Genomic DNA, 71,081 nt, shown 5'->3' with positions numbered 1-71,081 from the left:
AAGACACCTGGAATAAAGCTGAGAGCCCGATAGAAAGCCCCAAAGGAGAGGAGCAGGAAGAAATGGTGGAGAGGGCCAGAGTCTCACCCATAGACTGGGCAGCTATGGCAGGGAGATCCAGAACACCCAGAGCAGGGAACACCTGGCCTCTCCCTAAGCTGGGGATCTGGCAGTGGCCACAGACCAGATGACCTCCTGCCTCATCCAGACCCCAGCCACAAGCAAAAAAACTGGGGTGTGGAGTAGGCTGAACAAATACTAGCATAGATTTCTATTTCCACACACTCTTATCAGCCCCAGTGATTTGGTTCCTCAGACCTCTTCAGATTAAAACCAGTTAATCAGGAGGAAGTACACTGGAGGTGGGCACACCGATAGGCCTAAGAAATGTTAGATGACAACCAAGAAGGAGATGGCATAATCATGAACAACACCAGAAATCACCGCAGTTCTCAGTCTGGGACCATGCAGAGCAGGGCATTAGAATTATAACAGTGAGTGTGTTTAGTAATGATTCATAGTCACCAGGAATGGGTAACCACCCTTAGTGAATACCGCTTACAAAGGTGTGGACGCATAATCTACATTTTAGAAAAAGGCTCTCAAATCAGGAGCCCAGCAACATACTCTGAGCGTGCAAGATTTCGGTGTGGATTTTCATGTGTGTGTTTTCCTTATTTGACATTATTAAAAAAATTCTCTTCCCAGTTATGAAAGCAAATGGTTTCCTATTCTGTGACCCTTCAAAATGAAGAGTTTTTTGTAGAATAAGGCTTGAAGGTCAGGGTTACTCAAGAAAGACTGAGCATTGAGTGGGTCAGTTAATAAATGCTGACTTTTATTTACTTCCCCTTTGCCAGGCCCTGGATCCACAGAGGGGCTGGCCCAGCATGAGGTAGCAGAGCACAGAAAGATGAGGAGGGTTTCCCCATGAAGGAGGGGGCGATGGCTGTGATGGCAGATTGGTTAGATATGATCAAACAAGTAAATATATTAAAGATAATGGGAGCCAGTTTTCGCAGGATTACAGGAGGGAGTCACAAATATGGAAAAAGAGAAAAATAGATTCAGCCCTCTGTTGTTGGATTGAACAACAATCCATGGTGTGAACTCATGGTTTTCCAGATAGATAAGCTTTCCAGCTCTCTCCAATGAGAGGATCTGAGAGCAGCAACACCCCAATAGCAATGGACACCACTAACACTTAGATTTTGACTTCTAAAAGGAACCAGGGCTCCTTGTAGCAATGGCTTATTCCAGGCCTGGGACAGGGAAAGTACTCTGGAAAGTAAGGAAGTGCTCAAAGAATGATGGGGATGTATCAAAAAGACACAGAAGTCACTGGTCAAATCTGGAACACTTTGTGCATCTAAATAAACAATGATAGTAACAGATTATAACTCATTGAATAAAATAAGAAGCCATGAGTCCACACTGTCAGGGAGGGAGGGAAGGAAGAAGGAATGAGGGAGAATTTGATGAGGAATGGAATATCTATGTAGTTTTGAAAGACCGCTCCACAAAATGCTTATTCATTACAAATGGAAAAGGAACAATTTTCTGCAGTAATTTTCCTGTGGAGAAGCTTGGCAAACACTATCAAAATAATCAAAATGAACATCACCAGTTATGGGACAAATGGAAATGATGTGCCACCTGATAGGAGCAACGAGAAGAACACAGTGTCACTTATGTGACATCCTGCTAAAGATTCAAACCCTGAATCAAATCATGAGGAAATATCAGACAAAACTGAAGGGCGTTCTACCGAATAACAGGCCTGTAATCTTCAAAAATATCAGCATCATAAAAGTCAAGGAACGACTGAGGAACCATTTGAGTCTGAAGGACACTAAGAGACACGACGTAACACGAGATTTTGAACTGGGTCCTTCGTCTATAAAGGACTTTACTGAGACAATTGGAGAGACATGAATGAAGTCTAAGGAGTATAATAATGTAACATGATCACTTCCTGATTTTGATGCCCTTATTGTGGTTATGTACAAAAATGTCCCTGTTTGCAGAAAACAATAAAATATTTGTTCAGGAAAACATACATTATGTGTACTCTATTTGCAACTGTTCAGTAAACATGAAATTGCGAAAAGCAATTGTTCCAATCTTCCCACAATAACTCCCAAGACAAAATGTTTTTCATGTGAGCAATGCCAAACCTTCTGAGAAGGAATAGCCCCAAATTCATACAACTTTTCCATACAAAAATCAAAATTGGTGTGGTAGAGGAAAATGATAAGCTTATAGAACCTATGAACATATATGTCAAAATCCCAAATAAAATACAAGCAAAGTCTAGGACGCCAGACTCCAGGAGTCTTTCTTGACAGCCAGCTGGCGCGCCCTTGGCTCTACATCCACTCCCTGCATCAGGCAACTGTGCTGTGGAAGCGCCATCTTGGATCTTAAGGGCCAGCCCCCTTGAGAGGTGACAGAGTGCAAAATGGGAGAGCCTGGGGCATTGAGGACTTCCTGGAGCACAGTTGCCAAACTATCCCTGAATTGCCTACTCCAGACTAGTATGTGAGAAAATTTCTTGTGTTTAAGCCGCTATTATTTTGGAGTTTCCGTCATTCACAGCCAAATCTTATCCTAATATTCAACAATAGCAGATTAAAGGAGAAAAGCCATAGTTTCCACTCATAGAATGAAAAGAAAAGGATTTAATAAAATTCATGTTCATTCATGATTTAAAAAAAAAAGAAAATGATACATGAGAGCTGTATTGCATGTGAAAAAGTACTATGCCCTTCTAGGTCTGGGAAACATGCAATGTGATCTGTACCTTACACCACACACAAAAATCAATTCCACATGGATCAAGGACCTTAATGTGAGAACCACCATGTTTGCTAATTTTAGGAGAAAATATAGGAACATTCCTTTGTGAATTTAAGATAGAGAAGGACTTCGTAAAGAAGACATTGAAAAATGCAAATATAAAAGGAAAGAACAGTGCAATAAATTTGACTACTGTAGAGTATAGAACTTCTTTTCATCAAAAGATACCATAAAGAAAGTGAAAATACAAGCTGCAAAGTGATATGGCAAATCGTATTTTCCAAACTTGGCTACAACTGTATTTTCCATCCCACATGCTCTTTTAGAATCTAGCCACTGCCATCAAAAAGTAGAGTTTATGTCCTTTCCCCTTGGACCTGGCAGTTGCTGGCAACTGCCTTGACCAATAGGGTACAGCCAAAGTGATGCTATATGACTTCTGAGACTAGGTCATAAAAAAGCCATACAGATCAACCTTCCTTCCCTGCTTCTGCCCTTCCCCTCCCACCTCCCACCTGCGCTTTGCAGGTGACACAGAACTGCTTTCTCGCTCATACGCTGTCTTCACCACATGTGCTATGCTAGTGTCTGCTTGGGCTTGGCTTCTCCAGCCGTCTCAGCAAAACCCTCCCTCGGGACCACCTGGCCTAGAGGCCTGCCTTGGCTTTACCTGGGGATAGACACTTTCACAGTCTCCAACCTGAGAGGTGGAGAGAGGCACAGAAAATAGAAATCAAAAGCATGTCCTACATGCATTCATGCTGAGGAGTCAGGGAGAGATGGCCTGGAGCCAGCCTGCGTGGGTGCATTCAGAGCGGCAAGCCATGTCGCCACCAGCTACCTACTGCTGTCCTCCAGAGTCATGCCCAGGAAGGGTGGGGAAAGGTTGGGACTTGGAGAATTTGAGTCCTTGCTCTGCCCCTGATGTGCTGTGTGACTCTGAGCATGTCACTTTGCTCCCTGCGCCTCAGGTTCCACAGCAGCAGTGTTCTTGTGTTTCTCATTTCCATGTAGCTACTACTTCCAGGGGGCCTGCTATATGGAGCAGGTGATCCCTAACTGGAGCTGAATGGAGCCCAATTCCCCTACCCCTGCCCCTCACATTGTACTGACTTGTACTCACTCATCAAGATGCATTTCATATATCACCCCTGCAGGAAATCTCTCTTAATTCATCAAGCCACCCAGGGTCTCCATGCTTCTCTGCATCTGTCTCCTATCTCAGCCACCCCTGATGGTGAGCCTTCTGAGAGCAGAAATCATGTCTGAACCACCTCTGTGTCCCAGGACCCAGCCCAGGGGTCAGCACAAAGCAGGCACCAGAAAATAGCTGCTGAGCTCATTATTTAATTAGAACATAATGAAACTTGTTCCTTTAAGAGGACACAAAAGGATCTGCTCTGGCTGTAGTCCACATAGCATATCTCCAACAGAGTCCCCAGGCTTCTTTGAGATTCCCAAGAGAGAAGGCAGTCACGGGACTGTTGGGGAAATTCACCAGCTTCCAGGCAGCTGCCTTCTCAGCTGGTCTCATGATACGCATGAGTCTTTTATTTATTTTCCAATATTGGCAATATTCCAATAGTGGCATACTTTCTTTTTCCTGTAATATCTATAGACATATATGGGGATATTAATTCATCAATGCTGATTTAAATACGTCTTCATACCGTTCATATCTTAGTCAAAAGCCACAGGGTAAACTGAATTATCTGCATGTGGATTGTCCATGGCCAGTATGGACTCCCAGGGGGCTTCCCTGAGTTCAAGGGCAACCACAGGAAACAGTTCCCGTATGTGCTGACTGCTTCCCATCCCAAGTGCCTTTCTCTCTCTATTATCTGCCCCAGAAGAGAGGGCTTTCTGCAGGAACCTGCTTAGCCCCACAGATACCTCGGAGCCCCAAGGAGACTGAGCTTACTGGTTTTTCCTCCTCACTTTTCCCCCTATCTGATTTACTCCTAGGATCAACCCCTAAATAAATTATGTGGACCCAAGTCCTTGTCTCAGGGTCTACTTTTGGGGGAACCCAAACAAAGAAGCAAGGAGAAGGCTAGTGCCACAGTGCAGGGGAGAGGTGGTAAGGGCCTGACCCAGGAAATGGACTAGGAAGATGCAGAAAACTGGTTGGTCCTAGAGAAGTTTCAACGGCAGATTGAGTGGGACCTGGCAACTGATTAGATATGGGGGTGGGATGAGAAAAATGGAGGAGGCAAGGGTGACATCCAGGTTTCAAATTTGAACAGCACCTTTATAAGAAACTATGAAGTAAATTTGATAAAGTATGACCAGTTTGAATGGATTACAATTTCAAATTTTACATATATTATAGTTAATCCTCATACCAATCTTGTAAGCTATTCGTAAGTATATCAATTTCCCATCATGTCAAAACGAAAAAAGGAATTTAAAGTGGCTTACAAGATTTTGTAAAAATACAAGATGGTGTATATATGGGATTGTATATCAATCAATGGAATGTTAAAGGCAATTTTAAAAATGATGTAGAATAATATTTAATGACATGAAAAGATGTTTACAGGATTTTATTAAGTTAAAAAACATAGCCTGCAAATTAGTATTTAAAGATGAGTTATATTGTGGCAATATGCATGTCCATGGGTATATGTGATAGATTCTAATTGCTGACCACTCAGAAGTGCAGAACAAAGTGGTAACTTCATTTCTCTAATTGAATTTCTATTATGAACCCCATTCTGTGAGCTGGAAACTTAATCTCAGTCATTCCTGGGTCCCCCACCCAAACAACCCACCCCCAACTCCTTTTCCCTATTCCTACAGGTAGGTTCTCAAGCCCCATCTGTCCACAGATGCTAAGACCTCCCGTCAGCTTGTCTGAGCCCTGATTGTCCATCCTGAGTGGGTGCTGCCTGGTCAAGTCTTGTTCCTGACCACACGGCCCTTCAGTTCTAAGCAGCTTTCTTGGCTACTGCACGGCTCCCGTGGTAGGCAGAAAAAAACGTCCTCCTCTCCCAAGACATAACTCACTTCCTAATCCCCAGGACGTGTGAATATTACCTTATATGGCAAAAGATGAAATTGCCTGATGTGGCAAAATACATGATTGAGCTAAAGATCTTGAGAGAAGCTTATCCTGGGTTATCCAGATGCGTCTTCACTGCAATCCCATGTATCCTCATAAAACAGAGGGAGTGGGAGATTAGACAGACATGAAGATGGAATGAATAACGATGCCTCCATAAGCTAATGAATGCCAATGGCCACCAAAAACTGGAAGAGGCAAGGAGAAGATTTTTCCCAAAAGCCTCCAGAGGAAGCATGGCCCTGCCAGCACCTTGATTTCAATTCATTGAAACTAATTTCAGACTTCCGGCTTCTAGAACAGAGAGAGGATACGTTTCTGTTGTTTTAAGTCAGCACGCGTGTGGCAGTTTGTTACAGCAGCCACGGGAAACTGATACAGCTACTCATCAGGTGCATGATCTTTCTACTTGTGTGTAAGCCAAGGAGACCCAGGGGAGCTGTCCATCAAATCCCACAATTCCCTGGGGCCAGGACCTACCTACCCCTCCTACCCCCAAACCTCTCTTGGGCTGTGGGGCATTCTGCCAGCCTCCCTCAACCCATCTGCTTGGACTTCCGCATTCATCTCCGCTCTGCTCTCTAGAGCCTCAGCAGGTTGGAAGGAAGTCAAGTGTCCTGACTCCCTCCCGGCTCATGGAGTCACATAGCACCCCTTGGCCTCTCTAGGGCTCATGGACACCAGCTTCCTGGGACAAACCGAGGTGGGGTGGGGGTCTGGATGGATGATGCTGGGCCCCCTGTTTTAGCACCCACAGTTCCTCACCTTCCCTCCACCTCTTTCCCTCTTCTCTCCATTAGAACAGTCCTTGTCTGGTCTGGAATCTGGGTTGGTTGACTCTTCATCAGTTGTTCCAGATGTGTTGCTTACACTCAAACCTCAAAAGCCAACTGTTTGCTGCCTTTCTTATCTGTGTCCCACTGTGACACAACAGTGCAATTCCCTGGCACTGTGGGCAAGGACAGGGGCGTGGGACTAAAGGATTAAAAGTGGTTATCCTCGGGTCATGTGTATTTTCTTCATGGTGCTTTGCATGTCCATTCCCCAAAATATCTAATATTAACATGTGTTATTTTTGTAATTGAGGAAAAGCTATTATGTTAAAGAAATCATTTAAAGCGTGTAACATTAAAAATTTTTTAAAGTAGACATGGAAAGAACAAGTACAAGAATAAAGCTGCGGCTACCTACAGATAGATGCATTTGCTCTGGGTGGGGCACCCACTTTGCTTTCGGCTTCCCAACCACCAGTAAGCAGGAGAAACACCGCCACAGTGTTGGTGAGATTGACGTGGACCAACTGCTCAGAAGGACTGCTATTCTTAGGCCTCAGAGCAGACAGGACTTTCTGCCAAGGATCTGTTAGACACATATTCTTAATCTGCTTTTGCACAGGGAGGAAACCAAAGCTGAGTGGTAAAATGTCTTGCCCAGTGATGCAGCTACAAAGAGATGGAGCTGGATTTGAACCCATAGAATAGTCATGCAGAACAATCCTTTTAAAAGATATGTTATTAATAAAATCATGTCACGCCTCTGTGCAAAACTTCCAATGGCTCCTTAGTTCATTCATGGCTAAAATCAAAGTCCCGCGTGATGGCCTGTATAGCCCTGGTGAACTGACCCAGTAATGCCTGGCCTCAAGCCCCAATGTTCTTGTGTTTCCCTTCTCCACCGAAACAAGTCAGGTCGGATAGGCTTTGCCTTAGGGCCTTTGTCCTGGCTGTTCTCCTGGCCAGGAACCTGCCTCCCACTGATATATCTGGATGGTGTACTCCCTCACTCTTCAAGCCTTGGCTCAAAGGTCCTCTTCTATGGATCCCTACACCAACCTCCTTATTTAAAATTGTAACAACCCACTCCCTTCCCCCCTACGCTCCCCCCTTGCGCTGCTCGATTTTTATCCATAGCACTTGTCACCTTCTAACACTTACTGTTCGTTGTTTGTCACCTGCTTCCTCTGCCAGAAGTGATGTAGGATGTTTCCTTTGTGCCAGGATCGTGTCTGGTGAAACCGAAGAATGGAAGCATGGACCAAGGAGAGGTGAGGAGTTGTAAACAGGGATCGTTTATTAAAAGTAAAGAGTAAATGAGAGGGGGTCCCAAACTGGTTGCCCAGTGACTGAGGCAAAAGCTCTTACTTTTGTACCTTCCCTTGCCTGCTTGGGGAAGGGGGCTGGCGCCTTCTAATGGAATTCATCTATCAGGTTTGTCCTGTTTGCCCAGCCTGAAGGGATTAATGAACCCATCCCTATCTATCAGATCTGTTCCTTTGTCCAGCCAAAAGGGATTTATGAGATAATTTATTAACCTCAAAGTACATTCTTATATCTTTGTCCTGGAGTGAAGGAGACAGTCCAGAACCTGGAGTTTCAGGATAAGGCTGCCTTTTGTTTATTCCACTAGGGACCTCCCTGTCTACCCAATAACATGCTAACTAACCTGTCTCAGAAGGCAGGGTCCATGACTCTTGGTCACTGATGTTACCTAAGTTCTGTTGGCAGAACCTGGCACATAGTAGATGCTCACTAAGTGTTTGTTGAGTGGCTGAGTGGTGTTCAGAGAATGCTCCCTATGTAGCCTGGCATACAGGAAGCATTCAGAGAGTGTGGCTCTGTTTATGTGGTGATGGCCAAGACCAGGGCTACTTCCCTTTGGGCATGTGGTGTTGGGTCAGGTCCTGTGTTAGGCTGTGGGGATGGGAATAACTCTGAACTCAAGAACTTCCCGTTCTGATGGGGAACACATGCCAACTAACATAAGGAGGACAGGAAGACAAATGTTTTATTGGGGAAAGGAAGAAAGAACGGTAAGGGAGAATTGATGTGCCAAAATCATGCTGGATACTCTCATATGAGTTTTCTCACTAAGTGCTCCTAAGACTCACAGGTAGGTACGAACAGCCTCATTTTACAAATGAGTAAACTGAGGCTCAGCAGGTCAGGGAACTTGCCCTGAGTGAATCATTACTGAGCGAGTCATGCTGACTCAGGGAAATCTTTGGTGAGGGGGTGACAGTAGAGCTGGCAGCTGAAGGGTGAGGAAGATAGTAACAGAAAGAGAAAGCTGGACTGCCCATCCCAGGTGGCAGGGACAGTGGGAGCCAAGGCACAGATGGGGTGGTGTGGGGGAGAAAGAAACTTTACCCTTTAAGGTTCTTTTGGCTGCTCTAATAATTAAATCTACGTGAAACAGATTAACAAGAGAAATAACCAAATTTAATTACATATGTACATATGAGACCCCCACATACATGAGAGAGTCAAGACCCCCACATACAAGAAAGGTTCAGAGACAGAAAGTTAAAATTAGGTATACATGGCGTTCTGAGCTAAGGATGAGGTAAGGTGCCTTGGTGCTTCAGAGGAAAGGGTGATAAGAAGAGCAGATATTCAGTGATTGGATGTTTACCTTGCCCTATATATATGTAATAGGTTATAAAATGTTATTTCTGGTGACAACTCGTATTATGGGCAAGGCCCCTAATTTAGATTCTTTCAGGAAGAAGTAAAAGTTTCTTGTGAGCCTGCAGGGTCTCAATTGCCTTCAGCTCAAAACAATTCATATGCCAAAGTGGGACATCTTGGGGAGGCCTGTTCTGAACCCCTTCGGTAGCATGTGGGATGTGCTCAAGGGCAGCCAGAAGCAGGTAAGGGCAGATCTCTCTGGCTTGCCACTGTGGCACATGCTCAGCTGGAACAGGGGTGCCCAGCCTGGGGATAGGATGTGACCAGTCTCACTACCAAGGTGAGGTGAAGCCTGTAGTCATGGAAACAACCTCCCCCTGGACCTCTGCCCTCATTGCCAGGATTGGCCTCCTCTGACCCTGGCCTCCTGGGGTCCTGCCCCAAGGCTGTATGTTCCCTAGTTTGGGAGCTTTGGTTCCTCAGCAGCCACTTGGTCAAGGGCCTGCCGAAACCACTTCCAGGAACCTTCACTCAGTCTTATCTGAGCCCAAGGAACACTGAGAAGCAAGCCAGGCCCTTTGCTCAGGTGCCTTAGCAGTTTGGGCTTAAATGGGGCAACAGGCCCATTTTCTATATGGATTGATCCTGAATTCTTTTACTTTAATTCTTGTGTTATGATTATTATAATTTATATAAGGGCTAAGATTTATTGAGCATTGGCCATACACTTTTACATTCCTTATTTAACTTCATTCTCGTAACACCCTTATAAGGTAAGGATTACCTCTCCATTTTCCTGAGGACCTGGGATTTTTTGCAAGGCCACAGTTGGTCAGTAACTGAGATTCAGTCATTCATCCGCTCATCCCTTCATTTCTTTACTCTTCAACCCTTTTTGAGCATCTCTCTCCCCATCCCCGCCCCCTCACCGCCTATGGCAGCCTCAGAACGTAGAGATGGGATCTGAACACAGCTCCTGACCCCACGCTCATGCCTTTGTCAGGCATTCAGATTCCATCTCAAGTAACATTTATTGCTGTGAGCCTTCAGTGTTGAGTGTTTTATCTATGTCTTCACATGTGATTGTCATAACAGTGTACCTGGAGGGAATCTGTTGTCCCAGTTTATAGGAAAGAAAACACGGGCTCAGAAAAGACAAGTGATTTGCCTGAGACTGCCCCACTGGTATGAGGCAGAGCCCAGGACCCAACAGGATGGAATCTTCCATGTTTAATTGCCATCTCAGCTTTCACATTCCAGCCTCTCCAGCCTCACGGTCTCTATCCCACTGTCCCATGTTTGGTCTTGGGTTCTTACATCCCTTTGGCTAAACCCTGGGGTCTAATCCCTCTCAACAGAAGCAGCCCAACTCCCAGCAGGCTCTGCCTGAGGAAGCCGGCAGAGGAAAGCAGCCCCCTCAGGGAGCCCATGAGTGCAACGCTTGTTTGGGGGGCCCCACTCCCTAGCCAGGGCACTGGAGCAGTCAGGAACAGGATAAGAGCCAGGCTGCTTCACACATGTAGGGGCAGGGTATCTCCAGGCCAAAAATGGCCCAGATAACCCTGGCCATGGGTCATGACCACTCTTGAAACTGGAGGCCACCCGAGTCCGAGGCTCGTTGCTGTCTGCACTGCTCAACCAACAGACAGACACAGGAGCTGGGTTATAGAATAAGCGTTTATTATCAGAGCACCGGTGGTCTGAGAAGGCAGCAGGTTAACACCTCCAAAAACTGCCTTACCATTCTCAGACCGGCTGGGGGTATTTAAGGGAAAATCTGGGCAATTTTCCAGAGGCTATGTGATGGTTTGGGGGTGTGCATGGAGCCTTCTTTCTGGCAGTGTGATTCTCTGGTGGAGTCAGCAACCCAGGAACAATGATGGAGTCGCCTGGAGGCCCATTGAGATTGTGATGCATACGCCTAAGAGTATTAATTATAAGTTTCAAGGCCATTTTCTGAAACAGGGTGGGACAGGGGACAAGACTGAGACCAACTCTCAGTCAGGCTGGGGAGGTTAAGGCCTGTGGAGGAGAAGAGGGCCACTAGGATGGAACAGGGGTCTGGAAAGAAGAAATCAGAGAGAAAAACACAAAACAAACCAAGACAAGGCGAGAGGAACAGAGAAGGTATGGTTGAAAATGGGGTTCTTTGTAAAGTACCCTCACATGGTGATCTCATCATAAATTCCTAACTGGGAGGGGGAGATACGTTCCAGAACTATAATTTCTTTAGTAAAAGGTTTAGCTTTGCCTTGAGCAAGCCCCATCCATTGTTTCTGTACATCTAGGTTAACACAGCTTTGAAATGCATTGTTTCACATCCCTCAAGAGAGCACACAATCTCGTTAACTATCCAGTAATCCAATCCCCACCTTGCGTTCTCCCACCTTCTTTCATTCCTTCCTGAATTCCAAATGCATAAAAGAAGCTACAAACTGTCATTCTGCAGAACATTTTTCTCAATCTGTTGAGATCTTGCTTCTAGGCATATCCTCCATTAGGCTCAAATAAATATTTATAAAAATTTTCTACAGGTTTGGACGTTCTTACATCGACAAGGGGAAGAGAGGTACAAAGAGCAAGTAGAGAAAAAGGCAGAGAGAGAAAAAAGACAAAGCCAGAGACACCGAGACTAAAAGGCAGACACACAGAGAGAAAGGAGAGAGGGACACAGCAACGGGGGGAGAATGACACACACAGAAAGAGAGAAAGAGTCTGAAGAAGGGGAGAGCAATCCCCCTGCCAGGGCAGCGAGAGGCCTTGGGCAGCTCCTCAGTTGGGGCTCAGCTGTGGGCCTGCTGGACTCTGGGAAAGAGGCAGGGACCACACCCATCTGGAAGCCTCAGGGTCCCTCAAGGAGGAGGGCGTAGGGAGGAAGCCAGACATGAGCCTGGAAAGAGGAAGCAGCAGGATTTTGCAAAGGCCTGAACTGGAGGGGGCAGGGAGTTTGCATAGACTGGATTCTCTGGTGTGGAATTTCTCAGTGGGCAGAGAAGACAGAACACACTGCAGTGCTGGGCTAGCTGGGCAGGAGAAGGATTGGGTGGAGGCGTTGTCAGAGAAAAGCCCAGCTCCCCCACCTCCACCTCTTTGCAGATGGAAAACAGGCTCAGGATAGGGGAAATGACTAGCCCAAGATTATGTGGTTTTCAGGTCGTCAATAAATGCAGCACTTCTCACTCATTCACTCATTTATGCAACAAGCATTAGTGGAACATCTGTCATGTGCTAAGTACTGTGCTAGGTACTAGGGGTTATTGATGAATAGTCGATGGCCTCTGCACACCAGAGCTCACAGTCTGATGGGAGAGGCAAGCATGACAACACAGTGAGCCAAATGCTGTGATAAAAGGGAGTGTGGAAGCCAGTCTGAGGGCAGCTCCCTGAGGAGCCATATCAGGGCTAAATTAAGAGGCGAGTAGGAGCTAACAGGATGGGGGAGGGACAGCATGCCAGGCAGTGGAAACTAACCAAAAAAAGGACACTGCATCAGGGTCACAAAATGCTCCAATGCACAAGGAAGCTGTAATATTTTGTTTATTACTCATCTAACTTTCCTCTCAAACCACTCCTCCCTTGGTTAGCAGGAAAAAGTTGCAAAATATCATCTAACATGGTTTAAAGCTTGGTCTGATCTGGTCATTTAAACAGTCTCTTTAGGGAACATTCAGTCTGTCTTGTATAAATATTCACCACCCCTCAGGTGTCCTCCACCTCCCCAGAATGCAAGCAGCCAGGTAGGTACAGGATTGCCCTGAAGAAGCAGGTGCAGTCCACACCTCTCCAGGGTGATCCTATATCTACCTGGTTGTTGGGCTCCGCACATGAGGTCTCCAGCTAGTGATATGGGGTCTTCTTTCAATTCAGGCCATGCCCCAGTGGTGTCTCTGGCTGACCTGTCTACACCTTGGTTCAAGGTACCTGCAGAACCAAAGTCTCTGCCTTGCCCCCCATCTAGCCCCTGCCCAGTGGTCTCCCCTCAGCCTCTGCTGCTGGGGGGTCTTTACCCTCCTGGCCTATTGTCTCACTGTCTCTCAATTCAGCCTCCAGGTCACCTGGAATGCAGAACAAACCAGGGAAGCAAACACTCAGGCCTGCTTCTCTTGGACCACCTGTAAGTCCAAGTTTACAAGGTTTTGTGCCCCTGTTGCTGCATGGTATCGCGTGGAATGAATGTGTCATTCCCTATTCTTACATGTTTTCCTCCAATGTTTCACTATTGTGAATAATCCTGTAATAATCTTTGTACCGTCTTCTTTATGCACATACACGTATGCAGGTGTTTCTCTGGGGTAGATACTAAGAGGTGAATTGCTAGGTCAAATACACCACAGTATGTGTAGCTTAAATTATAATAGAGTCTGCCAGTTGGCCTCCAAAAAGGCTATACCAAGCGACATTGCCAGAAACTCTTATCAACATTGGATAGCATCAATATTTTTCAAAATTCGTTAATCGTATACGAGAAAATTAATTTCTCGATCAATGTTCATTTTAAACTTTCATTTACCTGAGGAGCAGCAGGGCATGTATCTTTGCATGCATAAATCCTTTTTTATTTCTTCTGTGACTTTCCTGTTCAAACACTGCCCAGTTTTCTATTGGTTGTCTGTCTTTTTTTATTGTTATTGATTTACAGTTCTTTCTATTTTCCAAATATTGATCTCTTCTGATATATGTGGCAAATGTCTCTTGATTTGTCATTTGTGTTTTAACAGTATGTTGTGTCTTGTTACAAAGGATTTCCTAATATGTGCTCAACTGTAGCAAACTTATCCTTTAGGGCTGCTATCGGTTTTTTTTTGTTTGTGTTTTTTTTTAATTAAAATTAAAATTTGCTCAGGTCCTCAGTCTGCTCTCTCTCTCGGGGAGAGATTTCATGAATTTTTCCCCATACAAGGGTCTTAATGCAACTTGCCCCGTGGTGAGAGCCTACTTGTGTCCACGCAGCCTTTGCCACCATCGCTGCTGCCTGCCACCCAGCGTCACTGCATGGAAACCTGGCCCCCATGGTCAGCCAGCCAGCAAAGGTGGGGCCCTCTGCCAGGCCACATGTTCCTCCAAGGGGCCATCCCTCCGGCTCCACGCCAAATACAGATAAGCACACGCAGCATCTGGGCTGCTTGCCTGGCAGGTCCGCTTGCTGGGCCCATGGCCACAGGTGGCTCTTGCAAGGCGGGATTTGGCCTCCGTCCTCCCTCGGATAAGACTTCAGTATCTTTTTCTTCTCCGGGATCTGGCAGCTTTTCCTTATCAGCCCACAAAACACTCTAATAACACTTCCTCTCCCTGACCACGCTGCTGGTCCCACGCAGGGATGATTTTTCTCCATGCCTCTTTCCTTATTCCTATTAAAGAGTGGCTGTTTCCCAGAGCTGGGCAGAAATGGAATGCTCCAGCATCTGCCTGCTCCCTCCCAGCCCTTCACACAACCATGGCCTGAGCTCTTTCTCAGGTTTTATTCCCAGGCAACCCCAGAGCCAGTGTCTGCCTTCTCAGAAACCCTGACTCACCGCCCCTTCCTGCCCAGAGGATGCCTCACTTTCCTAGGAGAGCGAAGGGCCTTCCCTGCAGCACTGGTCTAAGAAAGGCCATCCTCTGAGATGCCAAGGTTATTGTCTGCCTATAACTTCTCTGGTTAAAGAAAATATAACTTAATATTTTACAGGGCACTCCTTCTGGTAGGGTACCCAGTGACCATCTAGGGTAACACTAAGGGGCATAAACAACATTCAGAGTAGCGTCCATCAACCACTGTGCCCGAAATGGTGCCATACATGAGTATATACTCCATCCCATTGTGCAAAACTTACCCCTTTCCTTCTGTGCTTCCCAAAAGTAGTTCTGTTGTGTGTTAGGGAGCAAGGGGGTCCCCACAATAGGGTGGAGTTGTCTACTGGCTGTATGACCTTGTGCAAGTCATTTCCTCCCCTCAGAGCATCTGTTTTTTCCTCTTTAAAGTGGGGGTAATCATCTACATGCCCGGGCAGGGGGAAAGGGGAACTGAGTTATACATGGAGGATCGAATGCCGTGTCCAGATGAGTTCTGCTCTTTCTTTTTTCCATCTTCCATTCTGCGTCCTCCCCACTCACTCTCCTGTCAGAGGCCGTGTCCTCTGCATGGACAGATCCAGTATTGGTCTTCACTGTGAGATCTGAGTCAGGGTCATGCTTGCTTTGAATGACCCAGAATATCTCATCAGCGCCTGACATTGGCCTCCCTCTCACCTTTCAGGCTGAGGGTCCCCTCGTCCCAAGACACCAAGAGACCCTGCAAAAAAACATGGCCAAAGTCTCTTGGTTCGAAGTCACTGAACTGGCCTACCAAGCAGGCTGCGTGCTGGGTCCTCGTTGGAAACACACAGCTTAACTCGGGCTGAGGAGCAGTTGATGGTCTTCATTCAATGTTCTCTGACTTTTTCAGTTTTATGAAGTTCCCCGTGTGGGCAAACATTCTCCCAGGACAGCCTCCCTCACTCTTGTGCTCACAGTCAGGCCACACTCACCTGTACTCATAGCCAAGAATATATAGTCCAAGTTGTCACCTGCTGCCAATGGGGGGAGGGGCGGTCGGCAATGGGTGGGCAGGATACAGGTTTCTGGGACAGGGGAGATGCCACGGTCCTACACAAATGAGGTTCTGTTTCAGCCTCCACTGCAAAAAGGGGGTGACACTTCCAGTGGGAAGGGGCTTTATGTTCCTCCCATCACAGCAAAATGGAAGGCGCTCACATAGGAGACCCCTGACAGAAGCTCAGGTTGGACCGAGGGATGGGCTGCGTCAGCCATGCTCACGGGTGCACAAGTACAAACTGCAGGCTGAGCTTCCGCTGTTATGGACACAACGCTGGTCCATTCAGCGTTCTCTCAGACCATTCAGGGCCTTCCCGCCTCCCTCCTACTCAGGGTGCTTGAATTCTGGAGGTGAGCAGGGTGCATAGTTCCAGGGCAATGGCAAAGGCTACCTGTCCTTGGTCACCTTCGTTCCACAGTGGCAACCCCCGCTGCCCCCCATCCCCATGGGTGGCTCTGCTCACCAGCATCTCTCTCCACTGGCTTCTGTTGAAGAGCCTATATTCTCATCTGCTCAGACCCACTCTGACATCTGGGCAAAAGAGGCCCCTGCCTGGGCCTTGCATTCTAGAGTCTCATGCATATCACGAAGACTGAAGTACAGAGAAAAATACAGCTATATAGATACAGTCTTGTAAGAAATTGTGTTGGAAGTTAACTAACCAATTGAGCAAACAAAAGGACCAGAGAAGGAAGTAAGAGACACATTGCCCCCGTCCCTGCCAGGATGGAGGCTCCAGGGCTGAGAATACTCATTGTGTAAGCACCAAGCATTCCTGTATTGGACATACTGAGGCGTCAGGAGGCAAAGGAGCATCGGAGAGGCAAACTCCACACCTCCTCACATTTCCAGGTGGGTTCTCAGTTGCCGCCAGCATGTCTAGACCATTAACCAGTGACATTAACCTCACAGAAAGTTGAGCATCCAGAAGTAACGAGCTCGGAGGGGCTTAGGTGCAGTAATTAAATAAGGGACAAAGGAAGCAGGTGGTAATTAAGTGCAGGGACGTGAGGCAGAAACTACAAGGTCCTGAAGAAAAACAGAAGCACAGAGGCATTCATGTGGGTCTGTCTAAAGCTCTGAGGATGGCATGGGGAAAGGGACAGGAGTCCCCAGCTGTGGCCTCCTCCCAGATGACCTGACCCTCAGAGCTGGAGGTCCTAGCAGCCTCTGTACAGCTTAGAAGACAGGCCCCAGGGTGGCAGAGGCTCCTTCAAGGGCACGCAGCTGAGCTGGAGTAGAAGCCAGGTCTTCCAGTAAGTGGGCTCTGCCTACCTCCCCACGCACCACAGGAGCCCTGAAAGTTCTGGGGCCGTGAATTGCTCCCACGTGTCTGGGGCTTTGTTTCTTCATCATAAGATAATGATGTTGATGAGACCAAGGCATTGATCCTCACCTTGGACCTAAGCTGGCCCTTCATCCCCTGACTATATCTTCCATCCCCAAAAGACATATATAATCTTAAGAATAATAGGTCAAATTAACAAAGTCAGCAAATAGCTTTTCTGCTGGTTGGACTGCTTCCATCTCATCTGACCCATGCCCCCCCACTCCCACCCCACCCCTCCTGCAGACCCACACAGGGAATCAGGAAGCCCAGATCACGCCTCAGGGTGACCTGTCAGTGGTTTGTGAGCAATTCAAGGGCAGGAGCTGGGTCGTTCCCTGGGTCCCCAGCATCCAGCACAGAACTTCTCACTCCTGCCAGGCCCCTCTCCACATGACTCTCTCTCTTCCATCAACATCTCCCTCTAGTCACCCCTTCAGGTTCTAGGTATTATCAACCTTTCTGTTCCTGGCTCTAAGTAATTGTAGGATTGTGGGAACAGAGTCCCGGAGAGCAGTTTCCAGACTCTTGGCCTCACGTGGAAAGGTGCTGGCTCGGGTAGTAGACGGCCATCAGCTGTGACTAGTTAGCCTTTGGCCACTGATATAACTGCCATGGCTAAGCTAGCAAGCGCAGACTGCAGTTAGCAAGGGGTTGGCTGGTTGGCAGAGAGGCAGAGGGCGGATTGTGGTTAGCTAGTGGGGTCGGTTGGCAGAAAAGCCGACGGCAGGTTGCGGATCGTGTGGCTCCTGCTGCCTGTGTCTCCAACCCAGCCGCCAGCAAGACTATAGTGGTATGACCCCTATCTATGGCTCCATGGGTGTTCCTTTATGGCCTCACCATGTCCTGCGTTCTTGTGCGGGGAGCGGGACCAGAGACCCCACATGACACCCTGCATGACAAGGATCCTGTGTGGTTTCCCTTCACACCATCCCCTCCCCATCTTTATAGTCCCTTTATTAAGCCCATCTTGAACTATCCTAATTTAAGTGTGAATCTATTTTCTACTGGGACCTGTCTGATACAAATGGTAACTGGATGGATGGATGGATGGATGGATGGATGGATGGATGGATGGATGGATCTAGTATAATGTAGTAGTGAGCCCAAGTTTTGTAGTCTGGATTTATATCTTAGCTCTACCACTTATTAGATGTCTGAACTTGGACAAGTTATATAATATCTCCAAGATTCTGTTATCTCAGCTATAAAATGGAAATTAAAATAGTAATTTACTCACAGGGCTGTTGTGAGGATCAAATGTGAGAAGAAATGCAAGGGGTCGAGCATCTTGCTTGGCATACAGTAAATGCTCAATAAATGGTCACAGTTGCTATAGTGCTGGCCAGTCGATGGTAAAATGAAGGCCCACGATGCTCCCTTGTGAGCTACCTGAAGTTCATGAACGCGGAGCTTGACCCAGGTGTAAAACATCTATGAGCTCTTTCCCTGGGAGTCCCTGATTGTCCTCTCTTCCCCGAGCCTAGCTGTGAAAGCACTAGTCTTATTCTCACTCCTCCCCTCTGAGCTGGGTGGGTGGTTACCTGAGGTGGGCAGACACACAGCTGTCTCCTGCTGGACGTTACCTTGGGCTTGGGCTTCTTTCTCTAAAGTGGGAGTGGGGGGACATGACGGAGTACTCGGTGACATAAATGATTGTGGCAATTCAGGGGAAGCCTCTAGACAGTGAAGCCCTCTAGCAAGCTTCCAACTCCAACTTTTCAGGAGACCCAGTAAAGGTCAAGAGTTGAGGAGAATCCTTTCTGTTGAGGAGAATCCCAGGCGACAAGACTCTCAGTAAAGTCTGGGAGGGATCCCCAGAACCTCTCCCGATAGAGTCCTGTCCAAGGCCTGGGCAGGGAGGACCCTCCTCATCACCAGGAAGGTAGCCTACCACCCCATGAGAAGCAGCCCTGGGTTCCCTGCCCACTCCTTGGTGCCTTTGAGCCACCCCCCCAACCCCCAGCTCAGCCACACAGGCTCCCTCCTGCCCCCATAGTCACTGCAGGTTCCCTGAGGCCCCCTCTGAGCCAAGGGCCACCCCAGGCCCACCCCAGGCCCTGGGAGCTCAGATGAGGCAGGCATGTCCCAGCCTACCATGCACATCACACATCTAGCGGTGGTCACAGTGGGAAATAAGTGAGTTCCACCCCTCCCTTTACAGATGTGGGCAATGAGTCCCAGAAAGGGCAGGGACCTGCCCAAGGCCACCCAGCGCTTTGGAACACAGCCTGTTCCAGCCCAGATTTCCCAACCACGAGGCCAGTGTCTTTCCACCTCTTGAGTCATAATGAGTTTCAGGACAGGAGACAAAGTGGCTTGAGGTCAGGGAATTGAGGGACTTTGGTAACTGAGCTGAGTTCAAAGCCTGGCCCCCCTAACTGACATGATGAGAGCCCTGGCAAGTCACCTGAACTTTCTCAGCCTCAATTTCTTTGGCTTTGAAAACTCCTTCCCACAAGAAGATCCTGTGTTGTGCCTGAATAACGTGTATTAAGTTTAACCATAAGAAATTGTTGGCTTTTCAAACAATGGTTTCACCTGATAATTATTGTCTTTATTAGTATTAGCTCAGTCACCGTCAACTGTATGTTCTTGTACATGTCATTTTATCTCTGTCTCCTCATCCAAAAAAATGGCACATAGTAGGTGCTCACTAAAGCTTAGTCTCTTCCCTCTCCTCCCCCTTCTCATGCAGTCATTTCTTCTTCCATAGGTGGCCACAGGGGAACCTGGCCTATTTGCTGAGTACCACAGCCCCGTGGGGATGAAGATGAAATGATGGCCGAGAGATGGGTGCAAAGTAAGGAGTTGACTTTTGAAATCATCTTCTCAGAAAAGTTTTCAAAGTTAAAAGAAAAAAAAAGAACACCAGGTCATGTTTTATAAAACCTGAGACAACACAACCTTATCACGTCACGCCTAGGACTTCTGGTGGGCTGGGGGACAGGAGGCCAGAGCACGGAAAATGGGCCCTCTCCCTTTTCCATCCCCGCTGCCGACACTCTTCCAGACTCCCTGAGTAGGATTTTGCAAGAAAGTCAGTTCAGTGTGTTCTGGGCCACAGCTGAGCAAACAGCCAAAATGTTCTTTTGGCCGCTGGGTGCCACCTGGAGCCATAGCAGAACTGAAGATGGCAGATCTGAGAAGGTTCCAGCACCTCCTGCTTCTAGATGGGTGGCTGTCAAACACCGAGGGCAGAGGCTGGTACTCTCTAAGGATAGAGATGCCACTCACCCCTTATTCCCCCTGCAGGAGTTTCTCTTGTGCCAGTCAGGAAGCCCTTCCTTTTGTCCAACCCCGGCCCTTCCTTTCTTTGTTACTCAATAGTTCCTAACAGCATCTCTGTGCTGGATTCATGGTGTTGGCACAGGGGACACGGGGACAAACAGAATAGCCCTGTACACTCCCCAGTCTGTCTCACTGTTTAGCGCCCAACTCTCCATCAGCTTGGACCCAGGTGACGCTGGACCAAGGTGAGGGCAGAACCCAGGTGGCGTAAGACACACGGTAGATCCTCTTTAAACAGTTGTTCAATGTAAAATGAATGGATGAACAAATGACAAGTCAGGCTTCACAGGAACATTTTCAGTAACAAGATGCTCACTGCTTGGCAGGTTGCCCATTTCCCTGGATGGAAGAGGTTGGAGGTGGTGGGCCCCCAGCTGAGGTAGGGGACAGCCAGTCTCCCAGGTCTCCTGCCACTGGGAGGAGCTATCCATTAGAGAGGCCATGGCCTTTCTACACATTGGGCTCCACACCAGGAACCGGGGGATCCCCAGGTCTGGAAATTCCCTCATGCCTGGCACTGGGCTTATCTCACTCCACCCCATGTCACCCGCAGGCCTGAATATTCTCAGCACCATTTCTTGGAAAGAGACAATGGCTCATGATCAGAAGTCCTGGAATTCACTACAGGAAGCGGTCATTTGAACAAGGGGAAAGGATCCTGACTGGAGAGGCAAGAATTCTGGGTTCTGATTCTATTTGAGCAATTACAGGCATGGGATGCAGGATTGGATAGACCTGGGTTCAACTGCAGCTCTGATGTTTAGGAGGTGTCAGATTCCTGGCAAGTCATTCCCCTCAGGGAGCCCTGCTTTCCTCTTTTTAAGAAGGGATTATAGTAGTATCTGCCTCAGCAGATTCCTGTAAGGATTATGTGTGGAACCAAGAGGGCTGATATTCCCCTGGCATGCAAAGAGTCTATGTAATTTACCGCTTGGTAAATAGCTACTGCTCAGACTCCTGCATGCCCCTCCCATCTAGCACCCCACCCCACCCCATGATCCAGCAACTAAAGGGTTAACAAGTAGCCCGCTAGCAAATCTCCAGAACCCTAGTGACCTTCTAATTGGTTGGTGCCCATATTAAAATAATAGGTGTGTGGAAATGCTTTGTAAACTGCCAGGTTCATCCCCAGATTCAGACTTCTGGCTCACATCCCTTTCCTGAGTGTAGATACTCAGCCCTGCCTCCTGGGCTCCACCTGGATGTCTCAGGCATGGCATGCTGTCCACTCCGAAACTGAACTGGGTCCTGCTAAATCCATCCCAGGAATTGGTTCCACCTCTGCCCAGCTGTGCCAGGCGCTCCAGGACCCAGTCTGTCCCCTGTCTGGTAATTCTGTTTTCTCTAAGTCCTTCAGATTCAACCCCCTTCCTGCCCCCACCCACCTGTATCCTCATCATTCCTCTGCTAAATCAAAACAACCTCCTCACTGGCCTCTGGGCTCCAGTCTCTCCCTCCATTTCATTCTCACACCGTGAGCAGAAACATCTTCCAAAAGCAGGGGTCTCTCTTTGATCCCTCAATGAAATGGCAACCATTATTGACAGCCCTCAACGATGGTTGTTGTAGGTTGGGTTCTTGGGCAAGGAGATTCTGAGATGAAGATTTGCTGGCAGGAGGTTTATTGGGGATTGATGTTAAGATCAATACCTGTGTGAGAGTAATTAAAGCAGGACTGGGCAGAGGAAAAAGTGGGGCTGTGCTGCAGACCCCATTAAGGCCTCAGCCCACGTCTCGGGGAGCTCTGGAGATGGAATGACTTTTCACAGTTGTTCCACACTAGGGACAACTTTATACCCCCAAATGGACTGATCGCTGGATGTGGGTTGGTCCAGGAAGGGGAGTGACATTAGCCGAGGAGTGTCTCTTGAGCCTAAAACAATGGCAAGGAACAGAGTCTCAGCTGGGAGCTGTCAGCCCTCGGAGGGATGAATGCTCGAGATTGAGGAGGAGCCATGGGCAGCTGGGCACTGTACCATCAGGCCCGCGACAGAGATGCTTTGGGTCGAATAGATTCTCAGACATGTTTGCGGCACAATGGAAAGAATAAGTTGCCATGGCTTCAAGATATATTCTGATTGTCTCATTTAGCACTCCAGGCTCTTCATGTTCTGCCCCAACATTCTCTCCATTCCGCTCTCATCTCTCACCCCTCCCCACCTGCTTCCAACTTTCGAACCATATTGTGCTTCTTGCAGTTTCCCCAGCTCAACATGCTATTTCACACCTCTCTGCTTTTGCACATGTTATTTCATCTGACTGGAATGCTTTTAAATGGAAAAAGAAATCCTATTTTCTTCTAGCCCATTCGTACTCCTCCATCAAGACTCGAGCTAAACGCTGCCTCCCCTGGGAAACCTTCTACTAATTCCTCCAAACCTGGTGCTCCCCCCACGGCCCAGGACGCAGCTGTTGGCTGCTCGTCTGCACGAGGTCTTCTTCATCCAGGTTCCGCTCCACAGGACCTGGTGCCACAAGGGCCCTTAGTTACTCAGGACGCATTTGTGGAACCGGAGGAGGAGAGTGTCAGGGAATGGCAGCCAGGAAGAAGAAACAGTCAGTGCAAAGCCTGGAAACAGGGGAAGTACCCGCATGCTGGGAGAGGGTGCGGCAGTGTCTCATACTGTCTGACATAACTTTTGTTGGCGTGCCTCCCCGCCATCATCTCCTGCGTCATCCTGGTTGTCATCAAGACCACACCGCTGAGGGCTTACTCCATACCAGGCTCTGTGCCAAGTGCCTTATAGACACACTTCACCCTAATTCTTATTGTATAGGTACTATTATCATCACCACTTTACAGATATGGAACCTGAAGTTTGAGAAGGTTAAGAGCTCTGACCAAGGTCACACAGCTGGTTAATGGTCTGTCTGACCCAAGAACACTATTCGCCTCACCAGCAGGCTGCTGGGCCCCACTGATCTCATCCCCTCCCGCCCCTCCCATCCCGTCACTGACCTCGGGAACTCCTTTCCTAAATGAAAGGACATCCCGCTGAGGATGTAGGCTGGGCCCAATGGCAGCCTCAGAGACTTGGGAGGGGCATTGGGAGGGGTGGCAGAAATCATTCAGAATCACGTCTGCCCTTCTAGATCAGAGTGAGACTGTAGTTATGAGTGTTGCTTGGAGAGCTTGCCCCTCCTCCTGTCTGTGAAGAGAGAATTGGGAGCTTAAAGAGAAAGAGCCTCATCCCGGAGCCAACCAGGGCTACAGCCCGGACTCAGGGCTTCCAGACGAGGGTCCTGCCACTGCCAGGCTACCGCAGCAAAGGACATTTATGGGGGAATCGGAAGGTGTTGGGAAGATCCCTCTCACCCACACAAAGTCTTATCCCCAAGGCTGCTGCTGGTGGCTGGGCTCCCTCTGAGGTTTGAAGAGCATCCTGACTCCCACTCAGACACAGAGTCTCCATCCCGGCTCCCTCACACTAGGAAATGCACAGACAGCCAAGGGCTGGTTCTGAGGAGACTCTGGGAGGGAGCCGGCCCCAAACCCAGCCATGACAGGGACAGATGAACACATGAGAGGCAGCATAGTGTAGGGGGAGGCTTTTAGCCAGATTGGTTTGAATTGGGCTCCAAGTGGACTGACCATGTGAATTTTGGGAGGATATCTGATGGCTCTGGGCCTCAGATTTTTCATCTACAAAATGGAATAAGAGTTATTATCTGGCAGGGTTGTTGTGGGGATTCAATGAGATAGATATTGAGGGTGTTTGACGAGACAACAGTGCCTGGTGCCCAGAACAGGATATACTCGTAGATCGAAACTGGGATTGTCAGTCAGTCTGGGGTCAGACAGAGCAAGTAGGTTTGCCACATCTCTCGTGTCCCTGCTGGACAACATCTGCCTTTCCGCTTCCCCTCACTCATGCTTTGCTCCAGCAGTTCCAGCATTCTCTTCCACATCCTAAGCTTTTACTGAAATGACATGTTTACTATGTGCTTAATATGTCCTTTCCCCCAATTTAACAATGAGCCCTTAAAGAAACATGGCCATTTCTGGTTCCTCTGTGACCTGGAGGCCAGCACAAGGTCTGGCCAGTGCCTAGAGTCTATTGAATTATATGGAGTTCTGTGGCTTCTGAAGGCAGAACTGCCCCCAGTAGCTGGGTGATGCAGGAAGGAAGGTACAGTGTAAGAAAGTCCTTTGTCCTAGAATTCTCCAAAGGTAGAAGAAAGTTGTAGGAGATGTGGTGAGTTTCCTGGAAGGATTCAAGCAGAATCTGGGTGGATATTTGGCAGTAATGTGATCACCAAGGACCAAATGGATCCACAGAATATGAGCCTGGGGAAAGAATGTCTGAATTGGAAAACCATTCAGAGACCCTCAGGTCCAAGCACCTCAACATACATACAGATGGGGAAACTAAGGTCCAAAAGGGGGACAGACTTGCCCCCAGGTGAGCCAATGCCAAATCCAGGATTAGGAACAGGTCTACTGGCTCTGTAGAAAGAGGACAGGTACTGTTATATCCATTTTACGAAAGAGGAGTCTGAGGCTCAGAAAGAGGTGGAAACTTGCTGAAGTCTCAGCAAAATCCATCTCTCTGGCTTCAAGACTCCCCCATGGCTGCCTGGGCTGAAAGTTTTCTGGATGGAGGAGTAGGTAGGAGCCAGAAGCCTGATCTCCACCCCTAGTGAGACTGGAATGAGTCATGCTTCCTGGGGCCACTGGGCAGCCTCTCCAGACTGGAAAAGCCACCACACACTTTCCTGATTCTATCCGCCAAAACACCAAAACTCCGGGAGGGAAGGTCTTCAGGACACTTATTACCCACTAGCTGTGAATCTGAGGAGAAAATTGGGCTTGGAAAGGAACAGCTGCTGCTCCAAGACCTCACCACCACCCTGGCCTGGCAGCGTAGGCCTTGGCCACAAGTCTGTTCTCTCTCAGGAGAGGGAGAGAGGGAGAGAGAGAGAGAGAGAGAGAGAGAGAGAATGAGAGAGAGAATGAGAGAGAAAGAGAGAGGCAGACCCCAGCTCAGAGTGGAGATTGCACTAACCTGGGAAAGTCAGGCAGCAGGGAGGACACATCTGCAACCACTGGACAAAGAGCTGCCTCCCCTGGACAGTCCTACCTCCCAACAGGTGGGCAGCCTTTGAGAACTTGGAGAAAAAATAGCTTGGATTTGCACATCCCTCAGCTATGCTCCCATCAGAGCCCCACTATTCCCTCAGGTGTCCCCTCCCCACCCCCAGAGTCCCTCGTCTCAGTTGCTGTCCTGCCTCTACAGCATCAGCTGCCTCTAACTTAGCATGATCTCTAATGCTTTCGTGACTTTGCGTATGTTATTCTCTGCCTGGAATGCCGTTCCCTCCCTCGTCCCTCTAACTCTTACTGTCTTTCACGTCTTTGGCTGAGGCTTCTCTGAGAGGCCTCCCAGACCCTTCTACCTGCTCCTTCCTGCTCCCTGAAATGGATCAGAGGCTGCCTGCTCTGGCTTCCCCCAGCCCAGGTGCCTCCTTCCATCTGTCATGGCACAGGTCACTCCAGTGGTCACTGTGTCTGCCTCCCCCACCAGACTGAAGGTCTCTAGAAAACAGGGTGAGGCTCTGACTTAGGTACATCCCCAAATGCAGCAAAGGGCCGACCGCTGAGGATCAACTCATTCATTCACTGCACAAATAATGACTGAGCACTGACTATATGCTGGGCATTGTTCTAGGTGTAGGAGATAGAGCAGGGCCGGCACAGACAAGTCCCTGCTGCATGCACATCATTGGGGGGCGGGGGGACAGTGAAAACAGAGCAATCCAATTTAGTTCGGAAGGTGACAGGTGCTATGAAAAAAATAAAACTTTGTTTATTAAACCAGAGACTGAAAATAAGGAGATAGGGGTTTTGGACACACGTACAGTGGGCTGAGGGGAGGTAAATTCCAGGCCCATCTCTCCCCACCCCTGCCCAGAGGACCCTCTATTCCATTCCTTCTCAAGGGCTGCCAGGTGCTGGGGGAAGGAAGCATGTGAGACGAAAGCCTTGGGCCACCCCCCACCCTGAAAGTGCCAGACGTTTCTCCCACCCACAAACACACTGCCTGGCTCTCCAGGAATTCGATTCAGCAACAGTTACTGAGCAGTTAGTTATGAAACAGTCACAATAGCTGACAATTATTGCAAGCCTAGAGAGTTCCAGGGGCAGAAATGGCCTCTTTCTCTCACAGAGCCTCTTAACAGCATGGCCAGGTGGGGGATTGCCCAGAGTCACACAGCTGGTCCCTGGCTGGTCCCTGGCCCAGCTGGGATTAGAACCTAGGACTGGTGACTCCTGGGTACATGTGCTTCCTGCCGTACCCCACAACTCCCCAAAGTTTTGGAGGACAAGAAAGTAGTCCCAATGGTGGAAAGAGCCAGGACTTAAGTCTGGATTCCAAGGTCATAATCCTTACATGGGTTTGCTGAGTCAGTAGGAGTCTGGTTTCTTATCTTCTCTGAGCCTCAGTTTCTCTTTGCATCAAAAAGAGAGCATTAGCCCAGCCCACCTTGCTGTGAGCATCAGATGAGATATGGTGTGCAAGTATTTTGGAAAATACCACCATGACACACAGTCAAGCCTTCTGTCCTTGAGACACTACCCTTCAGACTAGAAGAAACAGCTCGGATGTGCACATACTCCCCTTTGGGCTACCCTCCCTACCCCTCCAACCCTGTCCTGGTGTCAGGGGCTAAGCCAAGCTAGCTGACCACTAATTGCAGATGTGCTGCTGAGCTAGGGCAGAGCCTCTATGAACTCTGATCACCCTGCAGTCTGGCAGACAGAAAGTCAATGTCCAGGCCATGGGTGGAGCTGAGGATAGCATTGTCAGTCTGGAAAAAGGTGAGGGCCGGGTCAAGGGTCAGGAGTCCTGCAGATTCATGCTGAGGCAGAATGACTCAACAACATCTCTGCTCCCCTGCTGTTGTTCCCATGCTTGGAGGGGAAGGGCCTACTATGTGCTGGTGCTTTCTCTAATACATGAAGCATAGAGATTTTAACTAACTAGCTCGATGTTGTATGAGTATATTAGTTTGCGTAGGCTGCCATAACGAAGTTCTTCAGACTGGGTGGTTCAAACAACAGAAATTGATTTTCTCACAGTGCTGCATGCTAGAAATCTTAGAGTAAGGTGTCAGTAGGGTTGGTTTCTTCCTGAAGCTTCTCTCTTTGACTTGTAGATGGCCGTCTTCATGTTCACAAGGCACTCTTCCTCCATGTGTGTCTCTGTCCAAATCTCCTCTTCTTAGATGGGCACCAGTCATATTGCATTAGAGCCCCCCCCCCATATGACTTCATTTTAACTTAGTTACCTTTCTAAAGATCCTATCACCAAATACAGTCACATTCTGAGGTACTGGATATAGGACTCCCACATACGAGTATGAACTTCGGAGCAATTACATAACAATGAGTATGTGGTAGAGCCAAACTGAAACTGGGTCTTTCGGGTTCAAAAATCTACCCTTTTTGTATCATACCACATTTCCCCTCTTCCTCTGAACCCAAACCTTTCTCACTGGCCGGCCACAAGGCGAGTTAACATGTTCTGAGCATCTACTGCCTCCAAGGAGCTTTGCCCCCATTATTTCATTCAACATAACAACCTTGTGGAGAAGCTGAAACTGAGGGGAGGGAAGTGGCTTGAGGACACACAGGGTGTTAACAGCCAAGGTAGGGTGCACTCTATTCTCACGTCTTGCCCTCTCCACCCCACCACCCTGCTTCCCCTCCAGCAGTATGGCAGCGGTCGCCCCGAATGGATGTAATGCACTCCTGGCTGGGGCAGAGGGCTACCAGGCATTAACTATTTAATTGCTGGAGTACGCAGGCAGAATGGGGAGTACTGGGGGAAGTTAACAGAAATGGCTATTTACCAACCAAGATATCAGTCTTTTTACAATCGGTAAAGCAGTTCTGATGCGTACAGTCTGAGCACCAACCCTATTCTCCTCCCTTAGTCATTCCTTTGGGAGTTAGGGTGATGGCTAAAAGCCGGAATTAGCTGGTGGGAATGGAACAACTGCTAGGAACTCCTCTTGGCCTCGAAGGTGCTTGACGAGAAGGCATTTCCTTCCTTTGAAAAGAGAAGCCATATCTAAGGAGTTGTAACTCAGAGCAGAGGGAGCAGGGCTGGGAGGAGCCTGGGAAATCAAGCCGTCCAAGCCCCTTACTGCACAGATAGGGAAACTGAGGCCCAGGGTCAAGGATTTCCCCAGGTCTGTCCAGTGAGCAGAGCCAGAGCCAAGCCTGGAACCCTATGCTGACCTCCCTGACCACATCTGCCCAAGTGCCCAGACACCCCCAGAACCAGCCTTCTGGCCACCCATTGCCTCACCCATTGCCTCACCCCATGAGGGCTGCCTGTGAGTTCAATAGCCTCTTGGTTTGCCGGTTTCTCCTGGAGATAAGAAGCTGAGAACAGGGCACCAGAGTTCCCTGGTGTGTCCTCACCTCTCCTGACTTGGGCTGGGCTGAATGAGGCTGGCAGCCATCCCTAGAGGAGATACCTTAGCTATCTGCCTACCCAGGGCCAGGCCAGCTCTCTGTGCTGTCAACCACAGGGCCTGGCTGGGCCACTATCCATGAGTGAGAAGGCAGGGACCTCACGGCATAACTGGAACTCTGTCCACCCTGATCCCATATAAGGAAAGCTGTTAAGAGCACAGACTCTGAAACCAGAGGGCCTGGGTTCAAGTCTTAGCTCCATCACTTACTAACTCTGTTAATCGAGTAAGTTATTGAACGTCTCTATGTCTCAGTTTCCCTTTCTGTAAAACCGGGATAATAATAGCAGCGCCTTCCACAAAGAGTTGCGAGGATTAAATGAGTTACAACAAGAACTATATCTTGCCCGTTGTAAGTTTCAGAGAAGTTACTGATTTCAAGTTTTATTTACCTGAGCCACTATCACAGGTGCCAACAGCACAACAACTGACTTCACATCTCAGCTCTGTCTCTTTCTCAGGGTGTGGCCTTGGACAACCACTCTGAATCCTAGTCTGTAAAACGAGGGCATGAACCCCACTTCCCAGGGTCACTGTGAGCAGCAAAGGTGACCACGGCATGAATGCAGGGAAATGCTCTACAAATGTTTAATTCCTGTGACTAGCACAGAAATGAAAATAAAAGCATGTTGACAGACAAACATCTTTTCTTCTTTTTGGTACAAGTCCTCCCCTGCAGCTCCAAATCGTAGGAAATAGCACTGGCTGGGGGAGAGAGGAGCCCTTGCTCAGCCACAGGCAGTTCGTTGACCCCGGCTGTTTATCAGAGGCTGAAGCCTCCCTCTTTGTGTAATTGTTCCTGGGCTATTTATTCTGATAGCAAAAAACCCCTGGCTGATGAACTTTCTTCAGCTACCTGGCAGGGCACCTGAGTTCTGTCATGCACTGGCCTTGGGCACATGCCCTTATGTAACTGCACACTGGGTCCTGCCCTGCTCCTTTATTCTCTCCTTTCCCTCCTTCCCCTACCTTCCTCCTCTTTCACCTCTCATTCTCTAATTCCTGCCCCCCCAAACTTAGGCCATTCTACTTCCTCCCTTCAGGCCCTAGTTTTGACGACAGACTTTAACCTCCCAGGAGGTTTAACTGAAGACACTCAGGATTTCTATCTTTGGAGATGAGGGAATGATTATAATGAATAGTGGACACAGCCAGAGCAAAGATTTAGAGGATGGGAAGCCCTGAAGTGTCTGGGGGCTTGTCATCCCGCGGGGGTGACCATTGGTTCTGTATGGTGGGAAATGAGGCAGGACAGGCAGATGGGACCTCACCTCATGGTCCCTTAAGAACATTGAGAGGTTGGGGCTGGCAGAGGCAATGGCCAAAGCCCTGGTAGTCAGTGTGATCCCTGGGACCAGAACCCACTTGGAGGGTCCGGTGTGGCCCACCATGGGGTGTGGCACAGGGGACCTCTCAACAGATAAGCTAGAGCTAAACCAGCTATGAGTGAAGCTCTGACATGGAGGGGTGTGCCTGAGTGCTCAAGGGCTCTCAGGTCCAACAGCCCGAGCTTAAAATCTCCATTTAGCTACTTGCAAGCCCCAAGCCTCCCCTCTCTGACGCCCCGTTTCCCCAACTATATAAAATCAGACTAATAATTGCACCTACTTTGTTGTGAGCATTCACGCAAGTGCTGGCAGTTATTACATGTAGCACAGTGCCTGACACATAGCAGGAGCTCAATAATTACTAGGCTCTTCCTTTGTCCTCTATTACCCTCTGCTCTCAGCTCTGAGAGCAGGTGTGTGAACGGAGTCAGACCTATTGTGCAACAAAGCGTCATTGAACACCTGCTTCTAAAACGTTTATTGTAAGAGATGGTTGTTATTGATAATAACAAATACTTATTGAGCAATTACTGTGTGTCCAGAATTGTGTGAACCATTTTATATAAGTGATTCCATTGAATCCCTTCCACCACCTTCCAAGGCAGTAATTTTCTTCATTTTCTGATAGAAAAAGAAAGGAGTCTTCAAGAGGTTTAAAGGAAGTGGCAAAGCCAAAATTCAACCCCAGATCTGTGTGATCTAAGAGTTAAGCATTTCCCCAATTTTCCTTGCTGTTCCCACCACGTTTTTAAAGCCCATCCATTTTCCCAGCAGCCTCCCTGCTCTGTCCACTTCCCAAGGCATGAGGCAGTGAGTGCCCAAGGGAGGCAATATGGTATAGCAGAGGCCTCAGAATCAGAGACTCAGGTTTGAGTCCTGGCTCTTCCATTTGTGAGCTAAGTGACTTTGCACATGTTGTTTTACCTCTCTGAGCCTCGGTTTCCTCATCTAGACAACAGAGATAAGATGAAGTAATGGATGCGGGCACTCAGACCATAGCCTGACCTAAATGCCTCTTTTCTTCTCTTACTCTCACGTGTGGTGGGAGAACCACTTTGTGCACACGACGTAAGGAACCACTAATTAACCAGAACTCTTGGCTTAGCTGGTAGACTCAGAATTTATGCTATGGTCTGGCACCATTGGAAGAATGGACCCTGAACACCACTGTCTTCAGAAATCTCAAGCATTGTTCCTTGTGCCAGACCAAAGCAAATGCCTACTGACAGTCTACAACTAGACTGGAATTTAAGAAGGGAATTTAAGAAGGAGCCTGAGTTGGAGCCCAAAGAAGTAGATTCTAGCTATGGCTCTGCCCCAAAATGCTGTGTGACCCTGGACAAGCCCCTACCCTCTCTGAATCTCATTTTTTTTCCATCTGTAAAATCCAGGCTTCTAAAGTAGTGCAGCCTGTGCTGACTATAGAAAATCCCTCCTGAAGGGTGCTTGTTCTTGCATCCGGGCCCTAATCCTGTCCAGGCCAGGGCAGAGGCTCTGTCCTCTGGACCCCGAGGAAAACAGGCCCCAAAGCACAGTCAGGTTGAGTAAAATAGCCAGCTGAGGTCTCCCAATCAGAGCCCCAGGACAGTTGTTTATTACAAAGAGACTCACTCAGGTCAGACACCCACCCTGCCTGTCAGAGGGAACAAGATGTGCAAATGCCCAGTTAGACACCCTGGTCTAATTGCTTACGAGCCCTAGACTGAGCAGGCGGGGCCACTTATCAACACTGTATAAAAAAATCACATGGGACCGCCTTCTTATAGCATATACAAAAATAAACTCAAAATGGACTTAAGACTTAAATGTAAGGTCCAAAACCATAAAACTGCTAGAAGAAAACACAGGCAGTAAACTCTCAGACGTTACCCTTAGTAATATTTTTACTGATATATCTCCTTGGGCAAGGGTAACAAAAGAAAAAATAAACACATGGGACTATATCAAACTAAAAAGTTTTTGCACAGCAAAGAAAACCATCAACAAAATGAAAAGACATCCTACTGAATAGGAGAAGATATTCACCAATGATACATCTGATAAGGGTTAATATGAAAAATATGTAAAGGACTCATACAACTTAATATCAAACAGCCAATTTAAAAATGGGCAAAGGAGCTGAATAGACAATTCTCCAAAAAGGACATACAAATGGCCAATAGACATATGAAAAGATGCTCAACGGCACTAATCATCAAATAAATGCAAATTAAAAGCACAATAAACTATCACCTCACACCTGTCAGAATGGCTCTCTTCAATAAATCAACAAACAACAAGTATTGGCAAGGAGGTGGAGAAAAGGGAACCCTCGTGCATCGTTGGTGGGACTGCAAATTGGTGCAACCACTATGGAAAACAAAAAATTAAAAATAGAAGAACCTTGACATCGACTTCTGGGTAGTTAGCTGAAGAAATCCAAATGCTAATTAGGAAAGATATAGGTATCCCTATGTTCATTGCAACATTATTTACAATAGCCAAGATATTTACAGAAGCAACCTAAGTGCACATCGATAGATGAGTGGATAAAAAAGAGGTGGTACATAGATACAGTGGAGTATTACTCAGCCATAAAAAAGAATGAAACGTTACCATTTGCGACAACATGGATGGACCAGCGTGTATTACACTAAGTGAACTAAGAGAAAGAGAAATACCATATGATTTCACTTATATGTGGAATCTAAAGAACAAAACAAATGAACAAAAGAAACAGAATTATACTCATAGACACAGAGAACAAACTGATGGTTGCCAGATGGGAGTGGGGTTGGGGGGCTGGGTGAAAAACATGAAGGGATTAAGAAGTACAAATTGGTAGTTATAAAATAGTCACAATGATGTAACATACAGCATAAGGAATATAGTCAATAATATTGTAATAATTGTATATGGTTAGTAGACTTATGGAAGGATCACTTTGTAAATTATATAAATGTCTAACCACTATGCTATACACCTGAAACTAATATAAAATAATATTGAATGTCAACTGTAATTGAAAAAAAAAACTATTCAACTCTGCTGCTGTAGTGAGAAAGCAGCCAGAGGTACTATGTAAAACAATGGATATGGCCGTATTCCAATAAAACTTTATTTATGGATGTGAAAAAAATCAAATGGAAATTCATAGAAAAGGTTTCATCAACTTGCTCGAGACCACAACTGGGAAGTAGGAAAACTGGAATATTCTCTGGTCCCTTGCATTTACATGCTGTGAATATAATCACTGTATTTCCATGATTCCAACATCTTATGACTCTGATTGTAACAGTCTATGTTCCAAACATCCGGTTACTGTCCCTTCGTAACACGGCGGTGGTTCTGTTATGCTTCTAACATCCATTCAGTCTAAGTATCCATTCTTCTACAAACACTCACTGAGGACCCACTATGTGCTCAGTTCTGACGATGTTGGGGACCCAGCAGCAAGCACAGCCGAGTCCCTAGATTCACAGGGCTAGCCGTCCATAGGTGGAGCGGACAAGCATGAGTTCATTACGACAAAGTGTAGTAAGGACCACGACTGATGAAGCAGAGCATGCTACAGGAACAGCAGGCAAACCACGGGACCCACGCGTAGTGGGTCAGAGAAAGCCTTCTACAGAGTTGTCAGCTAAGCTGCGACCAGGCAAAGCTGTAGAGTTTAGCCAATGTTCCAGGTAGAGAGAACAGTGGATCCACAGGTGGGGAGGGAAGAGGGCACTTTGTCCAAAGACTGAAGGTGGTTGTGTATGTCTGAACACAGAGATACAAGCGGCAGGTGAGACAGAAGAGGGAGCTGGGGCCAGATTACACAGGGTTCTTTATGTCATGGTGAACAATTACAACTTCACAGTAAAAGCAACAGTTTTGGGAACATTTTAAACCAGGTAGTGACAAAACCAGTATTGCATTTTAAAAGAAACCCTCTTACTGCTCCAAAGAGCTTGATGATATGCAAGAAGAAAGCCCTCGAGGAGGTGATGTCCACGGTGTAGGCAAGAAATGCCATCACCTGAGCTAGGATCAGATAATGCGAGCAGAGCGAAGAGGACGGATTTGAGAAGCTTGGGGATGCACTGAATGTGGGGACAAGGAAGAGAAAAGCGTCTTAGACAGCTGGGTGGGTGGTGGCATCTTTCCCTAAGACGAGGACTCGTGAAGGGCAGGTTTGAGAGGGAGTTAAGTCTTGGATTCAGGCAAATGGAGTGTAAGGTCTGTGGGACTCTCCGAAGTGGAGATGATGAGCAGGAAGATGGCCAGAGAGGTCTGACAGGCTGATGTGAGCAGTGACAGCTAGAAATGCAGATAACACATTCTTCAGCATGGCAAGCAACTGAGGCGTGAGATGGGGGTGGGGTGAACAGCCCCAGGAACTGATTGCAGAGTGTGAGGAGTAAGGGGTGCAGAGCAGTGATGTATGGGCTGTGGTCCAAGGAGGAGTCTGCAAAAGAGACCAGGAAGGAGCAGCCCAGGGTGTGGGAGAAAAGGAGGGAAGCCAGGAGAGTGAGCTGTGACAAACATCATATGGTGAGGGTTGGTGAGCCGTTGTCGGCAGCATAGCCGTAGCAGAGGCCCGTTTATGGTTTTCTAGAGGGGATGGATGGAAAGTGGAAATAATGAATCCAGACTGGCATTGAAGAAGTTTAAATGACACAAGGCGAGGAACTCAGTAGATCCTCAGTAAATATTTCTAAATGAGTTTATCAGAGAAAGGTTTGGGAGAGAGACAGCAGTGAGCACAGGGCAACTAGGCTGAAGGAGGCCTTCTACTGTTCATGTGGCTTGTTTTGTCTGAACATGGGAGATACGGAAACAGTGGTTCTCAAGCTGCCTATCAAGTGTGAAATCAAGTAAAATCAAGTTGCAGGGTTGTGGCCACGATTGTTATTCCTAATGGAATAGAATAGGAAAGAAAATAGCAGATTGTATTACCTGTGGTAAGGGTACCTAGTGCTCTGTCAAACTTGTGTTTCAGCTTTATATACGTGTATATGTACTGCTATCCCAGGTCGTATGATAATATCCATTTCTTACTATGGGCTGTCATAAAAAAAAAATTGAAACCTCTTCTTTTTATTTTTTATTTTTTAAGGAGGGTACAGCTTACAATGGCCCACACAGTAATCGAACCAGCAATCTTGGTGTTATCAGAACCATGCTCTAACCAACTGAGCTAATCAGCCACCCCCTGAAAACCTGTTGATAGAACTTGTTTGCTCAAGGGATAGGCGTGATTATAATGTTCATTGAGAGTCAGCTTCTGTGGGGAGTAACATTCTGTAGTTCTCTGTGTCTTGGGACAGAAGGTAATAAATTGAGCACACAGCCCTTTGCACGCAATAACGTAATCGCACAACTCAAGCCTCATAACAAAGTTCACTGGCCCTCAAGGACTAGACTGGTCATTGGCATCATGGCATGCATGAAATATCAGCGTGATAGAGGGTGCTGCTGTGAGGAGGCAATGAGACAAGGGTGGGACAGACTGTCAGGTGGAAATGGCCCTGCAGATACATTGTTATTAATAAGCTGTTCTCGCTTTCCTCAGTTAGGGACAAAGCCAGAACTGGAATCCCATGTCCTGACTTCCAGTCAGGGGCCCTTTGCCTGTAGACTGTGGTGGTAGAATACAGTCTGTTTTTCTCAGGAAGACACGACAAAGAGGAAAGGGGCAGAGGGTCCAAGTAATTGATAAGGACTGAAAGGGTAAAAGGAGAGACAGAGAGAGACAGAGATACAGAAAGAGACAGACAGAGAGAAGGGAATAGAAGAGGGAAAGAATAGTATATAGGGAAGGGGGCAGCAGGCGAGAGAGAGTTGCTGGGTCTTCGGAAGAAGACTGACAGGCTAACAAGAGAGGGACAAGGCCTCCCAGAATCTTCTCTCTTTCCTGGTGCTTTCTCAGATGAACACCTGATGATGCAGAAACCATCTGTTCATGACAAAAGTATCCTCACTGTACAATGGAAGCACCGAGGAAGAGTTAAGGGTTGGGAAGGTCAGGGGAGGCTTCCTGGAAGAGGTGATACTGAGCTGAATTTGGAATGGTAAGTGATGGGGTGGGGAAAGGGGTACTTCTGTAAGGGGGCACAGCAGGATCAAAGACATGGAGGCAGCAAGGAACTGGCAGAATCTATGGGGACCCCAATAGCTAGAGGTGTTGGGACAGCAAATTGCAACAGGAGGCAGGGCTGCAGAGTGGACTGCACAGAGACACAAACCAAGTGCTTCCAGACTCAAAGGAAGAGAAAGTGTGGGAGATGGAAATGTCTCTGTGGAGGAGGCAACAGGACTTGGAAGACCGCAAGGACTGCAGCTGGCAGATTGGGCTGAGAAAGTCATTCCAGGCAGGAGGAATTGCGTGGAGGTGGGCAAGTGGGAGAGAAATATTTAGGGAAGCATTTGATTTGGTAGGAGGGGAGGAGTGTTCATCCTGTAGTGAGTGCTGAGACACCAGCAAAGCCCATGCACAGAATTGCACCCTGCAGAGAAATGACTGGAGTTATCTCAAAGAGCCAGTTTTATTTTTATTTTTTTGACCGTCTTAAATTGTGTATAAGAATTTTACAAACATTAATCTTTAGCGGTGATGGTGGAGCTGGAGGGTATTGCACCTTCTCCAAGTTGCACGGCGAGAACCACCAATAGTATGGTTCTGTATGGTAGAACTTGTGGCCCTTTCCAAGGCCACGGCTCTTATGGCCTGCGGATGTCAGCCCTCACATCTCCCTGTGCGTGTGGGCTGGTTTGGTGATCCTTTGGGTGTCAGGATTCCATCTGACAGCTTTATGGAACGGATCAATGAGGATAACCTCAAAGAATTTGTCCGCAGAATCATCACCAACCCAGTAAGAATCCAGGACTCTCAGAGCCCCACAGTGGCGTCCAGCTCGCTCCTCAGCAACAGACTGAAGGCTTCGAGCAAACTTTAGCTGGTTAACCCATGATGGACAGGCTTGCTGTAGGTCGCACCCTTAGGAACTGGGCGTTTGTGGCTACCACGGTGCACACAAATCCGATATATGACATAACCTTGCTTGGCCTTGTAGCCCAGCCTACGTGCTTTATAGAGCCTGATGGCTTAGGGGGCCTTGTGGAGCGCAGGGAGCTGGTGGTACTGCCAGCAGTGCACCCTGAGAAGAAACCTCATTGCATCAGACTGCTTCTTCCTCCAAAGCTCCTGGATGGACTTGCAAATGCCCATTTTGGCTTACCTGATGGCGTGGCAAGATGGAAAGGCTCAAAGAGCCAGTTTTAAATTCTAGCTGTGTGACCTTGGATAAGTCACTTTTGAGTCTGTTTCCACACTTGTGAAATGGAGGTGATAAGATGTTTGCCCATAGGGTTAAAAATTAGAATGGGTGGGGAAAGACTTTCCAAACCCTAAGGCGTTCTGCCGTGTCCCTCAATCCCTGTAAGGCATCAGAAGCACCACGAGAGCTTTTAAAAACCGTAACACACCACAGGTCAGCCCAACCGACAGAATCAGAAAGGGTGGGACTGGCATTCTTTTTCTTTCAGTTCTTCTTTTCTATTATTTCTTCACGTGGTCCTGATGTCTATTAACTTTAGATCTGCCAGCTTCTGACAGCTGGGAAGAGGAAAATCACAGCAAGAAAAATAATTAGAGATTCTGGGGGTTCCTGACAATACATTGGATTTAGAGGGTTTTCTGGCCAGGCTTGACAGTTATGATAAGGGAATGAAAAAGAAAGACCTCTTAGCTTTCCTTGTTCATAGGAAATGAACAAGGCAGCCAAAGGGACTATTGGTGCCCTTGACATTCAGTCTGGAGAGTCCTGAGAGAACAGAGACCCCTCAACCAATCACCCTCAGTTGCAGTATGGTGGTCAAGAAAATCAATTAAAAGCACACAGCACCCTACAGCTTATGACAAATGTGCATCTGTAGTAATTCATTTGATCCTCCCTATATTCCTGTGAGATGGGGCTTCTTATTTATTTCCATTTTGCAAGTAAGGAAACTGAGGCTCAGGGAAGAAGTGTGTAGACCAAAGTCCATAGGTAGCCAGGGATAGAGCAATGATTTGCACTTGGGACTCAGGTTCCACGGCCTCCCTACCCCATTCTGCTTATTGTGTTGATTGTAAAGTAGTAGAAAGAACACTGGAGCCCTGTTGTTCTGGCTCTGTGGAGAACATGCTGTGCAGCCTGTGATAGATCTCTTGCCTTCTCTGGGCCTCACAACTATCACTCTAAGGTGGTTGTTGTCGGAATTAAATGATGTAATAACCTGAAAAGTAGCCAACACTCATGGCCAGGATGACCATAAGAACATGAAAAGAAGGGGGAATATGATAGTGCATATGTACAAAGGGTGTAACAACATATACCTCTTGCCAGGCAGAGGGCTTCCTGGGGGAGGAGAATTTGGAAAGAGACTTGAAGAATGCAGAGGCACTTCCCTCCCTCTCCCTAGTTCCAAGTGACTAGAAGAGTAGAGTATGGGATGTACAAGATGGGGTGGCCAGGAATGAGGCTGAAGAGGTGGGGGTTGTGGGGCTAAAAAAATTAAAACTTTTCCTCCCTTCTTCTAAGTTCTTCTACCTGGGTTAAGAATCAAATTAACAGTGAGAGTTTGGGTCTATACCGTATTTTGCCATGTATAATGTGCACACACATTTTTGGCCCAAACTTTCAGGGGGAAAAAAAATCATTCGTTTTAATTTTTTAATTCAAATTTTTATTGGTTTACATTTAGGTATTTTTTTTTTCATTATAAAGAATTTCAGCATCTATTTTTAAGCATATTGTGGTAAAAGAAATTTAATGTAACAAATAATTAGAAAACACAAGAACAGGTACAAGTTACAAAAAATTTTATGTACCAGTAACAAATTTACCATATTTACTCATCATAGAAGGCCAAGAACTCTTTGTTAGTCTTTGCAAGTTTGTCATAAGTTCAATAAAACTGATTATCGTATTCCAGGGTTTTATTTTGCATATGGATATTGTTACTGATTTCTAGAGTTACAGTTAACTCACAAGCATAAATAAAAGCATTAAAGACATTTACATAGATACAGAATTAGTACTACCCATGTATAATGCACATCCTTATTTTTCCCTCACAAATTTGGGCAAAAAAGTGTGCATTATACATGGCAAAATATGGTATGACATTGTGGACAAAAGAGAAAAGGGGTGGGGGGACACAGGTTCTTAGATTTCAGAAGTGAGAATGGGCTATTTATAGATAGTTGCAGAAGAGAAGAACACACATGGCAGGGAAATTCTTGCTAGACAGCTCAGAAACAATAGGGCACAGTCAGTATCTAGCTAGCAGGCCCCTGTCTGAAGCCCTTCTACTGGTATTTACCATAATTAAAATTATGCTAAGATGAGCATCCTAAGATTTCCTGAAGCAAGGTTTTCTGTCTGAATTTCTTTGGCAGGAAAAGAGGGAGGATCAAAAATTCTTCGAGTTGTTTTTTTTTAAATAAATTTTATTGGGGAATATTGGGGGACAGTGTGTTTCTCCACGGCCATCAGCTCCAAGTTATTGTCCTTCAATCTAGTTGTGAAGAGCACAGCTCAGCTTCCAGTCCAGTCCAGTTGCTGTTTTCAATCTTTAGTTGGAGGGGGCGCAGCCCACCATCTCACGAGGGAATTGAACTGGCAACCTTGTTGTTGAGGGCTTGCGCTCTAACCGACTGAGCCATCCGGCTGCCCCTCTTTCTGAGTCTTTTGTTTCTTAAAAACCAGCTTAAAATCAATATCCCAAAAGACAAAATTCTTGGTCCCCTCAGGGTGAAGGGGGTATATCACATGGGCCTTGAATGCCAAGCCAAGGAGTTTGAATTTTGCCATTGAAAGGTTTTTAGCAGTCAAGTGTAGTGGTCTGTTTTGCAGATTTGCAGTTTAGAAAGGCCACTTTTTATTAAATTTATTGGAGTGGCATTGGTTAATAAAATTATATAGGTTTCAAGTGTACAGTTCTATAATACATCATCTATATATTGCATTGTGGAATCACCACCCAAAGTCAAATCTTTTTCCATCACCATATGTTTGACCCCCTTTACCCTTTTCTACCTCCCTGTCTCCCCCTCCTACCCTCTAGTAACCACTAAACTATTGTTTGTGTCGATGAGCTTTTATTTGTCTTGTTCATTAATTGCTTTCAGTTTTATATCCCACATATGAGTAAAATCATGTGGTTCTTGTCCTTTCCCATCTGACTTATTTCGCTTAGCATGATAATCTCCAGTTCCATCCATGTTGTCACAAATGGCAGTATTTCATCTTGTCTTATGGCTGAGTAGTATTCCACTGTATATATGTACCACATCTTCTTTATCCAGCCATCTTTTTTTAAATTAAAGTTTATTGTGGAACAATGGTCAGTAAAGTTACATAGGTTTCAAGTGTACAATTCTATAATACATCATCTATATATCACATTGTGTGTTCACCACCCAGAGTCTGTTCTTCCATCACCATATATTAGACCCCGTTTACCCTCACCAACCACTCCCCTCCCTCCAATCATCTATTAAAGGACACTCTGTTTGTGTCCATGTCTTGGCCACTGTGAATAATGCTGCAATGAACATAGGGGCACATATATCTTTGCAGATAAATGTTTTCAAATTTGGGGGGATAAAAACTCAAAAGAGGGATTGCTGGGTTATATAGTAAGTCTATTCTTAATTTTTTGAGCAATCTTCATACTGTTTCCCATACTGGCTGTATCAATTTACATTCCCACCAGCAGTGTATAAGTGTTCCTTTTCCCTCACAACCTCCCCAACACTTATTACTTGTCTTGTTGATGATAGCCATTCTAGCAGGTGTGAGGTGGTATCTCACTGTTTTGACTTACCTTTTCCTAATAATTGGTGAAGTTGAGCATCTTTTCATATATCTGTAGGCCATTTGTATGTCTTCTTGGGAGAAGTGTCTGTTCAGGTCCTCTGCTCATTTTTTAATTGGATTGGTTGTTTTTTGTTGTTGTTGAGTTGTATGAGTTCTTTATATATTAGCCCCTCATCGAAGCTGTTGTTTGTAAGTATCTTCTCCCATTTGGTTGGTTGCTTCTTTGTTTTGTTGGTGGCTTCTTTTGCTGTGCAGAGCTTTTTAGATTGATATAGTTCCATTCAGTTATTTTTGCTTTTATTTCCCTTGCCACTGGGGTCAAATTTATAAAATCCTCTCTGAACCTAAGGTCCATAAATTTAGTATCTATATTTTCTTCTATGCAGTTTATTGTTTCAGGTCTTATATTTAGGCCTTTGATCCATTTTGAGTTAATTTTTGTGTATGGTGACAAATAGCAGCCTAGTTTCATTCTTTTGCATGTGGCTTTCCAATTTTCCCAGCACCATTTATTGAAGAGGCTTTCTTTTATCCATTGTTTGTTTTTGGCTCCTTTGTCAAAAATTATTTGCCCATATATATGTGGGTTTATTTCTGGGTTCTTAATTCTGTTGTATTGGTCTGTATGACTGTTTTTATGCTAATACTATGCTGTTTTAATTATTGTTGCTTTGTAGTATAATTTGAAGTCAGGGAGTGTGATGCCTAGGGCTTTGTTATTTTTTTCTCAGGATTGCTTTGGCTATTCTGGGTCTTTTGTGATTCCATACAAATCTGATGATTTTTTGTTCTATTTCTTTTTTTAAAATGCCGTTGGGATTTTGATGGGGATTGCATTAAATCTGTATATTGCTTTGGGTAATATGGCCATTTTAGCTATGTTGATTCACCTAATCCATGAACACAGAATATCTTTCCGTTTCTTTGTGTCTTCTTCAATTTATTTTAATAATATCTTCTAGTTTTCAGTATATAGTTCCTTCACTTCCTTTGTTTAGTTTATTCCTAGATATTTAACTCTTTTTGTTGCAATGCAAAAGGAATTGGTTAGTTTTTGGTTTTTTGTTTTGTTTTTTTCATTTTTTTTCCTGAAATTTCATTGTTAGTAGTATATAGGAATGTGATGGATTTTTGTGCATTGAGTTTGTATCCAGCAACTTTACTGCATTTGCATATTATTTCTAATAGTATTTTTGTGGAGTCTTCAGGGTTTTCTATATAAAGAATGATGTCATCTGCAAAAAGTGACAATTTGACTTCTTCATTCCCAGTTTGGATGCCTTTTATTTCTTTCTCTTGCCTGATCGCTCTGGCAAGGACTTCTAATACTATGAAGAATAACAGAGATGAGAGAGGGCATCCTTGTCGTGTTCCTGATCTTAGAGGAAAATCTTTCAGTTTTTCACCATTAAGTATGATATTAACTGAGGATTGTATATGGCCTTTATTATGTTGAGGTACTTTCCCTCTATACCCATTTTACTAAGTGTTTTTATCATAAGTGCATGCTATATCTTGTCAAATGCTTTTTCTGCATTAATTGATATGATCATATGACTTTTACTTTTCGTTTTGTTTATGTGATGTATCACCTTGATTAATTTGCGTATGTTGAACCATGCTTGTGCCCTTGGAATGAACCCCACTTAATGATGATGTATAAACTTTTTAATGTATTGTTGTATTCAATTTGCTAGAATTTTGTTTAGATTTTTGCATTTATATTCATCACGGATATTGGTCTATAGTTTTCTTTTTTTGTGTTGTCCTTGCCAGGTTTTGGTATCAGGGTAATGTTGGCCTCATAAAATGAGTTAGGAAGTATTGCTTCTTGTTCGATTTTTTGGAAAGTTTGAGAAGGACAGGTATTAAATCACCTTTGAATGTTTGGTAGAATTCACTAGTGAAGCCATCTGGTCCTGGACTTTTAACTTTTGATAATAGTTTCAATTTCCTGACTGTTGATTGGTCTATTTAGATTTTCCAGTTCTTTATGCAGTCTAGGACGGTTTTGTATTTCTAAGAACTTGTCCATTTCTTCTAGGTTATTGAATTTGGTGGTGTACAGTGTTTCATAATATCCTTGTATGATCCTTTGTATTTCTGTGGTATTCATTGTAACTCTCCTATTACATTTCTGATTTTGTTTGCTTTTTTCTTTTTTCCATAGTGAGCCTAGCCAGGAGTTTGCCAATTTTATTAATCGTTTCAAAGAACCAGTTCTTTGTTGCATTAATTTTTTCTATTGTGTTTTTGTTCTTTATTTCATTTAAATCTACGCTAATTTTTATTATTTCCTTCCTTCTGCTGAATTTGACCTTCATTTGTTCTTCTTTTTCTAATTTTTAAAGATGTAACATTAGGCTGTTTATTTGGGATTTTTCTTTTTTGTTTTTTAATTGAAGTTTATTGGGGTGACAATTGTTAGTAAAATTACATAGATTTCAGGTATACAGTTCTGTAATATATTATCTATATCTCACATTGTGTGCTCACCACCCAGTGTCAGTTCTCTTTCCATCACTATATATTAGACCCCGTTTACCCTCTTCTAGAGCCCCTCTCCCCCTTTACCCTCTGGGATTTTTCTTGTTTCTTGAGTTAGGCTTGTAATAATATAAACTACCCTCTTATTACAGATTTTGCTGTATCCCAAAAGTTTTGATATGTTGTATTGTCATTCTCACTTATTTCTATGAATCTTTTGATCTCTCCTTTTATCTTTTCTTTGACCCAGTCATTCTTTAGTAGCATGTTTTTCAATCTCCATACATTGTGTGTTTTTCTGCTTTCTTTTTTCAGAAAGGCCTGTTTTTGCTGCAGGGGGACAGCAGACAAGAGGGTGAGCCTGGGAGCTCACAGGCCTGCATTCCAATCACTCCAAAAAAACTAATACTGAAAGAGACCATCAACTGAGGCATAATGCAGAGGGCAGTTAGGGTGTTGCGGGGTGGGGCGGGGGGAACAATGGTGAGGACCGAGAGACACGAACGGCACCCAGAGGGCAAGGAGAACTCAGCTTTTAAACCAGTGGGCCCAGTAGGATATTTCCCAAAGAACTGAGCACTGACTGGGGTTAGGCGTTTTACTTTTATATGCTTAGACCTCCAGGTTGGGGGGGAAGTCAGGCCGGGGTGCCAGGGAGATCCGTCCCTAGCAGCTGTGATCCCTCAACTTTGTTTTGACAGGAAGGCCTCTAACTATGGAGCCTGCAGGAGTCATCTCTGATAAGGTATGGGAGGAGGAGGGTGTTGGAGCTCTGAGCCAGAGGGCCTGCAGGAGACAGCTCCGATAAGGAGGGAGGAGGAAGGGGAGGGACAGAGCTCTTAGGGGGAGCTTGCCAGAGATAGCTCCAGTAAAGGGGAGATTGAGCTCTTGGGGGGGGCCTGCAGGAAAAAGCGTCTCAACGGGCTGGTGGAGATTCTCCACTGGAAGCCCCTGGAGGCCACCTTCCAGTTAGGGAAGATCAGGATATCATGAAAGTAGAGGTGCTCAGAAACTGCTGCCAGCCTGCAGCCCAAGTATGAAGGGTTGTTTGTCATGCTTATGGTAAGTGAGAGGCCCTTTGGAGGGGCCTGGAGTCTACAGCCCAGCTGGCTCGATCCTGCATACAAAGGGCAGTGTGAGTTAGCATCCCCTAGTTCCCTAGGGGGTGTGGAGTATTCATCTCCGTTTCTCAGATGCTGAGGTAAGCCTAACTGTACATCAGGGGAGGAGGTTGAAAGTCTCTAGGCCAGGGCCAAGGGGGCGGTTCCTTTGAAAGAAAGCCTTTCCCCCACAGGAGGGGAGGAGGCACCGGGCTGATGCGTTAAACCGGATAGAGGATCAGGTGACCATTCCCCTGTCACCTCCCCTCCCAAGCTTGCGGGGCTTTCCAGATTCTACCCCATCCCTGACAGGAGATCTCTTGGGATAATAATAACGGCAATAACAACGCACAATGGCGCTTCCTGTGAGCCAGACTAATGATTTACCATTACCTTGTTTACTCCTTACAACAATCTCTTAGGGGAGGTAACTTCTTTAAGATTACCCTCAGCTGGTAAGTGGCAGGGCTGGCGTCTGACCCCTGTCCAAGCTTGAGGCCCTCACCAAATGCTGTTTTTTACTGATTTTCTAGTCTCTCTCCCCTCTAGGCAAGTGGCGGAGTGGGGGGGCGGGGGATGGTCGCTGGAAGGGCTCTGAATCCTCCTAAGGGCACAGAGAACAGTTAGGGGGTACAGAGTTGACTCTCAGCAACCCATTTGTTCAGCTTGACTGTGAGGAGATGACTGGATGCAAAGGGGTCTATGGTACAATTTCAAAGGCTGTTTGATGAGAAATCTCAGCTCGGTGGCCTCCTGGTTCTGTAAGCTGGGATTCTAATTGGGGGAGGACAATGGGCAGAGAGGAGAGAGGGGAGCTCTCCCGGTCCCCTACTGGTAAGACCAGGCTCCCAGCCTTCTCCCTGCACCTCCCTAATTAGCAGCTTCTATAGGGTCCAGGGTCTCAGCGCAGATGAGTGGAGTCACCGCACTGCTGCCACCACCCCACAGAGGCTTTGAATGCAGGGGGAGGACTTGCAAGAGCACTTTGTTCTCTGGGCAGATTTGATTTTGCCGCCTTGAGGCCTGGGGCAATTACCTCTACTTCTCCTTCCCCATCTCCCTACTTGCCTCCCTCCTTCCCCAGACAGACAGCAGACACAAACACACAAGCCCAAGTAACATTTTTAATTAAAAAAGAAAAAGTAATGGGTGTGCAAGCCTGGGCCACTGTAGGGGAAACACTTCCCAATGTCTGCACAGCAGAGAAGTTCCTGGAAGTTCCAGAGTTCAAGACCAAAGCCTCCCTCAACAAGGCATACCCCAACCCCATGCTGCTGGGGTCCTTCTTCCTGTCTGTAGACTGGGAGAGTCAAACTCACCCCCACCTGCCCTTGTCGGGAATGCATCCACCAAGCAATTTCTCCCCCAACCCCTCATTTTAAAGTGTTTTTTGGATGCTTTCCTGCCCGTTTCACCATAAAGAGGGGTGAGAGAGGGTGGGCTGTAGAGAGGAGTAGATTTAAACTGCTGCCTAGTCACACGCAGTTTCCCTTCTTAGAATCCCAATCAGAAGTTCGATGATCCCCTCCATAAAAAATAAGTCTGTTGCTTTCTCTCCAGTCCTGCCAACTTTTCTGCCCAAATCCGGTTCTCTCCTCTCCGTTTCTCTGCTGGTTCATCTTTCAGCTAGTCTCTCTCTGCTTGGGATTTTGGTCTCCCTCTCACTAACCTCTCTGTATTATGGGTGCAGGAGTCCTTGCCATTCTCTGGATAGAAATCAAGAGAGTGGGTGAAACAGTTTTGCAGAAAGGTTTATTAAAGTGAAAGCTTGATGCACCAAGGGAGAACACTCCCAAAGAGAATAGATGTAGCTCAAGGTTGTTCTCCCCAGCTGCAGACTCTGTGCTATCTAACCAACTACATTTGGACCTCCTTTTGGACTTGGTTAAAAAAATGGGGGAATAATCTCCAGAAGTAGGACGCCTAACCCATCCAATCTCTTTCTTACCAACTTACCCTCTCCTCTCTCACGTCACACACACACACACACACACACACACACACACACACACACACACACACTCCAGCGACCTCCAGATGTTCCCGACCATGTAGCCATCTGCTGAGATTGCTCAGGCGCTCCCGGGAGGGGGCAGGGAATCCGGGTTGCCGGAAGCTGAGAGCGAGGCCGCGGAGTGGGTGAGAGCTGCACGCGCACTTTTGAGACGCTCCCTAGGGTGGAACCCGGCCCGGCGCGGGCCCTACGGGCGGGCGGGAGGCGGGGAGAGCGCCAGGAAAGGCAGGCACTTTGGCGACATTCCCTAAGTCTTCCGGCAGCCGGCGAAGCCGCCACTGGGCGTCGAGCGGGCGGGGGGTTCGCCCGGCGTCGGGCGGGGGCCGGGGGGAGGCGGGTGGCGCGGTACTGAGAAAAGCGCCGGCCCGAGGGCCCGCGGCCGGGCCGCCTGGGTGGAGCGTGCCGAGGCGGCTGCGGCGCAGGCTTCCAGGTGGGTGTGGGTCCCCGGGCGGAGCAGGAGTCCGAGCTGCGAGCGAAGGTCCGAAGTCCCCAACCCCAGCCTGGCCGCTCTATCCAGCGGGCGGGCGGGCGGCGCTGGACACAGGGGCGGGGACCGGGCCTTTCAACTTTTCCTGAACCCGGGGTATCGGCAGCGGCCGCTGGACTCCCCGGGTTCGGCCGGAGTGAGGAACCCGAACCTAGGGGAGAGGGCTTCCAGGAGACAAAGGCTCGGGCCGGGGGCGTGGGCCAACGCCTCTGGGGTCTTTGTGCGGACACGTGCATCTCACGTTTGTGGGTCTTTGTGGATTTGGGTCCATGGATGCATATCTGCCTGCGCCTTTGTGTGTCCATGGCTTTGCGTGGCTGTTTCGCCCCTGTGTCCACGTTTTGTGGGCCCGCGTTTGTTGGTGGCTGTTGGTGGGCTCATGGTTGTGTGCCCGCGTACGTGTTCTGTGACTGTCGACGTGTCTGGTTTGGGTGTCCGTGGAGTGTGTGCGTGCGGAGAGCCAGACACCGCCCCAACTCCTCGCTCCCCTGCCGTCCACTCAGGCCCCCGACTTGGTTTCAAACTTTTCTCCCGGCTCCTCCGGCAGCAGCCCCGGCCCTCCCCGCTGCAGCCTGAGCAGGGGGTGTTGGTAGCGCTACCCTCTTTCGTCTCCTGGGGTCCTTAAAGTTGTGAGTGGATGGGATAAGCTTGGGGGCGGGGGGGGGGGGGAGTCGGCAGTGCCCAGGGACTGGTCTGGGTCAGGGCGGGCGGAATGTGCCGATCACCCGCGCCGAATCAGCTGGTGGTGGGAGAGGGAAAGCAGCAGCTCCTTGGCCTCGGCCGGGAGCTGGAAAGTGGAGAGGAAAGGGTAGCCGTTACTGCCCGCCCTGCGCTTCTCGGAGAGAGTATATGTGACCGAGAGAGACGTGTCTGCTGCGCAGAGAGGCCGGCCTCAGCCTCGGCTCTGCTTTGAGATCCGCTCTCGGTTTGCATCCCGCCCCCAGGGTGGGGGGACCAGCCCTCTGATCCCATAGGTGAGAAGGCGACGGCTATTCGGGATCCGGGCCTGTCCGTGGCTTTGGCCCCAGGAACCCCAGCTGGACTGCGGAGAAGAGGGACCTTGCACGTACTGGTTACGAATGGGCCGGCCACTGGCCCACAGTATAGAACTGGGCAAGTTGCACAGCCTGTTATGGATGGGGGTGAGACCTCCCTCGTGGCGCCTAACGTGAGGTGGGGATAACCTGTGCAGCTTTTGAGAGCCGGCCTGAGAGCAGTGGCCGCCCACACTTGGCCCAGGCAATATGACTCAGGAACCTCTCGGATTCTTCCTCCCTGCCTGCTCTATCCTTTGGAGAAGTCCAGGCTTGCAGAGCCCAAGTCTGACCCGAGAGGGAAGGCTCAGGTTGTGGGAGCCCATTGGACTTTTGATCCTGAATTGGGAAGATAATCCTAACACTTTCCCCCCCACCCCCACCCCCACCCCCACCCCAGTCTTATACCTAGAATTTTGCCAGATGCTGCAGACGGGAAGGAGGCCACCATGGGCACTTTCCTTTCCCTCTCTGGGCCTAAGTTTCCCCTCTGGAAAGGGAGGTTTTGACAGCCTCTCTCCTCCATTCCTGTTCTCCCTGAATGGTTGAGATCCCAGAACCTACAAGCACTGATGATTCACACACCCCCATTCTTGACCAATTCCCAGGCACTAATTTATTCTTTTAAGTGGGGGGCACGTGGGAGGTAGCTTTGAAGTTAGGTAGGGATAAAGTGAGGTGGGTCAGGAGCCCCTGCAGTCCAGAAAGGGAAGGCTGGAATGCAACAGGTGAGAAGTCAGGTGAATACCCCCTGGAGACAGAAAGTGTCTCCCACGGAGTACAGAGGGAGCAGCCTTGCATGGCTCTATGTGTTCTGATAACAGCCCAGATGTGGTTGGCATTGTGGACCCTCAGATGGGGAGTGGGGATGTTAGAATTCAACTTGAGGCTGAGAGGGAAGGTAGGGGCCAAATATGAAGACCTTGAATGCCAGGCTGAGGAGCTCGTATTTGAACCTGTAAGCAGTAGAGAGCTGCTGGAGGGTTAACAGACATGACAGTGTAAGATTGGTAAGTTAAGAAACTTTCCTCTGGCTTGTGGATGGTGCTGGAAACTCAGATACCAGTCTGGAGGTGGGTGTGTACTCCAGCCTCGTAGAAACAGAAGAACGTGGAGTTTACTCCTACTTTTGTTTCCTAGCACTGTAGTCTTGGGCAAGTAACTGGACCTCTCCGATTCTCAGTCTCCTCATCCTTCAAATGAGGGCAGGAATTCCTGTCTCACTGATCTGTTGTAAGTGTTAACTAGGATAATTAATTACATGAGCTAATAAAATGAGAAGAGGTTTGTAGTCTGTATTACGTTGTGCAGACATTTGTTGGCTTGCACTGACAATAGAAGGCAGAGATAACATCTACTATGGTCTTACACCTGCTTTCACCACCTGGCAAAGCCCTTGGTATCCTGCAAGCTTGGACCAATTGTTACTCACGCCAAGCAGAGGGAAGCTTTCTGAGCAGGGCATTTCATTCATGTGGTTTAATCCCCCTTCACATGGCCAGGCCCCACGCAGGAGAGGAACTGGACAGTCAGATTTGGAGATAGCCACAGACCACAAAGTGTGTTTTTCCTTGTAGGACAGCCCAGGGGCCACAGAGGCTCAGGGGGAGGGTCACCTTTTGCCAGATGAGGGTCAGGTTAGACTGGGAAGGTCTCACAGAGGAGTTGGCTTTGGAATTGAATGCGTGAGAGTTTGTGTGGAGACAAAAGAAGGCCATCTCTGTCATCTTCATCAGAGAGAACAGCCTGTGCAAAGGCATGGGGACCTCAGAGCAAGACTGGACTCTAGACTGGCAAGCTGGCTTTGTGTGGTGGGTTTTAAACAGAGAACAGTGGTGGGGTCCTTGTCTTCTGTTGAGATTATACTCTGGCACCTAGCAAGGCTGGCCATTGGAGTCAGGGAACCAGGAACAAAGGCTGTTGGCAACAGTCTAGGCCAGGAGGATCCTGAGCCCGATTTGGGCGGGGTTGACTGCCCAGCTTGGGGTGGGGGGTGGGGGAAGACAGTGACCCACCCAGGGGTAGCTGCTGATTCTCATTCTGTCCTCATTCTATCACAGGAGACACAACTACCTCAGCCTGCTTTGGCCTCTGCGACCTTTCCAAAACCCCTTCCCAAATTCCTGGTATAGCCCAGTCAGCACTTACAGCACCAGGGGGGCCCTGGATGGTACACTGGGAGAGAATCCAAGGCCTCAGGGGATGCATTTTAGATTCTCCTCTATCCTCTACCCCTGCCCGGCCTTCGGATCTGCTAATGTCTCAGCTCCTTTGTCTTTACTGGCCCCTGAGATCACCCATTAGGGGGCAAGAACCAACATGCAGTGAGCACCAACGTGTGCCAGGCCTGAGGCTGAGTCTTCACTCTTTCTCATGGTATCATCCCAGTGACCCGCTGGGAGCAGTGCTAGGAGTCTCACCACATCGCAGATGAAGGCGCAGACTCAGGGGTGAGGGCGCATGCAGGCCTCATGGTGGGTGAGACCCTGGGGTTGGAGCCCTTTCTGCCTGGCTGCAAAACCCATTTCCTGTGCCCCAGACTGCCTCCCCCACCCCTCCCATGTGTCCACACATGCTTTCTCAGGCCAAAGGGAACTTGAAAGGCTTCAGGAAGAAGATACTGGAAGGAGAAAGTAGTATTAGGAGCCTTGCCCATTTCCCTGTAGTTATCGTCCTTGGGTTTTCTGGGCCCCTGTGGCCCATCCGCACCAGGGAAGATGTCAGGGAGGAGGCCAGGTACTGGGTGTCATATTCTCTGGCTCCTGAGTCCATCCCTGGCGTCTGTGGTTGTGTGACTCTGGACAGGTCACTGAACCTCCCTGTGTCTCTTTATGCAGCTGTAAAACAGATAGGATGCCATCTAACCTGCTGCCCTTGCAGTGTGACTATACAGATAACAGCTGGGGACGCCCTGAAAGGCTACGTGTCCTTGTGTGAGGTGGAAGTATTTTCAATGCCTGCTGTATCTTCCTACAGTACCTGCTGTGTGCCAGGCCCAGTGCGCAATTCCCAGGATATAAAAACGAATCTGACCCCAGCCTTGCCCACAGGAGGACAGACAAGTAAACATAGCCGTAATCCAGCACAGTCAGTTAGCCATCAGCCCCATAGACCCATTTGTACGTCGAGTCACAGAAGTACCCTAAGGAGCACTGGACTTGGCGCTAAGACCTCGGGGGTTGAGAGCTGGTTCCTTTACTACCCAGCTGAGTAATGTGAGTCTCCTTGTCTGCAAAACGGACAGTAACCCCAACCCCCACGGTCAAGGACTGTGGTGAGGCAGCAATGAGGTGTTGGTGTAGAAGTGCGTGGTGAGCTGACGTGTTTATACAGATGTGTGCCATTAACAGGAGTTGGCCCTGAAATTCTTTTTGCCTTGCGTTTCCAGAGCTGACTCAGTGGCTGGGGTCAAGATGTTAATGGAATCTCCACCTGAGGATTTCATTGGTGTCGGCTTGAGTGAGCTCATGAGGAAGGGAGCAGGGTGGGAGGCAGCTAGGCATTGAGGAGCAGCTGGTCGAAGCAAAGGCCCGTCTCAGGTGGGTCCTGGGGCCCTGGTCCAGCCCTAGGCTCAGCTCCCCACCCACCTTGTTCCTGTGCCAGGGGCTCCCTCTTAAAGGTGTGGTGAGGAGCTTGCAAAGCTATGGGCTATGGATGCCATGTTGCAGCACCAGAGGCAGGCAGCTGGGGCCGGGGCAGGGGTCGAGCCAGAACCCCTAACCCCAGAGAGGTCTCCTCAAAGGAGAGACAGCTTGGGGTCTTGCCAGCAAACGCCAGCACAGTGACTGGAGAATGTTGGCACAACAGTCACAAACCTGCCGGGTGCCTGGCACTGGGTGCTTGGGTAGGGAGGAACATAAAGAAAAATTACACTGTTGCCTTCAGGAAGCTTAATAAATCATCACCATCATGGTCTGCCATTCACTGAGCCCTTCACATGTGGCAGACAGTGAGCTGACTGCTTTACATGCTGTCACTTAATGCTTTAGCCAACCCTATGTTGTTAGTGCTACTGAGAACACTGAGATTTAACCAGGTAGAAACTTGCCTGAGTCTAGTAGGTATGGAGCTGAATTCACACCAGGCCTGAGTCCAGTGGTTGACTTTTAACTGCTGGACTGCTTATTTCTCCAGTAGTGTTACACACCAGGCCCGGCTCCGGCCTCGGGTGGAGGAAGGGATGAACACGTGAAGAAGGCAGTGTCACTGCCCCAAGTTGCTCATACTTCACATCAGGTAAATAACTAATGGCAGAGAAGTTATTCAGTATATGTCTGAGGAGGTGTGCCCAAAGTGTGGTGTGACGGGCCCGGGGAGCAAGGAAGGGAAGGAGGGGTGGCCCAGGAGCCTGAGTGGATAGAATGGGTTTTGTTCCATGGACGGCGCAAGGCACGCTGGGTGTTGCAGGCGGTGCTGGCAGCAGTGTGAGGCATCGGGACGCAGGACCTGGGGCCTGCTCTGCTGCTTCATTCCTGCCACTGCCCCTCTCTGGGCCTCAGTGAATGTGATCTCCCAGGGGCCCTGTAGCTTCCCAGCCCTGAAATTCCCTGAGTTTGGGGAAGTGTGAGCAAAGGCTAGGCTGAAAGTTGTTCAGATGCTCTCACCATCACTGTAGGTTCAAATCAAAATGGGGAGCCCAGGTAGGGGAGGGAGGAAGGTGGAGACAACTTAACAGATGTCTCTGGGTGAGAGAGAACGTGATTTCCTTTGGTAAAAATAGAAGTGAAGAGGTGTTTGAGATGGGGAGTGGTATGGCCAAAGCTGTTTTAGAGGCGCTCTCGCAAGGCCTGGAGTATCACAGGGGGGAAACCTGCTTGGAGCCTGTTAGGGCCACACCATTGGCTTTTTTGACCCCACAGGCCATCAGCAAACTTTCCTTAGAGTCACAGTGGTTCCAACAAGGAATACACATGGCCCCTGCTCAGAAGATCTTATGCTTTGTCCCCCAAACCAAGGGTGAGTACAGGTTCTAAGTCCTGTCCTCCTCTCCTGTGTCATATAACCTCGCTCATCGGGGGATCTTTTATCTTGTATCTCAGGTCAGGATTTGGAGAAGAGGTGATGGATGGGGGGGCAAGTATCCCCTCTCCCCTCAGACTCCCATGGTGGCCACCTGTTTGCCTTTCCCTTTCTCCAGAAGGCAGATCACAGGTCCCAGAGGGAGGCAGAGTTCATCCTGTTACACAGATGAGAAAACCGAGGTTCAAAGACATAAGGGAAACTGCAAATGTCACGTAGATAGTGGCAGATTTGGGACTAGAGTCCTGGTTGCCTGGATCCAAGGCAGGTGTTACTGATCTTGTTATGAGTTGGTGTCCTGTCCCCACTGCTGGTCTATTAGCCCGAGGACAGGGGCCCTGGTTTCCTCCACCTCCACCCCGACATAAACCTCACACGGTACCTTGCACTTAGTAGAGCGTTTGCAAATGCTGTTGTTAAATTTTGAAATCCTGAAACGCTGGAGCTGAATTGTGTAGGCGAAACCTTGTGGAGCTGGAGAAACTGAGGCTCAGTGAGGGGAGGGGACCTGTCCAAAGATGTGAATGGCCCTGGAGCAGGAACTAAGACCAGGGCTCGTGACTGCCCACTAGAACACGCGACTGCCCGCTAGGACCCACCTTATCACTATGCACTGTTGGCCAGTTGCTTCCCCTTCGGCCCCCTGGAGAGTGGTGAAGGAGGTGGGGGCCTTTGGGTGCCCTCTCTAGGGGACTCCTTCTACCATGTAGCCTAGGAGAGACACAAGCAGCTGTCGATTGCACATCTGTCAGTGTCCTGGCGCTGTCATCTCTAGTCCTCACAGCAACCCCTTGAGGAAGGGATGGTCTCCATTTTAGATGAGGAAACGGGCTGTGAGAGAGGAAGTCACTTCCCAAAGTTGCCCAGTTTAGCAGGTGACTCCTGTTCCCAGCGTTGTAGCTCCCGCAGATCAGAGAATCGATCCCAGAATGACAGTTTTCATCTCAAGGGCCAACTCTGATCAGTGGGTAGAGACTTCTTAGAGCACCATGTGGAGAAGAGCTCTGAGGTCCTGTGCAGACTCCCCAGGACGCGGTGCTGTGGTTGACTGTGTCTGCAGTGGGGATGGGTGTAGGTAGGGTGAAGATGCACAGTCCTTCTATGATGTGGCTTCCATCTGTTGGGGCCTCATTTCTCTACAGGAATGATCAGCCTCTCAGTCTGATCTTCACAGCTATTCTCTCTCAGGCCATTGGGACCCTCAGTACCATCCCAGATTCACAGTTGAAGGAACTGGACCAGAGAGGTGAAGTAACTCTCCTGGTTTACGCTGCAAGTTGGTGTCCAAGGCCTTTTGGCTTTCTGTGAAGGCCTTTCTTTTCCACAGAGCTGAGGCTGGTGGTTTTTGTCCAGAGGAGCTCACATTGCTTATTCCTTTCCAGATCTAGCAACCCTGTTGAGAAATAGCACAGTATGGCCTCCATGGAAAGAACTGCTCTCCAGGAGGGCACTGATAAGAGCTCTGACGTATTTGATACATGTTTACTAAAGGAAAGAAGGGGTCAGGCCCACCCACTGACCCCCACCCCAGCATTTCCCTGTCTGTGGAAGAAGGCAGGGCAGCTCACACATGCCCTTCCCACGAACTGGGAGCCCTGCTAGGTGCTTTTTTAGTATTTCCACTATTTTGTTTCATTGTCATGACAGTCCTGTGAGGTGGCTATTAATACCCCATTTTACAGATAAATAGACAGGCTCAGAGAGTGTGGCTCGCCAAAACCAGAGAATGCAGAGATGGCCATGAGGCAGTCCTATTAGCAGTCTTTGTTACTGTGTGTGTGTGTGTGTGTGTGTGTGTGTGTGTGTGTGTGTGTATTTAGTTTAAGAGGACACGGGGTGGAGGGAGATTAAGACATTTAATTCACTCCAAGTTCTACCATTTAAAGAAAGGCCACTGTTGTGTGTATATATATATATTAGACTTTCCAAAATTAGGATTTGGGTGTTTTTTTGTTTTTTTAATGCATAGTTATAGTTTTCCTAGACATGCAATTTATCTTTATGATACCTAGCATTATGGCATCAGCCCCCTCCATGAGGTTGCAAACTCTCCTGCATGCTATTTTTATTGGCTCCCTAAGATCCTTAGGAAAGTCAGCAACCATCTTGAGGGGCTGGGGAAGCCCTGAGCCTGGAGTCAGAAGGCCAGAGCCTGAGCATTGGCTGGCATACCTCACGGGATCCCCAGACAAGTCACTGCATACGCTCTTCATTGCTCAGGTGAGGGATTGCATGACTGGCTCTGGGCCCTCCCAGCAGCAAATGAATAAAGGCCTTTTTTAACTACAAAGGCCTGGGGCCCGGGAGGAACTTTGCTTATCTTCCCCCAGTCTCCTCCTGTGGAAGCTATGCTCTCACCCTCGCTCCTGAGCCTTTTGCTAAGGGACTTCTAACAGCAGTGCCAGACGCTACCATCACGGAGGCACCCTTCCTTGTGTCCCCAAGGGGGACATTTCCTCTGAGCAGAACAGGGACTCTGACTCTCAAAGACCACTAGCCCACACCTCTGCCTTTGCCCCCTTCTGGATCCAAAGTTGTGAGGCCACTCAGGTTTCTCTCTTCTCCCAACAGCCTGGGACACCCCCTGAGAGGCCTCTGGGCTCTGCTGTGACCTCAGGAAAGCCCTGGAGCCATTAAGTACTAAAAAGCTTGGCACCTACCTCATCATAGCAGTCAATGACACCTGGAGCTTGGCCCTAGGATTCTGGACACTTAGCTCTTCTTTTCCCAATGACACACACAGAAGCACGCATTCCTCTGGAACCAGACCAATTATGAGGTTACAGGGGATTCAGTTCAGTTCCCGGCTCCACCACCTTCCTTTTCTCCTCCCGTTTCCTCTGCTCTAAAATAGACATTAGGCCGCTGACCTCCTCGAGTGACAGGGACTGTATGAGAGAACATATGAGCACGAGCACACAGGAGGGCTGGCTCTGGCTGTCCCCGTCAGCACTTTTCATGTGACTGTCCAGGCCCGGCACAGAACAGGGCCTGGGAGAGCTGTTCATCGTGCAGGGCTGAGCAAGAATCTCTCCGGGGTCCCTGGGGGTCGTTCATGGTCACAGTTAGGCAGCTAAGTCTCCTTTTACGCCCCTGCTCCCTTTCCACCAGCTGTCCCAGCCATTGCCTCAGTTCATCTCTATAGTAGCCCAGTGATGACCACCCTGCATGCGTGCACAGCTCTTCACAGTTTGCATCGCACTAAATGTGAGAGTCAGTGAACTTATGTGAGGACGGCAGGGCAAGCATTACTGCCTTGGGGTTCAGAGGACGAGGCTGAGGCCTGGAGAGGGGTGGTGAGAGGAGTGCATTTGGCTGTGTTCGGGCTCCTGGTTACATAAGCAGCCGCTCACGAGAGGCCATTTGGCATTTAATAGGAACGTTGTATAAGCACCTTTGGGAATCAAAGGGTAATCTCAGGGCCCTTTTTTGTAAGGGTGGTGTTTGTTTAAACCCAGGAAGGGTGGATATGAGCAGATCGGCTTAGCAGAGAAGGTGGAGCCCTGAATGGTAATGAAGCTCTGTGGTGAGAAGCTTACCCAGGGGAACAAAGGGGGCCTGAAGCAATTTAATATTTTCCTTTTGGCTCCAGACATGGGAACACTCTGTCCTGCCTCAGTTGGGCCCAAGCCCAGGATGCACCTGGACTGGGTTTAATCCTCAAACTGGACTCTACAAAAGAAAGGGGTGGGAGAGGAAGGCTCCCAGAGGGGGTGGAGAAAAGAACCCCACTTCTCCCTGCCCCCAGGCAGTCACTGTGGATCAAGTGGCAACCCCTTTAAAGTTTCATGGAGGGACAGTGATACCATCCCGCTGCTCCCTCCCCACCCACCCCATTCTAGAAGGTGGGCAGGCCCCTGGTTGACCTCTCCCTGAAGGCCAATGAGAGGAATGGGTGGGGGGGAAGACAGGGTAGTCGGGCAGAGGGGGGCCACCCTAGATGAAGAGATCTGCTGGAGTGAGGCTTGGAGTCAGACAGATGTGCGTGGATGTGAGGACTGCATGTGGCAACGTACATGTAGTGCCTGGCATCGGTGGAAGCTACTGTGATGGTTATACAGGGAGGGAAACTGAGGCCAGGAGAAGGGAGATGGCTGTGTCATAGCATGTGGTAGTGGGGAAAATCCCTCTTGGATCTAATCTCTCCGCCGGCCACCCTGTCGTTCCTGCTGGAGGCAGCAGATAAAAATAGAGGAATTGGAATTGAGCAGGCCTGGGTTCTAGTCCTGCCCTGCTTTTTACTAGTTTGGGGTAAACCCTTTTCTTCTTTGAGCCTCTATTTCTTCATCTATATAATGGGGAAGCAGCCCAGCTGCCTGCCCTAGGTCAAAGGAAGAGCCAAAGAGGGGTAATAGCTGTATGAGCAGTGGGTAGGGGCAGGGCTAGGGGAAAGGGGTTGGTACAGGCGTCCCCATAGCCCATCTGGAAGTCTAAACACATGGTCCCCAATTGGAATGAAGGACCCTGCCTCTGCAGGACAGGCCAGGTGCGGGGGCTTAGGACTGTGGACTCAGACATTGTCACCCAGAAAGAGGTGAGGTAGGACCAGCCCTTGTGCAGGGAAAGGCCTCCGTCTGAGAGGCTGGAGTGCGTGTCTCAGGCATGGCTCAGCCACTGCCAAACTCTGACAGTGAGCCACGCTTTCTCTGTGCTCCATCTCTGTGCTTCCCTTTCCATTTACTTACGGTGGAGTGTAAGTTTCTGAACCTCTCTAAGTCTCAGTTCCCTCTTTGTGAAGTGGTGACAGAAATTGCTGTCTTGTAATGTTTGTGATTGGGAGGGTCAAGTGAGACCGTGTAGTGAGGCAGCTAGCTCAGCACCCGACACATGGCACATGCTCAGCCGAGGTCAGTGGGGTACCCTGACCCTGACCTCTAAGCTGTGAGCCCCGCCCCCTACCCAAAGGGCCTGAGTTGAGAATAGTCCATGGTCCTAGATCGACAGAGCTGGAGAGGCCAGCTAAAGCCCCATCTAGTTCAGTGGGTTTCCAGCTGGGTTTCTTAACATCCTACAGCAGAGATGGTGAGCCAGGCCTGGAAGGTTCCAGGTCCCCACCCTCACTTCAGCCAGAACAGGCCCATTTTCATCTGCTAATCTTAGTTAAGAAAGGGTTCTGCTGCTTCCAGGGTAAACCCCACCCATCTGGCCTCACCCCGTTTACCAATCAGGTTGGGACTCTGAGGCCAGACAGACACAAGAACGAGGAGTGATATGAGGAGTATTCAGGGGAAGCATCCTGAGAGGACAGCGTGCAGGTGGCAACTTGCAGCTGTGCCTAGACACATTGGCTGAGGTCTTACGGGGTGGGGTTAGAACCATCTCGTATGGGGCACCTACTGTCAACCCTCACCTATGGCTCTCTTTCTAGCCCCCACCATGCTGTGGCCTCTGCTGCTGCCCCCACTGCTATTGCTGGCCGTGAGCGGAGTCCAGACGACCCGGCCATGCTTCCCTGGGTGCCAGTGTGAGGTGGAGACCTTCGGCCTCTTTGATAGCTTCAGCCTGACGCGAGTGGATTGCAGCGGCCTGGGTCCTTCCATTGTGCCCGTGCCCATCCCTCTGGACACGGCCCACCTGGACCTGTCCTCCAACCGGCTGGAGACCGTGAATGAGTCCATGTTGGCAGGGCCGGGCTATACCACACTGGCCGGCCTGGATCTCAGCCACAACCTGCTCACCAGCATCTCGCCCACTGCCTTTTCCCGCCTTCGCTACCTGGAGTCCCTTGACCTCAGCCACAATGGCCTGGCAGCCCTGCCAGCCGAGAGCTTCGCCAGCTCACCCCTGAGTGACGTGAACCTCAACCACAACCGGCTCCGTGAAGTCCCAGTGTCTGCCTTCACTACCCACAGCCAGGGCAGGGCACTGCACGTGGACCTCTCCCACAACCTCATCCACCGCGTCGTGCCCCACCCTGCCCGGGCCAGCCTGCCCACGCCCACCATTCAGAGCCTGAACCTGGCCTGGAATCGGCTCCGCGCCGTGCCCAACCTCCGGGACTTGCCCCTGCGCTACCTGAGCCTGGATGGGAACCCACTGGCTGTCATTGGCCCAGGTGCCTTCACGGGGCTGGAAGGCCTGACACACCTGTCCCTGGGCAGCCTGCAGGGCCTCCCCCAGTTGGAGCCCTATGGTTTCCGTGAGCTGCAGAACCTGCAGGTCCTGGACCTGTCAGGCAACCCCAAGCTCAAGTGGGCAGGAGCGGAGGTGTTCTCTGGCCTGGGTGCCCTGCAGGAGCTGGACCTGTCGGGCACAAGCCTGGTGCCCCTGCCTGACATGTTGCTCCTCCACCTCCCGACGCTGCAGAGCGTCAGTGTGGGCCAGGGTGTATGGTGCCGGCGACTTGTACGGGAAGGTGCCTACCCCCGGCAGCCTAGCTCCAGCACCAAGGCGGCCCTGCACTGCATAGACACCCGGGAACCGGCTGGCAGGGACCCCCATACCTTGTGACAAATGGTATGGCCTGGGGCCACATAACAGACTTCTGCCCTGGGTTGACTCAAGTCCTGGGTAATTTATATTTTAATGTGCCAATGCCAGTGGGAACTCTGCAGGCCTATGTGGCAACGTCATCAAAAGACAGCTATGACCTGGGGAGAGGCTTTGGACCTGGGACCAACACCCAGGAGCAAAGCCTTGCCCCTTTGTCTGCGTTGCTCCCAAACCGTAAGCAGAGGGTCTTCGATGCCAAACCAGACAGCAGTCCCTTGCTGTTCTTCCCCACTTGACCCCAAAGTGCCTTCCCTCAGGTCTGGCCCAACCTGATCATGACAGGAGGAGGGTCAGAGGTCAGGTCCATGGCTGAGCGCCCCCTTGGGCCCACGGTCCAATCACTCAGGGGCATGAGTTTCTTTTGCTCTGGGCACATGAGGCCCTTTTATCCTTTTTTCTTCCCCTTGAACCTTGGGTAGAACTTTTATTATAGAAAAGACTGGAAAAAAAAAAAATCAAGTCCACCTCCATGTGACAAATGAGGGAACTGAGGCCTGGAGAAAGAAAACTGCTAATCTGAGGTACTATAGCGGAGGCATGACTGGACCCAGCGCCCGGCCTCCCAATTGGACCCCTTTGCACTTTGCTGTCTTCTCTAAATCATGCCCTTCCTCTCCCCAGCTGGGCTCCCCCTTGCTGCCATTTGTGTCCTTGTTATCCCCAGAAGGACAGGGAAGGGCCTCAGCGGTGGGACCCTGGGCCCAGTGACCAACTGTGGCACGGGCCAGGTCACTTCATCTCTCAGCCTCTGGTAGCTTCAGGCGTGCCAATCCAGCCTTGCCAGTTTCCCACTCTGGGGTGGGGTCCCCCAGCCTCAGGACTGGAAATGCATCCACTAATTCTTGAGGCACTGCCTCTGACGCTCCCCCAAGATGCTAATGCAGTCCTGGAGGCCCCACCAGCCCTGAGCCTGTACAGCTTACACAGCCTGTCTCCCCTGACGGAGAATGCAGCAGGACTAGGCAGGCAGCTCCCATCCAAGTTTACGCTCTCCCACCAGCGTGGCATCTCAGACTCCCAGCCATGGGCTCTTAGTCCTCTTTTTATGCAAGTTGTTGCCTTTTTAATGGACTGTCACTTTCAACCAGCCCTCCACCCTTGCTGGCAGGGGATGGCAACGTGTCATTTGTAAAAGAAAAAAAGTTGTATTTGTTCACTTTTGTAATAGTGTGTCCTGGGGATGTGCTGGGGGAGGAGGTGTGGGGTGGAAGCTAGCCATCAAGCGGCTACGTGGGCATCAGGAGGCCGGTCCCACAAAGACGCCCACAGGACAATGAAAGCTCTGTCCTCCACCACCAGCCCCACCCAATACCTAACTGGTCCTTGGCTTAATAAACATAAAGAGTCCCTCTTTCTATCACTCGACCAGTGTCCACTGACATTCCCTAGGCTGGACTGTGGGGCCACAAGGATGAATCCAGGCCAGCCCTGCCTTGGGCAGTGCGTTCTTCCTGAAAAGCCTAATAACGTCTCAGGATGGGGAAGTGAGGTGACATGAGGGGGTGGTTATGTGGGGTGGGGTGCACCTTTCATTGTATCTTACACCCGTATCCACCTTTCTATCTCCTCTGTCCCTGTCGTACCAACTCCATGAACTTGTCAGGCCCTTGCATGCTTCTGCCTTTGCTCAGACTGTTACTCTGGGACCTTGCCTTTGCCCTCATCCCTCTCTCTCAACTCCTTCCCATCCTAATAGACCCAGTTCCTGCCTCACCTTCTCAGAAGCTTTCCCTGAGGTCCCTCTCCACCTCCTTCCTCAGCTCCAACAGTACCTCTTCCATCTTGGCATTTTAACTGCTGTGGTACCCTAACTCCTGTTTGTACACTTCCAGTGACAGGGAGCTCATTTCCAGCTCATCCGAGTGGCTCTACTGTCAGCAAGTTCTTCTAACTGGCTAACGTCTGCAGGAATGTCCATCACCCACAACCACAGGTCCACCCCCATCTCTGCTCTAAGGGGACTCATGTTCCTGGGGTGGGCAGGGGAAGAAGGACACACAGGATGTGTGAGTAAACAGCACAGGGAGCTGAGAGCCCTGTGGTAGGGTTAGGAGGGCTTCCTGGAGGAAGTTCAACCACACAGCTGAGAAGATGGGTGGGGAGCTTTGCCCAGTTTGTTGCTCAGCCACCAACCCCCAAAAGCCCAAGGCTGGCACCCATAGACAATATGAGAAGGGGCTGAGGCAGGGGAGGGGGTGTTGTCAGGGTGAGACCCCAGCCCTGTCCTCTGGATCTCTACCCCTCCCACATCCCCTGGATGAGAGGCTTCTAACGCAGGAGACTTTCACACAGTGGGGCTGGGTTCTCCCAAAGCCACGCTTGAGGAAGGAGCCCTTAGGGGAGGGACATGGATCATAGGAGTCTTAAAGTTAGGGACAAAGCTGCCTGGAAGGCAGTGGAGGGGTGGCTGGGGCTCCTGCAGGACAGGAGTGAGCTCTGACGCAGGTCGCCTCCTCCCTGAGACAGCTGCAGTGGGAGGGTGGTTGCCGACGCCATCACACTGTGCGGGTTCCTCCTTCCTGTTGGGAACATTACCTGGCACCCCTAGCCCTGGCCTCCCTCCTGTTTTAGGGAAAGCAGAAGCCCCGCGGCGAATCGGGCATCCGTGCAGCCCCTCCCGAGGCTCTCATCCCACAGCGCCACCTGGTGTTCGCTCAAAACCAGACACCCCCGGTCAGAGGGGTCGCCCGAGCAAAGCCGAAGTGGACCTCCACAGTTTGTGCAGCCAGCCCCACCTTCTCCTAGCTAGACTGCTTTCATCCCGCCATACTCCACCCTCCTGGAATCCTGGGGCCAAGAATGGGGTCATTAGAGTCTTACAGAAATTAGTGCAATTATAGAAATGAGTGCCAAGTTTCCGTCTTAGAATTTGCAGAAAAGGGTTACCATTCTGGTTCCATCACAAACCAGTTGTGTAACTGGCCAAGTCACTTTACCTCTCTGAACCTGGAAAACGGGGATGAAAATGTCTCCCTCCACATGATTGTATGAAGAATAAATGAAGTAAGTGTGTAAAAAATCAAGCACAGTGCCTGGCACAAAACTGACACTCCAAAAATGCTTGTTCTGGAACTGCCTCATTTAGCCATAGAATTATGAATTAGATTACAGAACCATGTAGTCTTAGACTCATATTTTGATAACTGACTCAGAACTGAAGGATTTCATAAAAGTTTTAAGATTTAGCATTACAGAACTATAATCCGCAGGGTCTGTGCTCTGTGTGCCTTACGTGGAGTAGGGCTTCAAAGCACACGTCAGTTGAGTTTTAGAGATGGAGAAACAACTGAGGCACAGCTTGCCATCATGGCACAGGCTGGGTCACAAACATTTCCTTGAATTTCATTAATAAAACGGCTGCCATTTACTAGACACACGTTTCTCAGACTGTGTGTGTACACGATCATTTCCTCCTCCCAACAACTGCCCCGGCATTATCGTCATTGTACAGATGAAGAAACCAGCCTGGGCCTGGATGGCTTCATCTGTCAGATGATTTGTCCCTCATTTTTGCCTGTCTGTCCTACCTCAGTGGCGGGGCCAGCCGGGCAGATCCCACATGTCAGAGAGGGCAGAGATGATCTGAGAAACCAAAAATCACTTGGATTCCATTTATTTTTCTGTTGAGGACAAACTGGACAAGTTATGCAGCTCTAAATATCTTTAATCAGATCGTTGATTCTAGATCCTAGAGCATGAAAAGCCAAAGATCATAGTCAAAGTCCTTCCCTACCCACAGATGGGGTGACCGAGGCCCAGAGAGGAGCAGCCCAAGGTCACTTGGCAGATGGGCAGGATTCTGTGTTTCACTACTGGCTGCATAATTTGTGGAACCTCATGTAAAATGAAAATATGGGGCCTCTTGTTTAAAAATTATTAAGAATTTCAAGATGGCAAGAGGAGAGCATTAAATCAAGTACAGGGCTCTTCTAAGGTCCCACTGCCCATGAAGCCAGGCTTGGCATGCTTAAATTATACCATTTATAGAGAAGGAAGGGACACTCAGATTGTTAGTCGGGACAGCAGATGAGAGCCTGTGGATTCGTATGTAACCCAATCTCTCTAGCTCAGGGAGCTCATTAGATTCTTTCAAACCCAGGAATTTCCTTCCATGGGTGTTACCCACACCACCCTCTGATTTCCCCAAGTTGCCATGGCCATAGGACTTTCAGAGAGAGAGAGGGTAGATGGATATGTGTATACTCATCTGCCTCCATGCCAGCTCATAGAATGTGTCTCTGGACAAGACTGCCAGATTCATGGGAGGCAGAAGCCTGCCCTCTGCTCATACCTTATGTCCACCAAGACAGTAGAGGTGATCATGGGCTAATAGGGCTTTGCCCCTCAATGCTTAATGTTCCATGTCAGCAAATGTCCACCAGGGAGCAAATGTCCATCGATACCTAATGTTTATCAACACCTAATGTCCATCAATGACAGCTCTCACCAAAGGCAGATATCCAGTGGTGGCAATGCCTACTACTGCTCAAAATGTACATATACCCGGTGTTTGCAGGTAGCTAATTGCAATGATAATTGCTCTGTGCATCAACACCTAATGTCAATCCGTAGGTCAACATCTGGCAACAGTAAATAGCCACCCAGTTAAGTCAAATGCCCTGTGTTTTTTCTTCTATTTTATTTATTTAAGTACCAAAAGTTGTATTTATAGGAATTATTGTGTTTGCTGAGCTAGACGGGAAATTCTTCCTGTGTTTACTGTTTAATTCCAAAAGCTATTTATCATTTTATTTTACATACCCGTTAGTCAAAATATTCTGAGTTAGGAATACAAACATACGTTTATGTTTCTTGACATATACACATTTGTATATATAACATGTATATATAATTATTACATACACAATACAGAAAGACAGAGAAAAAGAGAAACTCGTTTGAGAACAGAAGTGTCAACCCTGGAACAACTTCCTAATCAGGTGATTCTTAGAAGCAGCAACTTTTCCAAAGTGGAGGGATGATTGGAGGGAGGCCTCAGCCCTCCTGCTCAGGCGAAGAATTTTAAAAGAGCCCTGCTTTGGGCTGAAAAAAGCCAGGTTCCCTAATAAGGTTGAGGCACAACACAAGGGCCCCTTAAAGCAGCAGCATAACCAGAGATTAAGACGCAGGCGCCAAAGGGAATCTGCCCGGGCTCGAAGCCTGGCTCTGCTGTTTACGGTTAAGTGGCCTGGGGTAAGCCACTGAACCTCTCTTTGAGCCTCAGTTTCCACATCTGTAAAATGAAGATAGTAGCTACCTCACAGGGTTATTGTGGAGAATACAAGTAAGTCAATGTACATAAAACACTTAGAATAGTGCCTGACATATTATTAGTGCCATTTAAAAAATAACATGAACAACTATTTTTTTAAAAATTATTTTTATAGTCAAACTGATAAGCATGCTATGGCTCAAAATATTCTCGGGGTTTCTTAAGTGGCCGTGAGCTCTCAGCAGGCGACGTCATCCAAGTTGTTATGCTTAGGAATTGGTCTGAAAAGAGGTTCTACCCCCCACACTAGTACATTTCAAAATTGTCTCTCCATTCTGCTTCCTTCTGACCCAACGCTTTAAGGACACAGTGCTTAGGAAATGTCCCCACAATTGTCTTCATGGGCCTGGCAGTCACAGATGGAATGGCTGCCTTCTGGGGTTGGAGATACACTGAAAACCTTTCACGTGGCTCACTCTCCCTGACAGCCTCACTCTGCCTGAAGTTCCATTACTCTGTGGCCTAAGCAATGATTGCTGTCTGATGTCCTTACTAGATAAGTAGGGGCCCAGGACAGCAAGCGTGTGATTGGGGGAACAGAGACAAGTGCCTGTGTGGGAGTAGGGCATTCGTTCACTTATTAATGGGAAGCAAGGGGTACCTGACCACTTTCTCCACACACGATATATCCTAAAAATGATGTTATGGTGCTGTGCTGATATGAAAGTTGTTAAGACTACGAAGCTAGAGATGAGACGGTGAGACCCATAAAGAAAGTAGTTGAAAGATAAGGTCTCTTACATATGCTGCCTTCTCTACCACCCAACCTGATGTCCTATTATATTGGTGGCCCCCAGTGACCCATACCTCCTAATATTATCACCCTGTGTAGAACCTTCCTGTCAAATCTGGACTGGGCCTGGCATTTACTTTAATCAATACAACATAATAGAAATGGCTCCCGGTCAGTTCGAGACCTAAGTCTTAAGGAGGCCTGGCAGCTTTGGCTTTTGCAATCTTGGAAGCCGGGGGCTGCCCTGTAGCAGTCTGGTGAGACCATATGGAGCCCTCAGGCTATGGAGAGAGAAAAGCTCAACTATTCAGTATCCGGCAGGTCACAGACCCCAGCTGACCCACTAGCAAATGCACATGAGTGAGCACGACAAAACCAGCAGAAGACCCAACCAGCTGATCCCAGCCTCAACTGCAGAATCATGAGCAAATAAAATGGTCGTTGTGCTAAACCATTCTGCCATTCTTACATGGCAATAGACAACCAAAACAACCTGGTCACAGGCTCCATGTCCAGTCAGCCCTGGTACCCCTTCTCCTTCCCCTTTGGCTCCCTTGGAAAAAGAATTACTAACCTCACCATGAAACATGAGCAGCTGAAGATGCAAAGAAGATGCCAAATGACAAAGCCAAACAGCCAGAGCCTCCTTGAAGATGGCCAATCCAAAGGGACCAGGCAGAGAAACACAGTTCAAAGGAAACACATGTACCCAATGTTTTAAAGTTTATGAGGTACCACCCTGCACTTGAGTTCATCTCTTGTTATATTTTTGTCTCACAGCCACCCAGCAGGCTTGGCCTGTCTCCCTTCAGCCTCACACTCTCCTCCCAGCCCCCTCCCGCACCCCCAGCCCAGATAAATGATTTGCAGGTCCCCAGACAGACCCACCTCTCACACGGGGTCCCCTTTGTCTCTCCTCGAAGCCCAGGGGGGAACTGGAGGAACAAAGACCTAAACCCACTGTCTTTCTAAGGTGCCTTCCCTTTCCCTCAGGGGCTTTCCTCCAGACCCAGGGCCTTATATAAGGAGAGCTGAGGTTGGGGTGAGGCCAGTCAGTGGGTGGAGGCTTGTGAGAGCTGCTCAGAGAAGAGAAGGTGACAGGGAAGCTGCTCTGGAACACAGGGCACTCCCAGCTGACCCTGGGAAAGGCGTAGCTTTTGGGTGCTTCCCGCAGACTGTGGACAAGTCATACTTAGCACAGGCTTTAAAAATACTCTCCACAGAGACACAGACACTGTAATTCCCTAGACTTGCTCCACCCGCCGGTTAAATCCGACATCGTGTGCAGACACGTGAGGAGGTGAGGGGTGGGTACCAGGATGGGCTCTAGGAGGCAGTGTCTCCCCACTCAGAGCACATCTCCCAGGAGGGGCGACAGAGAACCTCCCTTTGCTAACGTGTTCTAAAGGAAGGTGACCCTAGAAGGAGTAGGGGAGGGGACAATGAACGCTTCCCTGGTCTCACACCCACCATCCTGATTACCAACCCCTTATCCTTCCTGTCTCAGCCTCTGTGACACCTCCTCTGGAAGGCCTCCCCTGACCACCTCCCCCCATCCTACCCCAGGCAAGGTTAGATGCTCCTCCTTTGTGCTAACCCAGTACCTCATCTTCCCACCAGAGCCACACTCATCACATTTAGATTCTGTTTATTTTTTAGCTTCCCCTTTACACTGAGGGCAAGAACTGTGCCTACATTGCTCCCCAAAGGGTCCCTAGCAACCAGGCTGGTGTCTAACACATACTTGGTTGTCAATACATGCCTGATAAATGAGTAAATGGGTCTGTTACATCCATTTTATCAATGATTAAATGTAGGCCCGGAGAGGGTAAGTGGCTTTCCTAAGGCTGCACAGCGAACTCATGGCAGAAACCAGGTCTTGAGACTCCTAGCTCCTTTGCAATAGGAACCTCCCTTCCCTGCCCCTCCTCTCTCCCTCAGGTGACAGATGTGTGCACTGACAGGCCTGAAGCTGGGGTGGGGCAGGAGTCCTTTGTGAGGTGCCACCTCCTCCTCTCCATCTCCTCTGCTCTGACTTCCTCAGGGTGACTAACTCTGTGCCCCGCCTCATCCACCCCAGCCGCAGCCTCACTGGCTGCGGAGGGATGGTCCTACCTCTCTGAGCCTGCTGCCCCCAGCTGGAAGATGAGTCGGTCTAGGAGATGGGGAGGCTCCTTCTAACTGAGGATCTGTGAACCCCTATGAAAAAGACTGAAGAAGGCTGGCACCCCAGCTCCGTGCTGCTTACTGTGTGGCACAAAGCACAGACCTTCATCAAACACCCGAAAGGCCCAGACATCTCTTTTTTTTTTTTTTCAAATGTAGCAGAATTTTACTTCAATGATACATAAGATTTTAACTTTCGTGTGCATGTGCGCACACACAGATGATGGTGGTGGTTCTCAGATTTTTAAAAGCAAATGAATCCAGATCATTCTACTGCGTAATCAGATGTGGGCAAGACTTGAAAGTTTACACAGATCTTTCATTTCACACCCATACCTCATTTGGTCTTCACAACCTTCTCGTGAGGAAAGCAGGGCAGGGCTTATCACTAACCCATTTCACAAATGGGAAACGTGATGCCCAGAGAATAGGTGGCAGAACCTGGGACTTGTGTTTAGAAGCCCTATTCCAACTGTCCTTCCCACTCCTCTGCGGTGATTCAAGCTAAAAAACACACACACAAAAAAGACGAACATAATTGCTTGGCTGGTTAGACCTACCCAAGGAACTTGCTTATCCCTGGCAGGGAACTAAATCATTTGGTACTAAGCCCATTCTCTAGGAGATGGGGGTGGAGGTGACAAGAATAATAAAACTCTAGGACAAAGGCAACAGGATGCTGATGGAGTGACTCAAAGGATTAGGGCAGCCCAGAGGGTGAATCCCGAGGTCTCAGGGCACACACACACACACACACACACACACACACACACACACTCTACTTTTAAATCCTGTTTGTCAGAAAGACACCAGAGTCCTGGCCACAGGGCACCCAGAAGTGGACCAACCCAGCACTGGTCCCAGCCGCTCTGCATCGATGGCAGTACAAGGTGGCAAGTGTCTTAGGTAAGCGGGGCTGGAATTGGAGTTCCCATCTGACGGAGGGGTAAATTGGGGAAAGAGAACTGAGCTGCAGGCAAAGCTTGGCGCCGGGTCTCTGACCTGTCACAGCATTGTCCCCACCAGAGGGCGCTGCCTACGGCACTCCCCTTTCCTTTCTCAGCTCATTTGCCCGTTTTCTTCTCGCTCTGTTCCTAGAGTTGATGCTGTAGCCCAGACCTGAGGCTTGGGGGTGTCCCTACGAGGAGAGAGGAGAAGGCAAACTCAGAGAAGCAGAAATGAGCAGCGGTTTTCGGCAGTCACCAAGAATTTCATTGCCTTCACGTCTTCGCCTCAGATAAAGTAACTTCCAATCTTGCGTTTTACAGAATTTTAGGATTAACATTTATCCAATAGTCAATGGTTATATATTGACTTATTTCATTCTCCCTATACAAAAGGTGTTTGACAGATGAGAAAAGTGAGGCTTAGAGAGCTGAAGTAATTAGCCCCAGGTCACACAGCAAGTAAGTGAGAGAGTCCAGATTTTAAAAGCAGGTCTGTCTAACTCTGGAGCCCACAGATCAGAGAATCATAGAGTGTTAGCCTCCTTGGCTCTTCCCTCAGAGAAGCCAAGGCTGAGTTTTGGTGGAGACCTTGGGGACTTGAGGTTCTACAGGCTCCATCCCAATCCACTGACCTCTGAGCAGGGTCATTCGGAAGCAGCTTCTAGTCACCACTGCTTGGTTGTTCTCCTGGCCAAGGGCAGGTACTCTGGGTTGGGAAGCTCCTTAGTGAAAGGCCCTGTAAGCCCGTCTACATCTGCCCCTTCTTGGGTAACCTACTCAAGGCCACCCAGCTGAGTGGTTTTGGGGACAGAGTCCCAGAGAGCAGTTTCCAGGCTCTCGGCCTCACGTGGAGAGGTGCTGGCTCGGGTAGTAGATGGCCATCAGCTGTGACTAGTTGGCCATCAGCAGTAACCAGTTAGCCATTAGCCACTGATATAACTGCCATGGCTAAGCTAGCAAGCGCGGAGTGTGGGTTGCAGATTGCAGAGAAGCGGATTGCAGTTAGAAGGGCAGATTGCAGTTGGCAAGTGAGGCTCGTTGGCAGAGAAGCAGACGGCGGGTTACGGATCGTGTGGCTCCTGCTTCCTGTGCCTCCAACCCAGCCACCAGCGAGAATATAGTGGTATGAACCCCCTATCTATAGCTCCTCGGGTGTTCCATTTTGGCCTCACCATGTCCTGCATTCTTATGTGGGGAGGGGGACCAAAGACCCCGCATGACACCCCGCATGACAGTGGTCCTGGAGTTGAACCTGGATCCTTTGACCTTTTTGTCCAGGTCTCCTCTCTGCCCCTGCTCAGCACAAGATAAACCCAACAGTGTCTCATGGGCCACTGCTAACGGCAGGTCAAGGCACAACATGGTTCCCACTCAAGTTTGCGGCTTTTTAACAAGGACCTCAGAGATTTAACTAAAATCATTTGGTTATGTGGGGATACCCAGGCATTAAGGTAGGGCAACAGGGAAAATCTTTTGCTTTTCAAATCAGGATGGTAAGGAAAGTTGGGGGCACCTTGCATCGCAACCAATCCTGCTATTTTCTAGCTACATCACCCCAGACAAAGCATCTTACCCCTGAGCTCCAGTTTTTCACCAGGAAGTGGGGACGTTAACATTATTTATGACACATTTACACCACAGTCAGAGCCCCATCACATGGCCTGTCACACTGAGGGGCTCAACTAGCGTCAGCAGCTTCCTCCACTCCCCAGGGCTGAGGTTCAGGGTGCATGTCCCAGGACAGGGCCACATGTCAGTTTTGACCGGGCAGTACTGGTGCCACGCTAGTACCTAAATGCTGTCACCGCTGCCTGCTGCCCTCTGCACCATTAGGTCTAACCTGGACCCAAGTGAGGACTGGGTCATTATTTCACTGACATTCAGCCAGGGTCACTGATAAATTACACAAATTACAAATTACACGATTGCAACGTGTAGACAGAAATTACGGAGGGAAAAGAACTAAAAGTAACAATAAATTAGTAATGCCTAGCTACCATCTGAACAGTATGTAATGTTTCAAAGCAATTGCATGTCCATGATAGGTTTTGATCTTCACAAAAATCTTCTGAGGAGCTAGGATGGCATTGCTAGCTCCCTTTACAAAAAAGGAAACCGAAAATCAGGTATATGGTTTGTCCACGGCCATACATCCAGTGACAGAGAGAACAGTCAAATCTGGTCCTGCTCCACTGGTCTGGTGAGAACGGGTCAGTGGGAAAGCTCA

General features: G+C 48.6%; 1 protein-coding gene and 1 pseudogene across 11 annotated transcripts; one reads left to right on the top strand and one right to left on the bottom strand.

The window, feature by feature from the left end:
* Nucleotides 1-36,842: 36,842 nt before the first annotated feature.
* LOC109444814 (large ribosomal subunit protein eL15) lies at nucleotides 36,843-37,466 on the bottom strand (annotated as a pseudogene).
* A 7,038-nt stretch (nucleotides 37,467-44,504) lies between these two features.
* On the top strand, nucleotides 44,505-61,101 carry TSKU (tsukushi, small leucine rich proteoglycan). Of its 11 annotated transcripts, none has more exons than XM_019726422.2 (3): nucleotides 47,116-47,134; nucleotides 53,085-53,181; nucleotides 58,613-61,101. In XM_019726422.2, exons 2-3 carry the CDS (start codon nucleotides 53,136-53,138, stop codon nucleotides 59,692-59,694), a joined length of 1,128 nt encoding a protein of 375 aa, XP_019581981.2. In that variant the 5' UTR covers nucleotides 47,116-47,134; nucleotides 53,085-53,135; the 3' UTR covers nucleotides 59,695-61,101. The 11 variants fall into 11 exon arrangements, with proteins under 11 accessions (XP_074191839.1, XP_074191838.1, XP_074191840.1 ...); XM_074335733.1 differs by lacking the exon at nucleotides 47,116-47,134 and adding an exon at nucleotides 47,877-48,333; XM_074335734.1 differs by lacking the exon at nucleotides 47,116-47,134 and adding an exon at nucleotides 48,345-52,461.
* Nucleotides 61,102-71,081: the final 9,980 nt, after the last annotated feature.

Source organism: Rhinolophus sinicus, linkage group LG06, assembly GCF_036562045.2.
Source record: "Rhinolophus sinicus isolate RSC01 linkage group LG06, ASM3656204v1, whole genome shotgun sequence".
Taxonomy (NCBI): domain Eukaryota; kingdom Metazoa; phylum Chordata; class Mammalia; order Chiroptera; family Rhinolophidae; genus Rhinolophus; species Rhinolophus sinicus.
This window is presented reverse-complemented; position numbering and strand designations above follow the sequence as displayed.

Excerpts from the sequence above, each read along its gene's own strand:
- TSKU (XM_074335733.1), top strand. The coding sequence starts at position 48,271 with ATGGGCCGGCCACTGGCCCACAGTATAGAACTGGGCAAGTTGCACAGC. Across the intron at positions 48,334-53,084 it reads ACAGCCTGTTATGGATGGGG|GCCATCAGCAAACTTTCCTT; the intron begins GTGAGACCTCCC and ends TTGACCCCACAG. Across the intron at positions 53,182-58,612 it reads CTTTGTCCCCCAAACCAAGG|CCCCCACCATGCTGTGGCCT; the intron begins GTGAGTACAGGT and ends CTCTCTTTCTAG.